The sequence below is a fragment of the Physella acuta genome, unplaced genomic scaffold, assembly GCF_028476545.2.
Source record: "Physella acuta isolate Inbredline_101_S28 unplaced genomic scaffold, ASM2847654v3 ptg001318l, whole genome shotgun sequence".
NCBI classification, from domain to species: Eukaryota; Metazoa; Mollusca; class Gastropoda; family Physidae; genus Physella; species Physella acuta.
The window spans coordinates 63,478-135,566 of NW_026732833.1; the positions used below are offsets into that span (position 1 = coordinate 63,478).

Consider the following 72,089-nt stretch of genomic DNA (forward strand, 5'->3'; position numbering starts at 1 on the left):
AAAGAAAACGTGGGAAAAATAATCTTTGAAGAACACAAAAAGCAGTGGCTAATTCAAAGATGTCAATTATTCTATGTTGACGGCACAATCGCGTTATAAGCTAGATCTATGTCATTTAACCTTTAAAACAGATGTACTTGCTTGAACAAATTGGTTATATTGCAATGTCTACTTACTACTTTGCTATTAGAACAAGATATGTAGATTTAGATCTACACAAAAAAATCTAGATCTAGATCTAGAAAGTTTTTTTCTCTCGTTAGGATAGACTATGCTTATCTCTAGATTCTACATTGATGTTTGATTTTTTAGTCTACAAAACCAAACGTCAATTTTTTTTCTTTCGTTTCTTGTAAAAATAAAAAATTTAAACTATCATGGTGGCGTCTGTAACTAAGTAAATGTAAACAGCTATAAGTCAGGTAAAGTTATTATTATAACACAGTTGAAAGTAAGTTCATTGGTAAATACAGAGTATTGCGTTAAAGTCTACATGGATAATAATGATTTTAATTTTTAATTACTTATCACAGCTCAGTAAAAATGTTATGGTGGTCTTTTCACTTTTCAGTTAACGTTTTTTTACGCTTCTTTTTTTATTCTCTTCTAAAGACTTGTAACTGGTAACTTACTAACTTTCTTTGTTGTTAGTTCTATTCATCGTTTTGTGACCTGACCTGGTTTGTGGTTAGTATTAACTTGTCAGCTCTGCCAACGCGTTTCTGGAATAAATGAAAGTCTCTTTTATTCTGTGGTGGACTGTGGATAGGCCTAGTGAATTTTATAATTATATTGAATATATATTAATCAATTATATAGGGAGGCCTATGCCTATAGGCCTATTATATTTAATTATAAGTTTATAAGCCTGCTAAAAAAATACTAAATAAAAAGTAATAAAAAGCAGGAGTAGGTCTAACTAACTAACTAATATTAATAACTAGATCTATATACTATACTAGACTATATTATATAGGGCCTACTAACTAGTAGCCTAACTACTAGTTACTAACTAGAATATTATAGCATTTTTAGGTAATCTATCATTTTAGGTACATAATTCAGCAGAGGCTAGTACTAATATGTGAGAAAGGTGGCTGATTAATATGGCTTTGGCTTTAATTATTAATACAAGTAGATATTTTAGTAAATTAAATTATTTTTATTATATTTTTGTGTCAAATATAATTATATAATAGATAAGTGAATAATAAACCAAAAGCAATGTCAATATGTTGAATATAGGCCAGAAATTAACTTTAAACAGCCTTGTTTGCATTCAAGATTTTTTATATTATTATATAAACAGCTGCCATCTGTAAATCAGAGGCGTAGCGACCCCTCCCGGCGCCCGGGGCGAACTTTTAGTTTGGCGCCCCCCATATATATATATATATATATATATATATATATATATATATATATATATATATATATATATATATATATATATATATATATATATATATATATATATATATATATATATATATATATATATATATATATATATGCGTGTGTGTTAGTGTGTGCGACAGTCTGGAAAAAAAATTAACAATTACGCTGATTGTCGTTCCCTAAAACTTCACTTGACGCCAATTAATTTCCCCTTAAGATGCGGAAACGAATAACACGTAGAAAATCAAAAGAGCTTAGAACAGTGGGCTCCATCGAACCCGAGAGGTTTGGTAATTCAGTCTCAGTGCTTCCGCGGAGGTCAAGACACACACCCGACTCATAGGATTCACGATCGGATTTTCTCATTGTAGACGATACAACTATTAAGGAGGGTTCGGTGATTGCGCATATGAAACTGGATGGGTTCGGTACTCCAAAAAGTTAAGAACCACCGCTTTAGAGTGTATTTTGTAGAAGGTGCAAGCCTTATTTGGTCTACTTTTGGTCGTATCTTTAGAACAATTTCGATAATAGTAGGCCAATATTGCAATTTTGAATTATCAGTTAGGTTGAACAAAGTAATAATCAGTACAATATACTAATTTTCTTCTCTTTTAACATTTTGGCAAAGAGTGTCGCTTCCCATCCACCCGCTCCGACAGTCTGCTAACTCTTTTTTATGTTACACAATCTTAAAATACGCTTTAGTTCAATGGGTTTCTTTTCTAGGCGATATCGGTTTATTCCTTAATCCGGTGTGAATTTTTCCGATTTTAGTCTTCGAAAAAGCGCCGCCCCCCCCCCCCCCCCCCCCCCTCCCCATCTAGGAAAGCTGGAAAGCGATTTTTCCGGCCACTGTTTCTTAAGGATATACGTTTTACAGTTATACGATCAAGGTAGAAAACAGTTAAATCAGTATGCAAAGGCTCTCAGCCGTTACATTTCTTTATTTTAACTGTTTATAATTCAAAACTGCAGCTTAAAATGAGCTTTTAATTTTTTTTTCTACCCCTTTTGGCGCCCCCCTAGGGTCGGCGCCCGGGGCGGCCGCCCTCCCCGCCCTCCCCTAGCTACGCCTCTGCTGTAAATTAGAGTGGTTTCCTCTGAATCTCTAGCTAAAAACATGAATGAATGTTTGAAACATTTTTGTAACTTTTAAAACATAAATCTTTCTAAAAATGTGAAATAATTACAAAAATTTAATGAGTTACCTTTTTTTCACATTACTAGCCTCAGCTGATTTTACTTACCTAAAACGATAGATTACTAATTTTTATATAATATTTATATACTTATTATATTAATATATCTCATATAGATCTATGTACTAAGAAGCCAACTACTTTACTACTTCTTACATTTAGTAACTAACGTAGTTAGTACTAATAGACTAGAATAGTTAGGTCTAACTACTAGTAGATCTAACTAATACATAGATCTAGGCCTAGCAATTAAGCTAAAGCTGAATATTTAAGAAAAAAAAATAGGTCTAATATTATAAGTAATATTAATATTATATAGGCCAAGGCCTATGCCTATACTATAGTGAAACTAAATCATAGTCATATTAAGAATTAATTAATGCCTAATATATACTATTAACCAAATAGGCCTACATAAAAATAACTTAATGAATATTATACTAACTATTAACTTAAGTTTTACTTAAGTAAAAGTAGTAGTCAGTGGTGGATAAGTCAAAAGGCAAGAGAGCTAATTGTTAAACTTTTTCATTATCTTTCCCATCTGTGTCCTAGACACACAGGCAGATGAAGGGGGATAATGTGGTCAGCACTATGCCTTGCTGTCTTTGTTTTTCTAATGAAAGTCAGGTGCCCATCAGAACTGGGTGGATTCAGGGAAGTCCATCGGGTCATAGATCAGAACCAAGATCCAAACCCGAGACCTCAGGGCTAGCCAAATACTCTACCATTTGACCATGCCACACCCCCCCGTACAGTAAATATACAACATAAATAAATTTTCCATGTACATATTGTTGTTTCTTTAAGTTAGGTACCCATTAGAGCTGGGAGGACTCGGGTGATGTTCTACTGATTTGAACCCGGTTTCAAACCCGAGACTTCCAGGTTGGCAGCCTGAGTCTTGCACTCTACTGCAAGGCCACACTGTTCCCTTTAGACTTTTTACTTTAATAATTATTTTTATTGTAAAATTAAAAAAAAATTTCAATCACTTTGTTTTTATTACCTCTTCAGAGGTGAATAAACCAATCAATAAATGAATAAAGCAATCAATTATGTCAGTTAATAACTAGAGGTAGATCTATCTAATTAAGTCAAGTCTAATTATTTAGTTCCTAGCTGTTTAAAGTCATTTAAATTAAATTGGTTCATCCAGAATCAGGATAACTTGCGTGTTGTAAGTTTGAGGTTGGAAATCATCATGTCATCAGAAAAAATATTTATTATTAAAACAAAATATTTGTTTATAAATATCAGCCTACTTTTATTAATTTTATGGCACATTCACGTAGGCCTTATATATTTTAATTTTATATTTTAACTTAAGTGCCTAGTTACGCTGTTTAAAATATTTAAAAACAGCTTAGGGGTCGTCCATAAATGACGTCACACTCGTAGGGGGGATGGGGGTCTGTAATTTTGTGATGGTGTGTGATGGGAGGGAGGGGGGTGTTCAGATGGTGTACGTCACATTTTTGCATTATAAAAAGCATTGTTAGAAAACAAATTTTAGCCGTTATTTCTCGTTGTAGAAAATGGTTTAAATAAATTGTAATAGGAATTGATCAAAATACTCTATGTTGACAGAATTCTGACAAGATTTTGAAAAAATATCGATGTTTTAAGAAAAATTCAACAGCAATTTTGAGAGGGATTGTATGCTGAAGTGTGACGTCATTTTAGGGGCGGGGGGTCTGACTTTTCGTGACGATGTGTGACAGAGGGGAACGGGGGGCGGTAAAAATTGTCAAAAAAAGCATGACGTCATTTATGGATGACCCCTTATGTTCAAATCCAATTTAGGGTAGGCTGCAGTATCTAGAATTCGACCTTAAATATAAGGTTGTCTCAGGTATTAACTTTGTTCATTACATATAAAATTATTAAAACCTCTAATATATTAATTTTGTGACTTTGAAAAAAAAAACAGAAACAATATAAAGATGAACCAAGTTAGATATATTCATCATGACTTCAAAGGCTGGAAGAGATCATTATGAAAATTCTCCTAAGCAAAGTACCGGCACTTCTTTAGCATCAACATCACTTTCAACCATTCCCAATAGAAGCAATGGCATTGTAAGAGAAAAGACAATCACACGTGCTGCATCAGCAAAGTACTACGACATTGCAAATACTATTTTAGGGGGGTCTGGTGATGTGGAGGAAGCTTTTATTACAGCTGCTAAGGTAATGCTGATAATCTCGAGAAATTAAGAGTTAAGTTAGTAAAGTTCCCTTTCGAACCTGACGGTCCATGGGGCAAGTGAAGTAGAGTTCACCTGTTTCTGTGACCTCTGCATATGAAGTGACAGTGTGATCAGCACTATGTCCAGCCACCTTTGCACTACTAATCAGAGCTGGGTGGACTCATGTATGTTTTACTTTCTTGAACCTTGATTCGAACTCGAGAGTTTCTGGTTATCAGTCGTATGCTCTTCCATTCAACTACTCTGTCCCTAAGAGTTAAGTAAGGTGTGAGTTTATTCTTTCTGTTAGTCTTATTTTTTATTTTCTGATCCTGTTAATAGTAGTCAGGGATTAGCATTTGCTAGCTAAAATAGTAATTGAAAAAAAAACAATCTTTGCTTCCATTTAGTCAATACGTATATAGCCTAAAATATATGAAAGCTAATAGTTTTTCTTGTAAAGCTGAATGCTGTACATCAGCGTACACTTGAGTGTTTTTGTGTGTTGTTAGAACTAAACTCTCTTTACAGAATGGTAACTTTAATAAAGCGGAGCAGCTAATAAAACAGAGAAACATTGGCCTTGACATTGACTGTAAGGATAAAAGGACAGGGAACACTGCCCTTATATGGGCAGCCAGGAGAGGTCATGTCAAGGTGAGTCATTAAATTAGCAATTAAACACTGTCTATTGATGACAGTAATTAACCTGATACCCATACACTTAGTTATAATTGTAGCCCATCCCTTTGATATCTTCTAGAAATTTGTGTTATGAAGGTAATTTGAGGTGAACTCTTTTTTTTTTAATATTTAAAGTTTTATACAATCTTTGAGGAGTTCACTTTCAAAACCTGCAGTCCACTTAAAAACAAATTAAGTGCCAACTTAAGTATTATATTAATTTTTGTTATAAAAGATACACTTTAAAATTGATCTTTGAATATTAAAAAATGGAAAATACTAAGATTAGTTAACAAGAAATATTTTTAGAAAGACAATGTCTAGAAAATCATTCTGAAGTGACTTATTATGTTTTGCAAAAGGACTGCTAATTTCATGATGTTGTAGGTTTTTATTATATATATATATATATATATATATATATATATATATATATATATATATATATATATATATATATAGATAGATAGATAGATAGATAGATAGATAGATAGATAGATAGATAGATAGATAGATAGATAGATAGATAGGCCTAGATATATAGATATATATAATTATAAAAAAAATAGATAAAATGATTTCTATGAATATCTGCAAAGATAATGTCCAATTTATAAATTTCATCAGATAATTGAGCTACTGCTGAAGAATGGGGCAGATACCACACTCTGCAACCACGAGAGTCAGACAGCTGTGGAGGTGGCTGCACCATCAGTGAGGACTGTGTTGTTGGACTGGGTTGAAACACACAAGGAACTCAATGAGAAGTTGCTGCTACAGGCAGCGTGGCAGGGGAATCTGTCAGTCATCAGTGAGATATTGGTCAGTTGGCTTGAATTAAGTTGGGTGGCTTAATAGGCATAATTAATTATTAAAAAAAATGGCTTACTAAAAATAATCTGGCTTAGTAAATCTTGGATTTTATGCCTAATTGTTTGAATGAAGTTTTACTAAAGCTTATCTATTTGATACCATATTTGATATTTTTTTTTTCTGAAATCATTTTTCTCCTTCGTCTTCATTTGTAAAGTTCAATGGAATTTCCACCATATAGATTGGAGACTAGATTTGAGCCTGCTTTTCTGTTCTTGAATTCGTTTCCTAGCAAGATCAATCTGCAAGGTTCTGGAGTTTTTCTCTCCAAGATGGGTTGCTGTCCCCAACTATTGAGCGTCATCTGCTCTGTGGCTCAAACTTGTGACTTTTTTGTTTTAGCAACCTTGAGCTTTACTGACCAGACCATTCTGACCCTTACTGAAACAATTAAACATAGTAATTTTCTAAATCTCTTTCTAAGCCTTAGCGCATAATATTAAACGAAAACATTGAATGTCAATTTTAACTATGTATTTTTTCGGAAAACTGGTATATGTTGTATGGATGTTAGCATTAGTTACCAATAAATAAAAATAATTGAATTGAAGATTCTTATTTCTGTTCCTAGACCTATAATATGTAAATAATTTTTCTTTTCTTAAAACTAATTTTCTTGATGGTATTTTTCATCTCAGTCTAGTAACTCAAGAAATCTGAATATCAACTGCCGCAATGCTGAAGGGTTCACTCCCCTGATGCTAGTAGCTAGAGATATGCAGCTGTTTGAGAGACTAAGTGTTCAGCTCAATAGGTACTACAGCCCAGTGCAGGTGGCTGAGGAGCTGATAAAAGCTAAGGCGTAAGTGCAGAGTTTTGTTCACAGTGTGATACTAATTGAAACTGTGTGTTATGGAAAGTAAAGGTGGCAGAAGATAGTGCTGACCACAATATGTAGAGGTCAAGAAACATTTGAACTCTATTTCATCTGCCTACTAGATAGCTAAGTCTAAATAAGAATCTTTATTTTTAAAATTACTCTTTTTAAAAAAATTGATTCAGGCTTACAGTTTAGTTAACCGTGCGTGCATGTGTGTATATATTTATGTATGTATGTATGTATGTATGTGTATATATATATATATATATATATATATATATATATATATATATATATATATATATATATATATATATATATATATATGTATAGACATACACACACACACAATTATATAGGCCTATATAAAACAAATACAAGAAAAATAGTCTGGTAATAGCATTGTTCTGCTATATAAAAAATCAATATACATTTAAGTTTGCTTGAAATTATTCTAGGTGTTTTTAAATATGCTGCTTTACTATAATTAAAATTAATGCTAATTAGATATTGTCTGAAATTCATTGAATGATGGTTAGAAAGATAATATTATTTTCTGTTTCATTGATATGGTGCACCCCTTGTTTTCTTTGATTTGATCTAATTAATGCAACTTTTAAATTAAGGGACATTCACATCACTGACCATGATGGCAGGTCAAGCTTGCATTACGCCTCCCAGTCGCACGCCAATTGTGCTGACCAAATGGTCAACGTACTCATATCTAAAGGGATGGATTTTGGTATGTAGAGTGGAGCCACAAAATACTCTCATATTAACATCTTTAGAGTCACAATTAAAGAAACACATTTACTGGTAACCAATGATGAGACAACCAAGCCTTAGTACTTGTGATAATGGTTATTTTATTGAAACATCTTTTTTTAAAAATAAAGTTTAAAATTTTTTTTGTTTGATGTACAAAAAAAAAGGAAATGATTAACTTAAACAATATAACTTTTAGAGTTATAGTTCTAAGCATTAGCCTTTGAAGAATGAATCAGTTTGATACATTTAAAGTAGAAAACACCAACACACATTCCTTATTCTACTTATAGGGCAATTGTTTCTATACGAATGACTTGTACCCTTTACATTTAAAAACATAGTCTATACATCAGTTGCTTGTATTATCCAAAATTGCATGACAAACATTTGTATATTAGTCTATTGTATACTCAAGATCTGCGAGACAAAAGTTTGTATATAAGTTGCTTGTACCCTCTAAGTTGCGGGACAAAAGTTTGTATAAAAGATGCTTGTACCCTCCAAGTTATGGGACAAAAGTTTGTATAAAAGTTGCTTGTACCGTCTAAGTTGCGGGACAAAAGTTTGTATATAATTTGCTTGTATCTTCCAGAGTTGCGAGACAAAAAATTGTTTACACCCATCCACCTGGCCGCGCAGCAGGGCAACACAAACACAGTGGCCGCACTGGCTGACAGTGGGTCCAATGTCAATGTGAAGGGTTTTGCTGGGTGGACACCTCTTCATGTATCTGTAAGTCATGATCTGTTATGTTGTAGGGAATTTTACCTTTGTATTTGTTTCTGGTTTTACACATGTTAAATGTATGCATTATGGAACTTTAATTTCACCTAAATAAAAAATTGGTTGAATATGTGTATGTTTCTTTAATTTTTCTTAACATAAATTCCTTAATCCTAAACTACACTACCTATTATCTAAAATTAAAAAGAAAGAGTAAAAAAATAAATTCTGCATCATTGATTACTCAACAGTCATACACACAATATTTTATTTAAAATTTTTAGAAACAAAACTAAAAGAATGTTAATAATTGTTGTTACTTTATTACTATTTCCCCCAGTCATATAACAATCATCAGCAAACAGTGTCAGCATTACTTGGTTACGGTGCTGACATAGCCATCACTGACGACCAGGGTCTCACACCCATAGAGGTCGCCAGAACAAAGAAAATGAAAAATTTGTTAAAAGAAGCATGGACAGAAAGCAACAGGACAAATAACAATGAAATCACTAATGGAAGCTCTGAGGAGGTGAAGAAAAAGGGAGGCAACCCAATCAAGAAAAAGCCTGAAGTAATATTTGATGTGAGTTATGTAAAGGGTAGCTCACAAACACTTAAAATTTTTTGACAATTTTTACCCACTCTACACATGATCACATGTAAATAAAAAAAAAGGTCATACCCCTCCCCCCATCCCCACTTAAAATGACATCATACTTGTTCGACCAACTCTGTTCTTTAGTTCAAGTAAGGGGATATAACCTAGCTTGGATAATTTCGCAGAGCATATTAATTGAGTTATGTCCCATTGCACATAAAAACTTTCTAAAAATGCACATGACCTTCTTAACCCCCCCCCCCCCCCCCCCCCAGTACACATAATCACAACAGTCCTCACATTGACTGTAATGTCATTTATTGATAACTCCAAACCCTGTTAGAAAATTATTAGTAGTAATAGATGATAATAGGACTGAAACATAATAATTGATTAATACTCATTCATTTTTAGAGCTGTGACAATCCCTTTAACATAAATTGATTTATGTTATTTTTTTTACACACTGCTAAATTTAAAAAAAAAATATTAATTGACAATGAAAATTTATATAGTTTTGGTTAAAAAGTAAACAAACTTTATTTAATAAAATACAATGATTACAATACCACACCTTTTTTTTTCTCAGGGTCTGGTCAATGCACAAAGCAATCCACCAACAGCTAAACCAAGCAGTAAGTCTCAGTTGAATATCCATTTCCATTCTATTTATGTAGGCTATATAAAATAGATTTTTGCTTTTATATAAGTGAAAAAAGCTGTTCCCTTTTCGCATCAGATGCTCCATGGGGCAAATGAAGTAGAGTTCACCTGTTTCTGTGACCTAGTGTTATGAATATGAAGGGATAGTGTGGTCAGCATTATGCCTAGCCGCCTTTATTTTTCCTAATGTGAGTTAGATACCCATCAGTGCTGGGTGGACTCAAGGACTTTCTACTGATTTGAACATGGATTCAAAATCAAGACTTTCGGTTAGCAGTCGAGCGCTCTACTACTAGGCCATACCTAGTTGTTTAAATATGCCTACATTCAAATTAACAAATAAGTTTATCCATGAACTCAATAAATGTCTAAATTAACCTAACAAAATAATGGACACAGAAACCAAGGTGCTAAATACTGTAGAGAGATGTAAACAGGCAGAGAAGAAAATACTACAAGAAGTTGAAGCTCTAAAGGCAGCCCATCCTGTACTCAGCAGGTAACAAGAGCTTTTATAAAAATCCTTGTCATTACAGCAGCTAGTTGCTTACACTAGGAACTTTAACAAATATACTTGTCATTATACAGCTAGTTGCTTACACCAGTAATTTTTATAAATATCCTTGTCATTACAGCAGCTAGTTGCTTACACCAGTAATTTTTATAAATATCCTTGTCATTATACAGCTATTTGCTTACACCTGGAACTTTTATAAATACCCTTGTCATTACAGCAGCTAGTTGCTTACACCAGGAATTTTAACTTTTACAAATACCCTTGTCTTTACTACAGCAGCTGTATTTGTATTGAATGGCATTGGAACATTACTAAGTTCAAGTTAAAAATTTCAAACATCTTTAATATATATATATGCCTACTTAGGATCTTTAGGTTATATGTGTAAAAATAAAAACATATAATATCCGACCATGAGGGCAAATTGCAAACCATTCAATTAGTGATATAAGTGTTGCCTAATTGTAAGTTAATTACAAACTGCTGACCTGTTTATGTGTGCTATATTCTTATAAGGTTTTATAAAGAAGAGGGAAAATACTATTGTCAAAATAATATACACTGTGTAACAAGTGGGGTTTGGTCAAGATTTACAGTCACGTTTAGGGTTATATTTAAGGCTAGATTTTGTATTAGACCATATTTTACATTACCTTTTGTACTAGACTTCTGTTTTAATACATGCTATAGTTTAGTTTAGCTAGTCCTAGGGTTAGTTTCTACTAAAGTATCATGCCATTAGATTTGGTATTTTAAGTCCAATCCATTTGTATCAGCTGACCAGCATTTCTCTCTCACCTCTCACCTCTCAGGGAATCAACCAGGATGCTGGGAACATCCCGCAGTAAAATTTTGCCCCAGATTGGCCGCAGCTCAAGTCCAGAGGCCGCCAGTGGCCGCGTGAAGCAAGCGGCTGGTCAGGCCTCCATCAGTCCCAGGAGTACGTTAGAGGAGGCCAGGAAACAGCTCATGTCACGCGGGCGCTCTGTCTCTGATATCAAACTGGGTAAGTTAAATCAAATTTCATTGGTTTTTGTGTTGATATTTCATTAGTTGGTGTGTCCTAGTTGCTTCATATCTTATATCAAACTGGGTGAGTTAACTCAAAGTTGATTGGTTGGTGCGTAATTGCATCATATCTTATATCAAACTAAGTGAGTTAAATCAAATTTGATTGGTTGGTGCATCCTAATTGTGTCATATCTTTTATCAAACTGGGTGAGTTAACTTAAATTTGATAGGTTGGTTCATCCTCATTGGAGTGATATAATCTGCCAGCATTTTCCAAATACAGAATCTAACAATTAAAGTATTACTTCAACAATAACACAAACCCAAAAATAAAAGACTTACCCAAAACCTAATAAACTATTAAATTAGCTTTTAAGTAAAAAGTATCCCAGTAAATAATTATATAATTAAATAATGTGGTAAACATATTAAGTGGAACACCCTAATCACAACTTTCTATCTAATTACAATTAAGTATGGCTGTTTATTTAAGTAATCCCAGCTGTAATAGTATGAAAATATGCCTTCACTGTTTTGATAAAAGAAAAAAATAAAAATAATAAAAATTAAATCAATAATTGAAACACGTATGACTTGATATCACTACACTTAATGACAAAACTAAGTCTTGTAAACTTGTAGGTTTAGGACTTGTATGACTTGATATCTATACACGTAATGGCACTAACCAGAGCCTTGTAAACCTGTAGGTTTAGGACTTGTATGACTTGATATCACTACACATAATGACACTAACCTGAGCCTTGTAAACCTGTAGGTTTAGGACTTGTTTGACTTGATATCACTACACATAATGACACTAACCTGAGCCTTGTAAACCTGTAGGTTTAGGACTTGTATGACTTGATATGACTACACATAATGACACTAACCTGAGCCTTGTAAACCTGTAGGTTTAGGACTTGTTTGACTTGATATCACTACACATAATGACACTAACCTGAGCCTTGTAAACCTGTAGGTTTAGGACTTGTATGACTTGATATGACTACACATAATGACACTAACCTGAGCCTTGTAAACCTGTAGGTTTAGGACTTGTTTGACTTGATATCACTACACATAATGACACTAACCTGAGCCTTGTAAACCTGTAGGTTTAGGACTTGTATGACTTGATATGACTACACATAATGACACTAACCTGAGCCTTGTAAACCTGTAGGTTTAGGACTTGTTTGACTTGATATCACTACACATAATGACACTAACCTGAGCCTTGTAAACCTGTAGGTTTAGGACTTGTATGACTTGATATCGCTACACGTAATGACACTAACCTGAGCCTTGTAAACCTGTAGGTTTAGGACGACAGAGTTCCATGTCAGGCACCAGTGGAGTGAGTGAGGACTTCTATGGCAGCAGGTTGCTCAGCAGGTTCTGAAAATTTTGTTTTTATTTGCTTACATTTTTTTTCTTTATTCTTTAAGTCTTAGATGTGAAGTGTCTGTTAATTTTCTCATTTTTAGCTCATTTATTTCTTTGATCATTTGCTTATGTAAGTCTCACTCAATTTTCTCATTTTGTTCTTTGATCGTTTGCTCATGTAAGTGTCAGTTAATTTTTCATGTAAGTGTCCGTTAATTATTTAAGTCTTAGCTCATTTATTTCTTCCATCATTTGCTTATGTGTCATTCAATTTTCTCTTTTATTTCTTTGACCATTTGCACAATAATTTCTCAGTTCATTACTTATTTATTGTTCTAATCTTTTGCACAATCTCAAAACAGTAAAAAATAGAAAAATATAGGCATAGCATAAAAAAATGAAATAAATAAATATATTATGATATGATTCGAACTTGAACTATTAGCTTGTCCATCTTGCAGTACAACTTGATCTAGTGTTTTTAGTTAAAATAAATTTGTATTTCTATTTCCAGAGGAGCTAATTATACTAATTAAATACAATTTTTAAGAACTTTCTTTATAATTAATGTATAAGTGAAAAAAATGTTTCGTTGTTCCAGATTTTCACCACCCACTGCAACAACTGGACACAGGCGATCAGATTCTGACCCCAGCACTCACAGTATGAGAGATTTGGCTGAGTCATGTGACACCATTCTACCCAATAGCAAAGGTTGGTTTCATTCACTGCTCTATGGCAGCCTTTACTTCCTACTCTCTAACACAGTATTTTGAAATAGTTTAGGTGACAGCTTTAGGTTGTCGTGTCCACCATCGCCATCATTCCCATCACAGCCACTGGGTAGAATGACATCACCCCATCTCAGCTGCTGGGTGGTATGACATTATCACTACCATCCCCATCATAGCTGCTGGGTATAATTACATCATCACCATCCCCATCATTAAAAATATTTCCTTCTTTTCAGGTCAGAGACAAGTTTTAACTAGTAAAGCAGTATCCAGCAGTAACAGAGTATCTCCAACTTCTCAGTTTTTCATCACACAGAAGAGTTCTGTTTTTGACAAGGTCTGTAAAATCACATCATTGATTTATGTTATAAAATTACTGTACATGGGGTGAGTGGAGTGGCCAAAAGGTAGAGTATTTGGCTTCTACCACAAAGGTCTGGAGTTTGGATCTTGGTTCTGACCTGGACTTCTAGACAATGTCAGTCACAATATATATTAGTAATAATTGTGTTTAAATCAACATTTTGTTTTTATTTACTCAGAAGTTCAGCCCAGAAGACGATGTATTCAGCAGCGTGGAAATCCCCTTTGAAATGCCTCAATGCCGCTCCATCTTCAAGGATGAATTTGTTCTGGAAGAGAGCCGACCAAAGGACAGCATATCTGGCAGTTCTAGCAGTCTTTCATCCCCATCCCCACGCGACTCCAGCACATTCCAGCCACTACGCCCCCACAGACTTAACGGGTCTCTCACAACACTGGTGGAGCAGCAGGCTAGCACAGATTTCACTCCTGTTGATTTAAGAGCTAGTCTAGAAGGAGGCGTCAAACCTTTAATAAAAAACCCTAAACAGAGGATACGCCACCGATCTGAAAATTCTCTGTCATCGTCATTAGATTCAGAAACTGAGAATGAATCTAGGAATAACACGTTTCTATCCAGAGCTTCTAGTTTTAAGCAACCAAAAACACCAGGCAACGAAACATCATCTTCGTTTGAGTTACAATCTAAAAGCCATAGTTTAGAAAATGTACCATCAAAGTTAGCAACACGAAGCACCCCTCCACCCATCATTACAAAAACAAGCCCAAAACCTCACAGCTTTTCCAATGAAGACCTTACATTACCTCACTTAAAAACTGATCAGCCAAATCCAATCCACCTTTCAGAGACTAAAGCATTAGCGCCAGATAAGGCATGTCAGACCAAACCAGATAAACCTGCTGTCAAAAACCTGGACACTGTTGAACCTTTCAGCGGCAAGGCTAGAATTCTCCCGTCATTTTCTTTTGACAACTGGGACATTTTATCAAAACAGAACCAGGATGCAACAGCTGAACATATCAACACAGGTATCAGTGTCTCCAAATCCATGTCATCCGTGTTAATCCATGGGTCATCCGAACCCACAGATCTTCATTCATCATCATCAGTATATGTTAAAAAATCTGGATCTCAGCAAGCATTAGACCCAAGTTTGACTGAACGTAAATCTGTGCGTGTGTCTAAAGAAGAAAAAAATGCCAGCAATGTACATGTTCACAAAGACAATCCTGAAAGACCAGTTTCTAACCAAAATCATATCAGACGCCAGCCTGAAAAGAAAGTTGAAGATAAAAGTATGAACCCTCAGCAAAAAATTTCCCAGCCCAATACTTCAAATACTAAAACTAAAATTGAAAATTGTGCCTCAAATACAAAACAAACATTAGTTAAAAAGGTAGTCTGTGTTGAAAAAACAATAACACATCTGAATGTTAGTAACTCACCTAAACCAAAGAGTAGTTCTAGATCTACAGAGGATGTTGTCAATGGTTCAGGTGATGTAAAGTGCTCTAGCACTGCCAGTAGTAGACAGTCTGTAACAAGCGTGAAGAAAACTCCAACCAAATCTCAAAATTTTACACCCAGTAAGCCAACAGAGGCATCTAACAAAAATGCTACTGGGCAAGTCAGCGACACAGCTGGCCAGGTACAGCATAATCTTGTAGCCAATGCAACAACTAAAGAAGTTTTACCCACTAATCAATTCTTAACTGCCAATAGTCCCCACAAAGCCAAATCTACTATACCACACAGTAAAGAATCTATCACTACTCCATTAATTGTCAACCCTTACGAGGAGTTTGATCAGCCCCATATCACCCTGATTAAAAATCCGCCTCAAGATGCTGTTGTCAAGCTAAAGAAATCCTCAGTGACAAAAACCAAAAAAGTCAGCTCGTCCAAGCGCCCTACATCAGGCAGCTCCAGGCAGTCATCAGCTGGTAAAAAGTCCAGGACCAAAGGCAAAGACCCCAAACCAGAGGCCGAATCAAGACCAAGAAGTGGTAAACGAAAATCCAAACAGGCAAAACAAAAAGCACAAGAAGAGCCAGATTTATCTGAAATTGCTTCCAAACCAGACACTGTTCTAATATCTGGGATAGGTTGGCAATTGTCAACTTCCTGTTCTGATGCAGCACAAATTCAAATCTCAAAGAAAATAAACATCGAGGCTAATGATACAGATGACATTGACAGTGGAGATGAGGGTCAAAGGTCAAGCAAGTTAAACCACCTAGAAAGTAGCAGATTTTTGGAAATAGCTAAAGACAAAATTGCAGAGTGTTCCCCTAGATTTTTGGAGATGAAACGACAAGAATCCCTCCTTGATGTCAAGCTTCCCTTTGCTGAGAACGATGGGTTTCCTCCGATGAATCTAGACATGACGCAAAAAACCTCATCTTATGAAGAGCTCGGTCACTCTGATCAAGACTCAAGCATCCGAACTAGGAAAGAACAAAAAATTTATCAGGAGAATTTTATCTGCGACCTAACGCCTATACCTGAAGCCTCCTACCTGTCAAAAACTGCCGACGCCATTTCTGCATTTGATAAAGGTTTTCACGGCAGTAAGTTATCTCTTCTGCTTGACGCAGAGGACCCAAGTTTTAAAAATGGTTTCCAGTCTTATAATTCCATAAAACGCATTCATAGCCCTGTACCTCCGGCAGCTGTTCCTGAGCCAGCTAATCCCAAAAACTTACACCAATCACCAAAAAAGAATCAGGACTCTAAAATGAGTTCCCGCAGTGAGAAAAAATTCTCTGAAGTTCAAAACCAGCACTTGAAAGACAAGCGTGTTTCTGATGAAGAAGACATAGATGAGGTGATTGAAGAAATTCTCTCCTCCACAGCGCCGTCACTGTCATCAGCGCTGAGGAACATGAGCACAAACTTTTCCTCTGGAGCACACACGCTCACCTATGGAGACAGGCGTCTGCTGGCGAGTCTAACCAGCTCACACTTTAAGTCCCCGTTTCATGCCAACATACCTTCACCCGAGGAGAAAGCTAAACTTGATGAGCCTATAGAAGATTTAAGCACTGCACGTTCTCAAAAATCTTCATCCGCTTATCCTCAGTTTTCATCCGCTTCTCATCAATCCCCATCTACAAACGAAACCACATCTGCTCATCAATCTCCATCCAGTCCTCATGAATCCATATCCAGTCCAGGTTCAATGGTACTGCAAGAAGAAAGTTTAGCACCAGGTACAAAGAAACACCAAGAAGTTCCAGAAAGTTCCATAAGGTCGAAGCCCCCGTCAACTCTGACAAAAGAGGAGATGGCGCCAAGACAGGCCAAGCTTGGGAGGTCCTCGTCAACACGTGAAGCTCGCAGGAGGAACAGAGAGCTGGTGAGTTGTTTGATAATTTAACATGACTTAAGTAAAGTTCCCTTTCAAACTTGACGGTCTATAGGGCAGGTGAAGTAGAGTTTTTCTCGTCAACACGTGAAGCTCGCAGGAGGAACAGAGATCTGGTGGGTTAAGTAATTTAACATGACTTAAGTAAAGTTCCCTTTCAAACCTGACGGTCTATAGGGCAGGTGAAGTAGAGTTTTTCTCGTCAACACGTGAAGCTCGCAGGAGGAACAGAGATCTGGTGGGTTAAGTAATTTAACATGACTTAAGTAAAGTTCCCTTTCAAACCTGACGGTCTATAGGGCAGGTGAAGTAGAGTTTTTCTCGTCAACACGTGAGGCTCGCAGGAGGAATAGAGATCTGGTGGGTTAAGTAATTTAACATGACTTAAGTAAAGTTCCCTTTCAAACTTGACGGTCTATAGGGCAGGTGAAGTAGAGTTTTTCTCGTCAACACGTGAAGCTCGCAGGAGGAACAGAGATCTGGTGAGTTGTTTACTAATTTAACATGACTTAAGTAAAGTTCCCTTTCAAACCTGACGGTCTATAGGGCAGGTGAAGTAGAGTTTTTCTCGTCAACACGTGAAGCTCGCAGGAGGAACAGAGATCTGGTGGGTTAAGTAATTTAACATGACTTAAGTAAAGTTCCCTTTCAAACCTGACGGTCTATAGGGCAGGTGGAGTAGAGTTTTTCTCGTCAACACGTGAAGCTCGCAGGAGGAACAGAGATCTGGTGGGTTGTTTACTAATTTAACATGACTTAAGTAAAGTTCCCTTTCAAACCTGACGGTCTATAGGGCAGGTGAAGTAGAGTTTTTCTCGTCAACACGTGAAGCTCGCAGGAGGAACAGAGATCTGGTGGGTTGTTTACTAATTTAACATGACTTAAGTAAAGTTCCCTTTCAAACCTGACGGTCTATAGGGCAGGTGAAGTAGAGTTTTTCTCGTCAACACGTGAAGCTCGCAGGAGGAACAGAGATCTGGTGGGTTGTTTACTAATTTAACATGACTTAAGTAAAGTTCCCTTTCAAACCTGACGGTCTATAGGGCAGGTGAAGTAGAGTTTTTCTCGTCAACACGTGAAGCTCGCAGGAGGAACAGAGATCTGGTGGGTTGTTTACTAATTTAACATGACTTAAGTAAAGTTCCCTTTCAAACCTGACGGTCTATAGGGCAGGTGAAGTAGAGTTTTTCTCGTCAACACGTGAAGCTCGCAGGAGGAACAGAGATCTGGTGGGTTGTTTACTAATTTAACATGACTTAAGTAAAGTTCCCTTTCAAACCTGACGGTCTATAGGGCAGGTGAAGTAGAGTTTTCCTCGTCAACACGGGAAGCTCACAGGAGGAACAGAGATCTGGTGGGTTGTTAAGTAATTTAACATGACTTAAGTAAAGTTCCCTTTCAAACCTGACGGTCTATAGGGCAGGTGAAGTAGAGTTTTTCTCGTCAACACGTGAAGCTCGCAGGAGGAACAGAGATCTGGTGGGTTGTTAAGTAATTTAACATGACTTAAGTAAAGTTCCCTTTCAAACCTGATGGTCTATAGGGCAGGTGAAGTAGAGTTTTTCTCGTCAACACGTGAAGCTCGCAGGAGGAACAGAGATCTGGTGGGTTGTTTGATAATTAAACATGACTAAAGTAAAGTAAAGTTCCCTTTCAAACTTGACGGTCTATAGGGCAGGTGAAATAGAGTTTTCTTGTTTCTGTGACCTCGGCATATGAAGAGATAGTGTGGTCAGCACTATGCCCAGCGGCTTTTACTTTCCCTAACGTGAGTTAGGTACCCATTAGAGTTGTGTGGACTCAGGGACGGTCTACTGACTTAAACTTAGATTCAAACTCGAGACTTACGGGTTAGCAGTCCAGCTCTCTACCGCTAGACCACTCCATCCCACATTATCATGGCTTAAGTCAGGTAAACAACATCAGAATTTTATTTTTATTAAAATAATTCAATCCTGTTACTTGGGTCACTGAAATTATTTGAATGTTTTTAATAAGACAAAACTAAACTCAAAACAAATAAATTTGAGAACAAAATAATTTAGTCAGGCAAACTGCTTTCTTTAGTTAAAATCAAATGAATTAACACATGACTTGAGTTACAAAAATAATTAAAATAAAAAACAAAAACTTTTATTTGAACTAAATTTATGTAACTTAATGCACAAAAATTACTTTATTTAGGGAAATGACTTAAATTTGACCTAAATTATTTGAGCTGAGAAAATTATGTCGACATATATATAACCAAAAAGACATTATTCACACAACTGCTACTGTTGACTGCAGGTGGTGAATGAGGAAGAGGCCAAGCATCTGGCCAAGGTGATCAACAGCTTTAAACACATGGAACTGCAGGCAACGGCAGAGAGGCCAGACGGCCAGCAGACGTCCATGAGAAGCCCTCACCGCGCCAGTAAATCCAGTCTAACAGTTGGTGACCTTAGCTTTGTGTCAAGGCCAAACTCCACAAACACTTCCTTCAGGTCAAAGGGCAGATTTCGTGAACTCAAGGAGAATGTGGGAAGCTCTGTTGGTAAACTGTCTGCAAATTCCCAAGTCAGTGAAGAAATATCAGTCCAGGTTTGTGATGTTTTAAGATGGTTGCACTAGATTCATAGTTAGCTGTTTAAAAAAACATAAAAAGTCTTCTTCTTCTCTTCTTCTTTGTTCTTAATTTTAGTGATGGAAGGGATCCCCTCCAACACAATTAAGTGTACGTGTCAACTGGTTATGCGCCATTGAGGCCATTTACTCTGATTTCAGCCTGCTTTTCTTTTAGGATTTGCCTTTGTCCAACTAAGAACAAACTACAAGGCAGCAGTTGTTTGATTTTGGAGTTGTCTCTCCTAGAACAATGTCCATCCCCAGCTAGCGAGCCTCATCTGCCTGAGGGTTCAAACTCGAGACTTTTCACTTTAGCAAAAATGAGCTTTACGAACTCAACCACGCCAACCCCTTACAAAAGCTTTATAATCACAAGCTTTTAAATACATGAGAAATAAGAAAATAAAAAAAAACTTGCCTATAATAAAAGCATTAATATAAAATAAGACATGTCAGAAATTTAATGAATGTCCAATGCTTTTACATAAGAAAATTTGTTTCATTTACCCAATTTCAGTGCATTTATTATATGAACCCAAAGCATCAACTAGGTTTATTGTTGAAAATCATTGAACTAGAATATGAACAGAGCCCTCTAATATCTCTATTTCTCTCTATTTGCTGTTCACTGGACCAGGAGGTCAGGCCGAGTGAGGCCGTAGAGCTGGAGACTTTGCTGCAGGACAAGTTCTCCACCACAGGGACTCTCACACACCCTGCAGAGGTATGCTGGTCTATCTCATAGCATTGTGATAGGACTCTATTTACAGCCATGTTAGTCTGCAGGGCTCCATACAAAATAACCATGGTCCAGGGGTAGATGAAGTAGAGTTAATCTGACAAACCCTGCAGAGGTATGCTGGTCTGTGTCATAGCATGGTGATAGGACTTTGACACTATTTACAGCCATGTTAATCTGCAGGGCTTGTATTAAAAAAAAACCTGGGTCTATACTGGTGGTCCATGGGGTAGATGAAGTAGAGTTCATCTGTTTTTCTGACCTCGGCATATTAAGGGACAGTGTGGTCAGCACTGTATCTAGCCTCGTCCAATCCTTGATGTCATCCATCCAATGACGTCATTTCCCTCCTGGCACAGTGCCTTGCAATATTGTTTTTTTATATTAATTGGCTTTCTGATCTTGTGACATGCCCATACTACCTCAATTTTCTAGTTTTGATGATGCTCAGTAGACACTCGAAGTTGACCAATTGCATTAGTGATCCTTACCTAGACTTCTTCATTAGTTATGTGATCTCTGTATGAGATACCCAGGACTCTATTTTTAGCTATATTGTACTAAATCTCTACATAATGGTTTGTTCTAAAAATAATTTTAAGGTTTATTTTTTTTTTTAATTTGAGAATATTGAAAGAAAGATTACAAGGTGTTTGAGTAAATAATATTTTATTGCAGAATTTCTACTCTTGTCTTTTTTAACTTGATGATAAGACATTGATAAAATGATAAAAGTGTTTAAGTAAATAATATTTTATTGTAGAATTTCTACTCTGGTTTTTTCTTCATCCTGAGAATTAGATATTGAAACAAGGGTTACAAAGTGTTAAGTAAGTAATATTTTTGTTTCAGAATTTCTACTCAGGTTCTGCTCGTCGTGGCAGTCTGGCAGGCAGTGAATGCGCCAGTGATGGCATCAAAGGTGGAGAGGACACCATACAGTGGAAGAAGGGAAATATTTTGGGCAAGGGAGCTTTTGGCACAGTGAGTCAGATTTTGTTATTTCCTGATTTGCCAGTTTGCACAGTGTTACACTCTCTTGACTTGGTAGTTTTTTTCTTTATTTCCTGTTATACCACTTTGCATTATAGGGACCTACTTAAAAAAAAAACTTATTAAAAAAGAATGACTTCTGGAAGTTTTGATTGACCTGTAAAATAATGTGCTGACCACACAATCTTGTTTGATTACTTGCTCAACTTAATGAGATACCCCTGAGTCCATTCAGCTTTATTAAGTTCCTGACTTACATCAGTTGCTGGACATTGGAGCTGTGTCCACAGAAACATTAGCCTCAGTAGGACTCAGTGCTTTTAAACTGAGGTCTTGTGTTAATTTCTGAGATTGACTGGATCCCTGAGTCTGTCCAGCTTTAACTGGTACCTGGCTCAAGTGGAGGGATAGTAAACATGGCTGGGCATAAATCTGACCACTAATAGTAACGTTCCCGTATTTAACCTGACGGTCAATGTAGCAATTGAAGTAGAGTTCACCTGTTTTTGTGACTTCAGCATACAACCACTATATCCCTTTAAATTCTAAGGCCACAAGACATGCGAGCTTCACTTTGAAAAGTGTCATAAGTTTTACTTTACTTTTAATTCTACCTTGAATGAATGTTTTGAAATGCAATAAAACTTGCAACCCTAGGTGTGGTGTGGGCTGACCAATGAGGGTCAGCTGATCGCGGTCAAACAGATTGAGCTGAACACTGTGGACAGGTCCAAGACACAGCACGAGTACGAGAAGGTCCAGGAGGAGGTCGAGCTGCTGAAGACATTGGAGCACACCAACATTGTGGGGTAGGTCATAGGCTGGGTCAGGTCAAAGGTCAGCTTATGTTTTCATGGTGGAGATCAGCTTATGTTTTCATGGTGGGGTGTGGCATGGGGTCAGGTCAAAGGTCAGCTTATGTTTTCATGGTGGGGTGTGGCATGGGCTCAGGTCAAAGGTTAGCTTATGTTTTCATGATGGGTGTGGCATGGGGGTCAATTCAAAGGTCATCTTTTCATGGTGGGTGTGGCATGGGGTCAGGTCAAAGGTCATCTTTTCATGGTGGGTTATGGCATGGGGTCAATTCAAAGGTCAGCTTATGTTTTCATGGTGGGCTGTGGCATGGGATCAGGTCAAAGGTCATCTTTTCATGGTGGGGTATGGCATGGGGTCAATTCAAAGGTCAGCTTATGTTTTCATGGTGGGGTATGGCATGGGGTCAATTCAAAGGTCAGCTTATGTTTTCATGGTGGGGTATGGCATGGGGTCAATTCAAAGGTCAGCTTATGTTTTCATGGTGGGTGTGGCATGAGGTCGATTCAAAGGTCAGCTTATGTTTTCATGGTGGGGTGTGGCATGGGGTCGATTCAAAGGTCAGCTTATGTTTTCATGGTGGGGTGTGGCATGAGGTCAATTCAAAGGTCATCTTTTCATGGTGGGGTGTGGCATGAGGTCGATTCAAAGGTCAGCTTATGTTTTCATGGTGGGGTATGGCATGGGGTCAATTCAAAGGTCAGCTTATGTTTTCATGGTGGGTGTGGCATGAGGTCGATTCAAAGGTCAGCTTATGTTTTCATGGTGGGGTGTGGCATGGGGTCAGGTCAAAGGTCAGCTTATGTTTTCATGGTGGGGTGTGGCATGGGGTCAGGTCAAAGGTCATCTTATGTTTTCATGGTGGGGTGTAACTTGGGGTCAGGTCAAAGGTCAGATTATGTTTTCATGGTGGGTGTGGCATGGGGTCAGGTCAAAGGTCAGCTTATGTTTTCATGGTGGGGTTCGACATGGGGTCAATTCAAAGGTCAGCTTATGTTTTCATGGTGGAGGTCAGCTTAAGTTTTCATGGTGGGGTACGGCATGGGTTCAGTTCAAAGGTCATATTGTGGGATAAGTCATGGGGTAAGTTCAAAGGTCATCTTATGTTTTCATGGTGGGGTAAGGCATGGGGTCAATTCAAAGGTCATATTGTTAAGGTGGGGCTAGTTCAAAGGTCATGATATTATTGTGGGGTAAGTCATGGGGTCAATTCAAGCGTCATGTTGCTTGATGTGGGATCAGTTCAAGGGTCATGTTGAGGGGTGAGTCCTGGGGTGAATTCCAGAGTCATGTTGTTATTGTGGTGTAAGTCATCGGGTCAGTTTAAAATTAATGTTATTGTGGGGTAGGTCATATGGTCAGCTGATGGGTCATTTGTTATTGTAGGGTCAGTCATTGGGTTCTGTTTAAAATTTATGTTATTGTGGGGTAGGTCATGTAGTCAGCTGATGAGTTATTTATTACTGTAGGGTAAGTCATGGGGTAGGTTGAAGGGCTACCTTGGGTTGTAGTTCAGAGAGTAATATATCATGTTGTAACTGTGAGGAGCTTGTCATGTAATCACTGAGAGGTGCAGGTTGTGTGTTGTTGAGTGTAAGCCATACTTTACTCCACTAATTGATGTTTAAGTAGAATGTAGTGTTGATAATTGTTTGTTAATTTCCCTATTATAGCTTAACTTATCTCAAACCTTTATTAAATCCAAAACCCAGTCTCAGTTAGATATAGATGTTCTCAGACCTCCTTTATTAAATCCAAACCTCTGTATCAGTTAGGTATTGATGTTCACAGACCTTATTAAATCCAAAACCCAGTCTCAATTACATGTTCATGTTCTCTAACCTTTATTAAATCCACAACCCAGTATCAGTTATGTATTGATGTTCTCTAACCTTTATTAAATCCACAACCCAGTATCAGTTATGTATTGATGTTCTCTAACCTTTATTAAATCCACAACCTCTGTATCAGTTATGTATTGATGTTCTCTAACCTTTAGTAAATCCAAACCTCTGTATCAGTTACATATTGATGTTCTCTAACCTTTATTAAATCCACAACCCAGTATCAGTTATGTATTGATGTTCTCTAACCTTTATTAAATCCAAACCTCTGTATCAGTTACGTATTGATGTTCTCAATTCTCAAACCTTTAGTAAATCCAAACCTCTGTATCAGTTACATATTGATGTTCTCTAACCTTTATTAAATCCACAACCCAGTATCAGTTATGTATTGATGTTCTCTAACCTTTATTAAATCCAAACCTCTGTATCAGTTACGTATTGATGTTCTCAATTCTCAAACCTTTAGTAAATCCACAACCTCTGTATCAGTTACGTATTGATGTTCTCAATTCTCAAACCTTTAGTAAATCCAAACCTCTGTATCAGTTATGTATTGATGTTCTCAATTCTCAAACCTTTAGTAAATCCAAACCTCTGTATCAGTTATGTATTGATGTTCTCAATTCTCAAACCTTTAGTAAATCCAAACCTCTGTATCAGTTATGTATTGATGTTCTCAAACCTTTAGTGAATCCAAACCTCTGTATCAGTTAGGTATTGATGTTCTCTAACCTTTAGTAAATCCAAACCTCTGTATCAGTTATGTATTGATGTTCTCAAATCTTTAGTGAATCCACACCTCTGTATCAGTTAGGTATTGATGTTCTCTAACCTTTAGTAAATCCAAACCTCTGTATCAGTTAGGTATTGATGTTCTCTAACCTTTATTGAATCCAAACCTCTATATCAGTTACATATTGGTGTTTTCTGCAGGTACCTCGGCACCAGTCTAGAGGACAACATAGTCAGCATTTTCATGCAGTTTGTCCCAGGTGGTTCCCTGGCTAGCATCCTGGCCAGGTTTGGCGCCCTTGATGAGTCTGTGTTTAGACGCTACACCAAGCAGATCCTAGAGGGCGTCAAGTACCTGCATGACAACGATGTAATACACAGGTGAGAATAGGCTTGGTGTGTGTGTTTGTTATGAGCTTTTGTTGGTAGTTTCTATGGTGTGAATCAGTTATAGGCTTTTGTTGGTAGTTTCTATGGTGTGTGTCTGTTATGGGCTTTTGTTGGTAGTTTCTGTGGTGTGTATCTGTTATGGGCTTGGATATATTCTATTGTAAACTTTTTCTCTGCTTGATGAAATCATATACATATTATGAAATCATAACATTTTTTTTACAGTTTGGCCACTTAAATTCACCTTATTTAGTGCTTCATTTTGAGACCTTATAAAATAACATACTTATTATACTAGTAAAAAATGCCTGCTGGAACAGAAATTACAGTAAAACACAAGTGCCATGGCTTACTAAAAACCATTTTTTAAACATTATTCAGAGTTTTTAATTTTTGATGAAGTATAACTATTTTTTCAGAAACAAAACACTTATATTTTTGGTGAAAATTAGTCAATAATTTTTTGTGCAGCCCTTTAATCTATTTGGCGAGTTAAAAAAAAATGTGTTTCCACAGGGATTTGAAAGGCGCCAATGTGATGCTGATGCCCAATGGTGTGATCAAGCTGATTGACTTTGGCTGTGCTAAAAGGATGTGCATCAACCTGAGTATATCTGAGGCGGAGGTTCTCAAATCTATGAAAGGGACCCCGTTCTGGATGGCGCCTGAAGTTGTCAGCGAGACTGGGCATGGGAAAAAGTCAGATATATGGTGAGTAGGTTCAAGTAGGTTTAGCATGTGAGTGAGTAGGTTCAAGTAGGTTTAGCATGTGAGTGAGTAGGTTCAAGTAGGTTTAGCATGTGAGTGAGGGTGGGCATGGGAGAAAGTCAGATATATGGTGAGTAGGTTCAAGTAGGTTTAGCATGTGAGTGAGGGTGGGCATGGGAGAAAGTCAGATATATGGTGAGTAGGTTCAAGTAGGTTTAGCATGTGAGTGAGTAGGTTCAAGTAGGTTTAGCATGTGAGTGAGGGTGGGCATGGGAGAAAGTCAGATATATGGTGAGTAGGTTCAAGTAGGTTTAGCATGTGAGTGAGTAGGGTCAAGTAGGTTTAGCATGTGAGTGAGGGTGGGCATGGGAGAAAGTCAGATATATGGTGAGTAGGTTCAAGTAGGTTTAGCATGTGAGTGAGTAGGTTCAAGTAGGTTTAGCATGTGAGTGAGGGTGGGCATGGGAGAAAGTCAGATATATGGTGAGTAGGTTCAAGTAGGTTTAGCATGTGAGTGAGTAGGGTCAAGTAGGTTTAGCATGTGAGTGAGTAGGGTCAAGTAGGTTTAGCATGTGAGTGAGTAGGTTCAAGTAGGTTTAGCATGTGAGTGAGGGTGGGCATGGGAGAAAGTCAGATATATGGTGAGTAGGTTCAAGTAGGTTTAGCATGTGAGTGAGTAGGTTCAAGTAGGTTTAGCATGTGAGTGAGGGTGGGCATGGGAGAAAGTCAGATATATGGTGAGTAGGTTCAAGTAGGTTTAGCATGTGAGTGAGTAGGGTCAAGTAGGTTTAGCATGTGAGTGAGGGTGGGCATGGGAGAAAGTCAGATATATGGTGAGTAGGTTCAAGTAGGTTTAGCATGTGAGTGAGTAGGTTCAAGTAGGTTTAGCATGTGAGTGAGGGTGGGCATGGGAGAAAGTCAGATATATGGTGAGTAGGTTCAAGTAGGTTTAGCATGTGAGTGAGTAGGGTCAAGTAGGTTTAGCATGTGAGTGAGTAGGGTCAAGTAGGTTTAGCATGTGAGTGAGTAGGTTCAAGTAGGTTTAGCATGTGAGTGAGGGTGGGCATGGGAGAAAGTCAGATATATGGTGAGTAGGTTCAAGTAGGTTTAGCATGTGAGTGAGTAGGGTCAAGTAGGTTTAGCATGTGAGTGAGTAGGGTCAAGTAGGTTTAGCATGTGAGTGAGTAGGTTCAAGTAGGTTTAGCATGTGAGTGAGTAGGTTCAAGTAGGTTTAGCATGTGAGTGAGGGTGGGCATGGGAAAAAGTCAGATATATGGTGAGTAGGTTCAAGTAGGTTTAGCATTTGAGTGAGTAGGTTCAAGTAGGTTTAGCATGTGAGTGAGTAGGGTCAAGTAGGTTTAGCATGTGAGTGAGTAGGGTCAAGTAGGTTTAGCATGTGAGTGAGTAGGGTCAAGTAGGTTTAGCATGTGAGTGAGTAGGGTCAAGTAGGTTTAGCATGTGAGTGAGTAGGGTCAAGTAGGTTTAGCATGTGAGTGAGTAGGTTCAAGTAGGTTTAGCATGTGAGTGAGTAGGGTCAAGTAGGTTTAGCATGTGAGTGAGTAGGGTCAAGTAGGTTTAGCATGTGAGTGAGTAGGGTCAAGTAGGTTTAGCATGTGAGTGAGTAGGGTCAAGTAGGTTTAGCATGTGAGTGAGTAGGGTCAAGTAGGTTTAGCATGTGAGTGAGTAGGGTCAAGTAGGTTTAGCATGTGAGTGAGTAGGTTCAAGTAGGTTTAGCATGTGAGTGAGTAGGTTCAAGTAGGTTTAGCATGTGAGTGAGTAGGTTCAAGTAGGTTTAGCATGTGAGTGAGTAGGTTCAAGTAGGTTTAGCATGTGAGTGAGTAGGGTCAAGTAGGTTTAGCATGTGAGTGAGTAGGGTCAAGTAGGTTTAGCATGTGAGTGAGTAGGGTCAAGTAGGTTTAGCATGTGAGTGAGTAGGGTCAAGTAGGTTTAGCATGTGAGTGAGTAGGGTCAAGTAGGTTTAGCATGTGAGTGAGTAGGGTCAAGTAGGTTTAGCATGTGAGTGAGTAGGGTCAAGTATATTTAGCATGTGAGTGAGTAGGTTCAAGTAGGTTTAGCATGTGAGTGAGTAGGTTTAAGTAGGTTTAGCATGTGAGTGAGTAGGTTCAAGTAGGTTTAGCATGTGAGTGAGTAGGGTCAAGTAGGTTTAGCATGTGAGTGAGTAGGGTCAAGTAGGTTTAGCATGTGAGTGAGTAGGGTCAAGTAGGTTTAGCATGTGAGTGAGTAGGGTCAAGTAGGTTTAGCATGTGAGTGAGTAGGTTCAAGTAGGTTTAGCATGTGAGTGAGTAGGTTCAAGTAGGTTTAGCATGTGAGTGAGTAGGGTCAAGTAGGTTTAGCATGTGAGTGAGTAGGGTCAAGTAGGTTTAGCATGTGAGTGAGTAGGTTCAAGTAGGTTTAGCATGTGAGTGAGTAGGTTCAAGTAGGTTTAGCATGTGAGTGAGTAGGTTCAAGTAGGTTTAGCATGTGAGTGAGTAGGTTCAAGTAGGTTTAGCATGTGAGTGAGTAGGGTCAAGTAGGTTTAGCATGTGAGTGAGTAGGGTCAAGTAGGTTTAGCATGTGAGTGAGTAGGGTCAAGTAGGTTTAGCATGTGAGTGAGTAGGGTCAAGTAGGTTTAGCATGTGAGTGAGTAGGGTCAAGTAGGTTTAGCATGTGAGTGAGTAGGTTCAAGTAGGTTTAGCATGTGAGTGAGTAGGTTCAAGTAGGTTTAGCATGTGAGTGAGTAGGTTCAAGTAGGTTTAGCATGTGAGTGAGTAGGTTCAAGTAGGTTTAGCATGTGAGTGAGTAGGGTCAAGTAGGTTTAGCATGTGAGTGAGTAGGGTCAAGTAGGTTTAGCATGTGAGTGAGTAGGGTCAAGTAGGTTTAGCATGTGAGTGAGTAGGGTCAAGTAGGTTTAGCATGTGAGTGAGTAGGGTCAAGTAGGTTTAGCATGTGAGTGAGTAGGGTCAAGTAGGTTTAGCATGTGAGTGAGTAGGGTCAAGTATATTTAGCATGTGAGTGAGTAGGTTCAAGTAGGTTTAGCATGTGAGTGAGTAGGTTTAAGTAGGTTTAGCATGTGAGTGAGTAGGTTCAAGTAGGTTTAGCATGTGAGTGAGTAGGGTCAAGTAGGTTTAGCATGTGAGTGAGTAGGGTCAAGTAGGTTTAGCATGTGAGTGAGTAGGGTCAAGTAGGTTTAGCATGTGAGTGAGTAGGGTCAAGTAGGTTTAGCATGTGAGTGAGTAGGTTCAAGTAGGTTTAGCATGTGAGTGAGTAGGTTCAAGTAGGTTTAGCATGTGAGTGAGTAGGGTCAAGTAGGTTTAGCATGTGAGTGAGTAGGGTCAAGTAGGTTTAGCATGTGAGTGAGTAGGTTCAAGTAGGTTTAGCATGTGAGTGAGTAGGTTCAAGTAGGTTTAGCATGTGAGTGAGTAGGTTCAAGTAGGTTTAGCATGTGAGTGAGTAGGTTCAAGTAGGTTTAGCATGTGAGTGAGTAGGGTCAAGTAGGTTTAGCATGTGAGTGAGTAGGGTCAAGTAGGTTTAGCATGTGAGTGAGTAGGGTCAAGTAGGTTTAGCATGTGAGTGAGTAGGGTCAAGTAGGTTTAGCATGTGAGTGAGTAGGGTCAAGTAGGTTTAGCATGTGAGTGAGTAGGGTCAAGTAGGTTTAGCATGTGAGTGAGTAGGGTCAAGTAGGTTTAGCATGTGAGTGAGGGTGGGCATGGGAAAAAGTCAGATATATGGTGAGTAGGTTCAAGTAGGTTTAGCATGTGAGTGACGGTGGGCATGGGAGAAAGTCAGATATATGGTGAGTAGGTTCAAGTAGGTTTAGCATGTGAGTGAGTAGGTTCAAGTAGGTTTAGCATATGAGTAGGTGCTGTGTGGGTCTATGTCATATGGGTCTTTGTAGCATGGGTCCATTCTACATGGGTCCAATCTACATAAGTCCATGCTATCTGGATAGTGCTGTCTCATTCCAGGAAATACAATTTGCAGGAAAGAATGCTGACTACACAGTTTATTTACATGGCAACTTCAGATAAATAAATAACCTTCATCTTTCTGTAAATGCTATCAAAACTTAATGAATACTTTCACTTCTGGTTGGTAGAAAAGGCATTTAAATTAGATACCACAGAGTGTACTACATATACACTAGTATATTTATAGCTTGCATAGAACATCTGTATTTGCTTAAATGCTAGTGGTATAATTGTACAATTTAAAAGAAATTGTTTTGAAAATAAATCGAAATCTATTTTTTTTTCTTTTAACAGGAGCATAGGTTGTACTGTATTTGAAATGGCAACTCGCAAACCTCCATGGTAGGTTTGGGTTTATTTAAATAATTTATTCTAACAAGTACTCCATATCCAGGTTCTACCCAGTGATAAATTATGTAACTAACTATTTGATATTGGTACAATATTTTAAGGTCCCACATGAACCCCATGGCTGCAATATTTGCTATAGGATCCCCTAATAGACCAGTGCCAACATTAGATGAGAAGTTCTCACAGAATGCCAGAGACTTTGTATGCCAATGCCTCACTAGGTAGACATTTTTTTTTTATTCTCTTCACAATTATTTACATTAAATTGAGGTAGATTTTAATGCATTTTTGTTTTTATTTTTTAAGTATACTTAAATAAATCTTTTACTCATATTTACTCATTTAAAGAAATGAATTATCTTGGTCTTGTGTTAAATCTCTTGTGGTAAACCTATGGGTCTTTCTTTTTCTTTTTCGTTCTTTACTATAACATTGAAGAGGATTTCCTCCTACACATTTAAATATTACGTTTCAATTTGTTTTGTGCCATATGGCTCGTTGATATCAATGTCAATCAGCTTTTCTTTCTGGATTTGCTTCCATAGCCATTGTCTACCCAAAAACAATTTGCAAGGCTGCAGTTGTTTCTTCTTCTTTATTCTTAATTTTAGTGTTGGAAGGGATCCCCTCCAACACAATTAAGTATACATGCCAACTGGTTATGAACAAACTACAAGGCAGCAGTTGTTTGATTTTTGGAGTTTTCTATGCTAGAAGAGTGGCTGTCCCCAGTTAACGAGCTTCATCTGACAGAGGGTTCGAACTCAAGACTTCTCTGTTTAGCAACCATGAGCTTTACTGACTCGACCACGCCAACCCCCTACAGTTGTTTAATTTTGGAGTTTTCTATCCTAGATGGTTTACTTCCCCTAGACAGCAGGCCTGTTCTGCCCTGGTTCTGACTCTGCTTTTGGAGTTTTAGCAATCCCATGCTCTCCATCACAACCACACATCAATGTATCAACCCTTGAGAGTTTTGTGTTGTTTTCCTTTTGTTTTATGAAAGTTCTTGACAAATCCTCGGCCCAAGTCTTTGGCACAAAAACCTTGTTAAATCATAGGCACTAATTTTTGGCACAAATCCTTGTTAAATCATAGGCTCTAATCTTTGGCACAAATCCTTGCCCTCTACTCATTTACCTAGCCAGTTAATATGATCTGGTTTGTGCCCTTTAAAGACAAATCATTGAAATCAAACTGTGATTCCAGAGATCAAGATGCCAGACCAAGCGCTGCTGATCTGCTGGACCACCCATTTATCTCAAGAAAACCAACTCGAAGATCATAAGAATAATTCTAGAGAATCACCAGCAAGTCATCAGCTGTTGGACCACCCATTTATCTCAAGAAAACCCACTAGAAAGTCATAAGAATAATTCTAGAGAATCACCAGCAAGTCATTAGCTGTTGGACCACCCATTTATCTCAAGAAAACCCACTCGAAGATCATAAGAATAATTCTAGAGAATCACCAGCAAGTCATCAGCTGTTATTAGAATTTATAATGGCATTATTTGATTGTCTCAATTATTTATAATTCAAGCAGATTTATAAGACTTATGTCAAAATATGAGTCGTGTCATTGATAGCTTACATCAGTTTTCTACTTAGAACATCTTCTCACTTGGGCCAAATCAAACATTGCCAAATCTATTTATAAAAGGCTTTTTACATTATGTTTTTAATCGACCATCCCTTGCATCTAATTTGTAATAATAATTTTACCAATAATTTGAATTGGTGTCACCATCTCATGCCATCACAGCTATTCCATCATCCCATAAAACATTTTCTGGTACAGAAGTATGTGTTGTAATTAAAGACGAGCATTGCAAGACCTAACACTAAAGAGCTAGACTGCTAACTTAAAAGTCTTGATTTTAAATCCGGGATCATCAGTAGAATGTCCTTGAGTCCACCCAGCTCTGATGGGTACCTTACTCATGTTAGGGAAAGGAAAGGGGGCTGGGGATAGTGTTAACCACACTATCCCTTCATAATCCCAGGTCTCTGAAGCAGATGAACTCTACTTCAAATGCCCCATGTGTGTTGAGCATAAATGGGAAAACAAAATTACTAGCAGTTATTGTGTTCCAAACTACCATACACTCTTTAAACCACAGGTTAGCTTGTTGTTATACTGACAAAGGCCTATGGTCAGAAAACCATTGTATTCATTTATCTTTGTTTCTTTATTTGTTTGCTTGTTTGTCTGTATGTCTTCAGCCTGTCTTTATGTTTGTTTATTTTAAACATGATAATATTAATGCCTATTCATTTTATGTTAGAATCTCAAGTATTTTGATTGAATTATTTTACACCTTTGATCCATGTTTTCGGGAACTTAATTCTTGTACTTGTTTCACTTCTTGTTTATGGAATCATACTTTTTAGTTTTCTCATAGTTCATTATGCAATATGTTTATTGTATACAGTTTTGCTAGTAGCATATAAAGAGCATTGTGAATGTGTTGTTGTTGTATGCTGTGTTTAAATGTTGATGAGAGAGTAGAATTCCTGTAGAGGCTTATGATTTCTGTTATTGGAAAAATTGTTTAGAAAAATCAAAGGTGAACATGAACAACACAGAAATGTTATTCATACCTCAGTAAATACAACTGATGTTTGGTGTTGATCAGAATCAACCTAAATAATGTCAGGTAAACAAAAATAAATGTTGGAAGCCATTTTTTTTTGTTTGGCTCACGAAGAGAGAAGTGGTCTGGCAATTGTCTTGATAAGACATTTATGGCTTTAGTGTTTCACATAAGGTTAGAGTTAATTTCTTGTACCTAGAAATTCAGAATCTTTGTTTTTAAAAAAAGTATCCAAGCATTAATTACTGGCATATTATATCAGTGTTTAATATATAAAACAAATATATATATATATATATATATATATATATATATATATATATATATATATATATATATATATATATATATATATATATATATATATATATATATATATATATATATATATATATATATATATATATATATAATACTGTAACTATTTTGGCATTTTACACTGTCAGAGTGGTGTTTGTGTGAGGCATTTTAAACATTTTATACTGTGCTTAATTCTATTTTGTATTTTTTTAAGGCTAAAAGTAGTAAAACTCTTCTGTTTGAAAGTATCAGGACTGATTATATAACAATTAATAGTATTAGCAATACTTTCTCATGAGCAAGTCAGAAGTTAATTATGTACCAAGTCTTCCTGGGAGTCTAATTTCCAGTCCAGCATATTTAGACTAGTCTGTGTCTTCCTGTTCTATTTATAGCTATTGTTTACATGGTGCCCCTGGATATTAACATATAAAATTTAGATAAAATGTTGTCCCTCCCGTAGACAATAGTCTAGTTCTATGTGTATCAGTACATGTGTATGTACACTTACATGTACATGTATGTGTATATGGAATAGATTATCCCATATGTTTTCTAGCACTGTCCATATCCATATAATTTTAACAAAAACAAGTACTAATACTTTTGTAAACTGTATACTATTTTTTTGTAAAAAAAAAAAACGGATATTTTATTTAAAGTTTTAATATTATATATTGTATTAGAATGTATTATATGTTCCTCATATCTATTTTACCATATGTGGTTCTATGTAATCCATTTAGAGCAATATGTAAGTGATGCTGCTGAAAACATATACTTTATCTGTGTACAAGAACACAACATATGTTTTGTGTATGAAGCTGCTGATTATGAAAATACTGCTGGTTTAAAGTGTTTGCTGTATTGAGTTTGCTGTGATTGCTTTTATTTGAATTTGTGTGATATTAACTTATTAGAACTACCACAACACAGTTTTGTAGGCAGGGGCTGTAACTGGGTGTGGGGAGGGGGCAAAATCAAGGTTTTCTCACATTAAGTTACACCTGCTACTTTACATTTATAAATTTCAAAGTTTTCATAAAACCACAATTGCACATTTTTTAAAATCATATCTGGATATATATGTGAAAAATTATTTTAAAATCCAAGTTATACACTACACACAATCATATTTTTAATGTTTGTACCTGATATGTATAAGATATATTTTGAAGTTATTAAGGGAAAATATATTTTTTCATTGAATCACATTGTGTAACATTTACATCTATATAAAACCTTCAGTGGTTGATCTTTCAAATGTTAACCATTCATGCTATTATTTACTGTTTGATGCAATGTTAACTCGATTTTCATTTGTTAACTTTTAAATATATATGTTCTAATATAGACTTGTAGGGCAAAAGACTGCTGACAATTTAACTCACAAATTATGTCTTGATGTAAAAAAAAAAAGTATCTAATCTATCATGTTTAATAGTATCTATTTTGATACCGATTTGTCAATTGTTTTATGGTTATGTTTGCACATACCTAGTATGATATTATGTACATGTAAATATAATACATAAAGCAGATAGAATTAAGGCTGTTAGATTAGTTCAATGTGATTTTTAGCACTTTGGAAGATTCAAGAAATCAGAATAAAATAAATGTAACTGTTAAATGATTATATATATATATATATATATATATATATATATATATATATATATATATATATATATATATATATATATATATATATATATATATTAAACAGTATAGGTCTATAACTTAAGTAGGCTCTAGAGTGTCCTTTTGTACCTATAAGATTGTGTAAAATTATAATCAACTTGAAAACTCTATTTATAATTTGTACAAAAGTGTTTGAAATAAACTTGGAAACAAAAACACTATTTAAATTAAGGGAGACTTTGTTTTCATGAACCAAATTATTTAGAGGAGTGCTCAAACCAAAGTATAGGTCCTTCTGCACTTGTCTTGAGTTAGACTACAGAAGAATGTGGGCACCAGTCAGCCCACAGAATAATGTGGGCATCAGTCAGCCCACAGAACAATGTGGGCATCAGTCAGCCCACAGAACAATGTGGGCATCAGTCAGCCCACAGAACAATGTGGGCATCAGTCAGCCCACAGAACAATGTGGGCACCAGTCAGCCCACAAAACAATGTGGGCATCAGTCAGCCCACAGAACAATGTGGGCACCAGTCAGCCCACAGAACAATGTGGGCACCATCCCACAGAACAATGTGGGCACCAGTCAGCCCACAGAACAATGTGGGCACCAGTCAGCCCACAGAACAATGTGGGCATCAGTCAGCCCACAGAACAATGTGGGCACCAGTCAGCCCACAGAACAATGTGGGCCCCAGCCCACAGAACAATGTGGGCACCAGTCAGCCCACAGAACAATGTGGGCACCAGTCAGCCCACAGAACAATGTGGGCATCAGTCAGCCCACAGAACAATGTGGGCATCAGTCAGCCCACAGAACAATGTGGGCACCAGTCAGCCCACAGAACAATGTGTGCACCAGTCAGCCCACAAAACAATGTGGGCATCAGTCAGCCCACAGAACAATGTGGGCACCAGTCAGCCCACAGAACAATGTGGGCACCAGTCAGCCCACAGAACAATGTGGGCACCAGTCAGCCCACAGAACAATGTAGGCACCAGTCAGTCCACAGAACAATGTGGGCACCAGTCAGCCCACAGAACAATGTGGGCACCAGTCAGCCCACAGAAAAATGTGGGCACCAGTCAGCCCACAGAACAATGTGGGCATCAGTCAGCCCACAGAACAATGTGGGCACCAGTCAGCCCACAGAACAATGTGGGCCCCAGCCCACAGAACAATGTGGGCATCAGTCAGCCCACAGAACAATGTAGGCACCAGTCAGTCCACAGAACAATGTGGGCATCAGTCAGCCCACAGAACAATGTGGGCACCAGTCAGCCCACAGAACAATGTGGGCACCATCCCACAGAACAATGTGGGCACCAGTCAGCCCACAGAACAATGTGGGCACCAGTCAGCCCACAGAACAATGTGGGCACCAGTCAGCCCACAGAACAATGTGGGCATCAGTCAGCCCACAGAACAATGTGGGCACCAGTCAGCCCACAGAACAATGTGGGCTGCCAGCCCACAGAACAATGTGGGCACCAGTCAGCCCACAGAACAATGTGGGCATCAGTCAGCCCACAGAACAATGTGGGCATCAGTCAGCCCACAGAACAATGTGGGCATCAGTCAGCCCACAGAACAATGTGGGCACCAGTCAGCCCACAGAACAATGTGGGCACCAGTCAGCCCACAAAACAATGTGGGCATCAGTCAGCCCACAGAACAATGTGGGCATCAGTCAGCCCACAGAACAATGTGGGCACCAGTCAGCCCACAGAACAATGTGGGCACCAGTCAGCCCACAGAACAATGTGGGCACCAGTCAGCCCACAGAACAATGTGGGCATCAGTCAGCCCACAGAACAATGTGGGCATCAGTCAGCCCACAGAACAATGTGGGCACCGGCCTACAGAACAATGTGGGCATCAGTCAGCCCACAGAACAATGTGGGCATCAGTCAGCCCACAGAACAATGTGGGCATCAGTCAGCCCACAGAACAATGTGGGCACCGGCCTACAGAACAATGTGGGCACCAGTCAGCCCACAGAACAATGTGGGCACCAGTCAGCCCACAGAACAATGTGGGCATCAGTCAGCCCACAGAACAATGTGGGCCCCAGTCAGCCCACAGAACAATGTGGGAACCATCCCACAGAACAATGTGGGCATCAGTCAGCCCACAGAACAATGTGGGCACCAGTCAGCCCACAGAACAATGTGGGCACCAGTCAGCCCACAGAACAATGTGGGCACCAGTCAGCCCACAGAACAATGTGGGCACCAGTCAGCCCACAGAACAATGTGGGTATCAGTCAGTCCACAGAACAATGTGGGCACCAGTCAGCCCACAGAACAATGTAGGCACCAGCCAGCCTACAATGTGGGCACCAGTCAGCCCACAGAACAATGTGGGCACCAGTCAGCCCACAGAACAATGTGGGCACCAGTCAGCCCACAGAACAATGTGGGCATCAGTCCACCCACAGAACAATGTGGGCATCAGTCAGCCCACAGAACAATGTAGGCATCAGTCAGCCCACAGAACAATGTGGGCACCAGTCATCCCACAGAACAATGTGGGCACCAGTCAGCCCACAGAACAATGTGGGCATCAGTCAGCCCACAGAACAATGTGGGCATCAGTCAGCCCACAGAACAATGTGGGCATCAGTCAGCCTACAGAACAATGTGGGTACCAGTCAGCCTACAGAACAATGTGGGCATCAGTCAGCCCACAGAACAATGTGGGCACCAGTCAGCCCACAGAACAATGTAGGCACCAGTCAGCCCACAGAACAATGTGGGAACCATCCCACAGAACAATGTGGGCACCAGTCAGCCCACAGAACAATGTAGGCACCAGCCAGCCCACAGAACAATGTGGGCACCAGTCAGCCCACAGAACAATGTGGGCATCAGTCAGCCTACAGAACAATGTGGGTACCAGTCAGCCTACAGAACAATGTGGGCACCAGTCAGCCCACAGAACAATGTGGGCACCAGTCAGCCTACAATGTGGGCATCAGTCAGCCCACAGAACAATGTGGGCATCAGTCAGCCTACAATGTGGGCATTAGTCAGCCCACAGAACAATGTGGGCACCATCAGCCCCTCCTGTCTTTGAGTTCAGTCCACTATCAAACGAGATGCGAGCGTCACGGGAGCCCTCCCCCCCCCCCCCGAACGCAATGAAATTTATATAATTTATATAGAAAATATATACCCCCCCCCCCCGGAGAAAGTCTACCCCCCCCACCCCCGAAAATTTCAAGTGCCCACCTGGAGATAAAAGTCTGGAAGAAAAACTGATTCTGTAGTGGGATGTAGCATGTCGTGCTAGGTTGCTTTTTGTGCCAAGTTCTTTTCAGAAGGCTGGTCTGTTATTAACCATGGTGCCCACAGGTTTTAAAAAAAATAATAAAAATACAACGAACATAGTTGGAGTAAAAATGAGATGCCGCATCAGAGTGTAGGCCCAATTTCTCAGGTCCAACTTCATTGTTCCCTAAATTGTTCTATGGCTCTGATGAGGGACAACATATTTGGTTGAAGTTGTAATGACCCTATGAGTATTAGTGTTTAAGGTCGTGGTTTTTAAATTTTTCTTAAAATTTTTGTTGTTGTAATCTCTGAGTTCACTGATGTCTGTGACGCTGAGAGAAAATTCTGGGCAACGTTTCAAGATTTGTGTAACCTTACACAAAATACTTAAAATCCCCCAAAGGTAATGTAGCTTTTCAAATTGCTTGGTCGATAGACAAGAATGGGACACAAAGACTAATGTCTAGAGAAAACAAAGGCCGATGCCAAATAAGGAAAACAAAGAAGGATGTAAAAAGGGGTAAAAAAAAAAACAGATGTTAAATAGTGAAACACTCGCGCTAAATAATTTTCAGGTACGTCATTGATTTTTCAGTCATCGCAGGTTATATTCCTAATAAGAGAGTGGGTTTCGTATGAAGTCATAATTCCTTTGAATGTAGGCCTATAGACTAAGTAGGCAGTGCACTTTTTTTTCTGTCATGCAAAATATACATCGCAGTCTACTTGAAATATTTTACATGTATAATTTGCACTCATCATCTTTTTTTGCCTTTCGTGCCCACGACACACAGATTTTCTTCCAGGCATCTCTTCTGGGGACTTCACCCCCCCCCCCCGAAAGTGCCCCTCCCCCCTCAACCCCCGGAGAAAAAAGTCTGGAAGAAACACTGCCGACACATGGGGGCAGACGAAATAGAGGTCATCTGTTTCAATGACCTCGGCATATGAAGAGCTAGTATGGTCAGCACTATGCCCAGCCGCATATGTTTCCCTTAAGTGAGTCTGGTACCAATCAGAGCTGGGTGGATTCAGGGACGTCCAGTAAACACGAGTCTGAACCAAGATCCTTCGAGCTAGCAATCAAACGCTCTAGCATTCGACCACATATTGTGCATGTGTTTCCCTTGACATCAGATTTTGTTTTCCCCATAATGTGCACTAGTGTTTAAAAACGTTCACGTTAAACTAAATGAATTATACATTTAAGTCTGAATACCAAAATATTTTTTAGGTATTTAGAATGAAGTACAAATTGGCAAATTTGTCGCTTGCTTCAATAATGTCCTGGCAACAATATATTCAAATAAAAAGAAATAATCTGGAAAAAATAATAATAACAATTCTCGGAAAATAATTTTATTTCATGAGCTTTGTCTTTCTAGAATTTCATACAATTTATTGTCTAAATATAGGGAGCATTTTGAGAGTGGTAATCATAGAAAGGTTTTTACACGTCTAGTTAGTCAATTTATAGAAACTGTTTATACTAGTTTATAGATTTCTGTATGTAAGCCTTTTCTAAGTTCGCCTTTCGAGTTTTTAAAATTAAATGAAACAATGTTTTTTTTTTTAGATTATGTAAACTTCCCTCTTTCATGTATCACGAAAAAAAATTTAGATCACGAAAGAGAATTTGAATCAAAAAATCTGTTCTGATTTTATTCCTATAAAATCAACCCAACACCAGCCATGTTTATTGTTTACGCTTGATTGGTTCCCTTGGCGACGACGCTGCTGGTGTTATCTGATTGGTCGTCTCGGCCTCGGCCTATTCTTGGCCTGGGAACGGCTTTGGCTTCCACGAAACGTTCGGGCATTGGCTGACCCTGGTAGTTGTATCTGGACAGCAGGAAGTCATTGTAGTCGCTGGGGGAGAGGGACCGTCTGTAGCGGCCGCCTCTGGGGGCCGGGCGGTAGACGATCTTCCGCAGAGGGGGGAGGAAGTCCGTGGGGATACCATCGTCGTCGTCACTGTTCAGGGACCTGGGTGGAATTAATTAAATCATTTTCTTTTTTAAAAAAAAAGATATTTTAACAGCGTATTTAAATATTTTTTTAAAAATTTAGTCATTATTGTTCAGGGACCTGGGTGGAATTAATTAAATAATTTTCTTTTTTTTTAAAAAAGATATTTTATCAGCGTATTATTTAAATTTTTTTTTTAAATTTAGTCATCATTGTTCAGGGACCTGGGTGGAACAAATTAAATAATTTTCTTTTTTTAAAGACATTTTATCAACGTATTTAATTTTTAAAAATTTAGTCGTTATTGTTCAGGGACCTGGGTGGAATAAATTGAATAATTTTTTTAAGGCATTTTATCTTCGTATTTAATTATTTTTCAATTTAGTCGTCATTGTTAAGTGACCTGGATGGAACAAATAAAATAATTTTCTTTTTTAACGACATTTTATCAGCGTATTTGATTATTTTAAAATAGATACATTTTTGATTCAGTCGTCATTGTTCAGGAATCTGGATATACTAAAAAATAACTGGTGTAAAAAAATTTTTTTTTTCTTTTTTGTAAGACATCTTATCAGCGTATTTAATTATTTTAATTTAGTCGTCATTGTTCAGAGACCTGGATAGAAAAAAAAACTATTCTTTTTACAAAGACAATTATCAGCGTATTTAATTATTTTAAAAAGATACATTTTAAAATTTTGTTGTCATTGTTCAACGACCTGGATGAGATGAATAACCTCTTTAACCTTTTTTTTTTAAAGTTGTATAAGGCATTTTATCATAGTATTTAATAATAATTCTTAATTTTAATACTCTGTTTATTGAGATGAAAACCCAGAGAATAATGTTATATTTCATTAGCTTTTAAATGTAGGCTTTCTTTTAAGACACTTTTCGATTCCTTGGAACTCTCTAGTTTTTGAAGTAACAGAAGATGGCAATGTGTACAAATCTTGCTCTAACTAGAGATCATGGGCAACCCATAACACAGAACTCAAGAGAACCTTAGCTAGATGCCTATACACTATCAGGGCAGAGGACTCCGGAGCGCCTTAGCTAGATGCCCATACCTCATCAGGACAGAGGACTCCGGAGCGCCTTAGCTAGATGCCCATACCTCATCAGGACAGAGGACTCCGGAGAACCTTAGCTAGATGCCCATACCTCATCAGGACAGAGGACTCCGGAGAACCTTAGCTAGATGCCCATACCTCATCAGGACAGAGGACTCCGGAGAACCTTAGCTAGATGCCCATACACCATCACGGCAGAGGACAGCAACGAGCTTTTTCTGACTTCCCATTCACCAGTAGGATTGACAGAAACCAAAGATGATTGAAAACACCATCAAACAGGAAGAGTAATGACATACCCTCGCCTGACTGGCCTTGACCTAACCTTTCACCCCAACCTGTTCTTATGCTTGACAAGTGTCAGCTAATCTTCTAGCACTTCCGTTCTAGCCATCCTTACCCAAGCCTAAATCTTTTCCTAACCCCCTTCATTCTATCAAGTAGACTCAACTTTATCTAGCTTCACCGTAGTCCGGCCGTGCCCGGGTCTAACCCCACCCACCCCTTACCCCACCTCAGGTGTAGCACGTGTCAACTCACCTTCTGGCGGCGCTGCTGTCCCTGCCGTACCGAGGGAGGGGAGGTTGACGCCTTGACTCGTCTCGCGGGATCTCGAGAAGCGATTCTAGGAGAGCCTGCAAGTCGTTGGGCGAGATGACGTCATCGGCGGACGAGCGGCCCAAGCGCAGCATGGGAATTTGACGTGTGGCACCGCTAAGACAGACATATCACATGATTATTTGAATTACACATACACACACATATATACACTGCAAGACTTGGTGGTATTTAATGATTACATGATTATTTGAAACACACATACACACACACATACATATACATAGCAAGACTTAGTGGTATTTAATAGTGATTTATTTACGCTGTTTTGTACGTATTCTTTAACTAGTTCAAGGGAGAAAGCCTAAACATAAGGGCTTAAAAATAAGTGCACTTTTAAACATTGAATTAATATTTCCCCAAAGCTTTAATGATGATGGGGTGATGATGATAATGTGTATGTGTGTGTGTGTGTGGGGGGGGGGGTGGGGGTATTCCAAGATTTGTTGGCTTATTTAAATGGAGTCACATATTCTGATTGCCTTCTGGTTAGGTTTCTGTAGCGGATTCTATTTTTCTATGAAATAAGTTTAATGACCTTTGTTCAACCCCAACCTGTAGGATTAAGATGCTAGCGCAGATCTTTCCAGCCTGGTTGAACTCCCGCTGATATAGCTCTGGGGGTCATGCTACAGTTTACACTCCCGCTGATATAGCTCGGGGGGGGGGGTGGGGGGGATGCCTGGAATTTTACACTCCCGCTAGTATAGCTCTAAGGGTCATGCCAGGACACTCCCGTTCCTCTGGGGGTCATGCCAGGACACTCCCGCTGCTCTGGGGGTCGTGCTGGAAACACGCTGCCAACCCCCAAACAGGGAAGGCCAATGGAGACTTGGAGGCGCACAGCAGAAAAACAACAGACAAAGGCAGAACTATCTTAGGGGACTGCCAAGAAAGTTGCCAAAGAACGACACAAATGGAAAGAGCTTTCTCTGGCGGAATTGTGTATTTTGGGCAAAAAGGAAAAAAAGGTAATAACAGACTCTGCTTGATTCTAAAAGCCAGGAAACCACTTACCTACTGAAGGCGTGTTTCTATTACGATTGCGATTTAAAAAAAAAAACAACAAATTGTCAGGCTAGTATTAAATAGACTATGGTTTTCCAGGGTGCGTAAATCTTAGAATCTATTCGTTAGCCAACTAAAAGATTACAATATTACGAACTCAGTCAGACATTTTGTAAAGCTGTGACGACTTACCGTTTGCCTAGTCTGAGCATCTGCAGCCCTCGCCCTAGTCTCAGCATACTCCATCCTCTTTTGCTGACGTCATCGTCGTTGACGTCATCGTCCGTGAAAGGGTCTGTTTCAGCAGCTGTGTAGCCTGGGAACAAGACACACCGGGACATTCAACAAGACACACATGAGACATTCAAGAAGACACACATGAGACATTCAACAAGACACATGGGACATTCAGTAAGACACAGGGACATTCAACAAGACACATGGGACATTTAACACGACACATGGGACATTTAACAAGACACAGGGACATTCAACAAGACAAACGGGATATTCAACAAGACACCCATTGGACATTCAACAAGACACATGGGACATTTTGAGCAAGACAACCGGGACATTCAACAAGACATATGGGACATTCAACAAGACACATGGGACATTCAAAAAGATAACCGGGACATTCAACAAGACACATGGGACATTCAACAAGACAACCGGGACATTCAACAAGGCACATTGGACATTCAACAAGACACATGGGACATTCAACAAGACACATGAGACATTCAACAAGACAACCGGGACATTCAATAAGACACGTGGGACATTCAACAAGACACACCGGGACATTCAACAAGACATATGAGACATTCAACAAGACACCGGGACATTCAACAAGACACAGGGACATTCAACAAGACACACGGGGACTTTCAACAAGAAATACAAGAGGGAAAGGGTTGTCTCTCATGCATTTACTTTCACCTCTCGACATTATGGACAACACCTAGATTCTAGATCCTGCAAAAGCAACGACTCACTGTCTTCACGCCATTGGCTGGGATTTGTAGCACATCCACATAGCGGATGTCTGTTTACCCCAAGAAATATGATGTACCCCTTAATGGGAATGGTTGACATTCTACGGTTAAATTTCATTAGCTAACTGTTAAAGTAAACATTTCTACAGTAATATCTTGCAGTTAGTTCTCAATAATTTACTTTATATAGTGAACATTATATAGTTAGCATTCTGTAGTTTACTTTCTCCTGATAACTTTCTACAGTTAACTTTCTATAGTATATCGACAATTCTAGGGTTGAAAACGCAAACCTACACTTAACATAGTGACAGCAGAAAAGTAAATTTCGTTTAATATTTCAAAAAAATTTTGAGCATTATATTTTGAATTTTTTGTACTATTATTTAAAAAGAATATGTGTTGGTTCATTGCAGACGGTCTATAGAAGTGGTGAATGTTAAGGGCGGCCTTTTGTACGTGTAGGCCTACTCGCATTTGGTCGCCAAATCCCAAGGGACGCTACCCAGTATATTTTGAATGTAACACGGAAGATAAAATAACGACAGAGTCGCGTCCCTTGATAACTACTAGCCTGATAATACGTTGGCGGAGAGTTCAATGTAAGATGAGAATGTTATATCGTAAAGTTAATGTCGCGAAGGGTAAGATGGTTTCTAGCTTGCGAACATGCGCTTATGAACGTGAATTTAGCACAAGTGATTGAGTCATTGTATATGTTAATGTCGTATAATTCGCTAATGTCGTATTCGTCATCATCATTTTCATCATCACCATCACCATCGTCATTCCTGTGAGCCCCTTGTGGAGCATATGAATGCAACCATCGGGGCGAATCCGGCTGCTTCTGCATCACTGTCTGGTGATGTTGCTAGTTGCTTTACACAGGGTGGGTCCAATCCGTCGCCATTGGCGCTTTTGTAATCCTTTGCCAATGAGGTCTTGGCCAGTTTTCTACACAGTTTGGCATTGGTAATTTTTTTCAGGGGCCAAATGATGTTCCATATGCGGCGGAGGCGTCCGTTGATGAAAGTCTGAAGTTTGTTGTTATTAGTGTTACACTCCACGTCTCAGAACCATAGAACAGATTTCATACTGCTCAGTAGATGATGATGTCGTGTTACTAGTTGATGTCGTATTACTAGTTGATGTCGTATTACTAGTTCATGTCTTATTGCTAGTTCATGTCGTATTATTAGATGATGTCGTATTACTAGTTGATGTCGTATTGCTAGTTCATGTTGTATTACTAGTTTGATGTCGTATTACTAGTTTGATGTCGTATTACTAGTTGATGTCGTATTACTAGTTGATGTCGTTTTTGAAATTTGCAAATAACAAAGCAATCCAATATATCCAAAACACAGTGGAGCTATTTCATCCGAATCTGCGTGCCATCTAAAAGATATTATCCTTCTACAATGTTTATCCCTGATTCATACTAGTGTTCAAATCCAATGTGGCCTTACATTTTGAGCACACGAAGCAGGCCTACATTATCTAATTAAATGGTTTAATTACATCATACATTTTTAAATATAACCTTTTTTTCATTTGCACTGGTTTATTAGACCTGGAGACGTGACCTGGAAGAAGACACCAAGAAGATTGGATACGCCTGGGGACAGTTGGAGAGACTAGCCCAGGACAGAGACGTCTGGAAAGCTCTTGTCAACGGCCTATGTTCCAGTAGGGACGACAGGCAAACATGACATGACTGGTTTATTAACTGGTGGAGTAACATCTTTTGGCTATGAGCAACATACAATGCAAATCTGTCCCTTGGTTTGAAAGCTCCTGCCTGTTTAATTTTTTCTTGATCTTCCCATGAACTAGTGGGATACTTTGTCAGGTGAATTTCAGCAAATCTTTTGAGTATACATTTCTAATGTGACTCCACCAAGTCAAGTTGAGATTCAACAACAGAAGAATCACTCAGCATCACTCAAGTCTTTTTTTTTCTCTATAATATTTAAATTTTGTTTTATTCATGGTGATTACCATGTACTTGAGAACACGTTTCATCTGTGAGAATGCCATTTTGACCCAGAACAATCACATCGCTATCGACCACAACTTCCTGACTTTTGAGGAATTCCCATTTTTCATCAAGAAACGCAGAATCAGTTGGCTGGATATATGTGGCTGCTTCTAGCATTCTCTCTACGGGTATCACCACCACATCATTGGTATTATCAGGATAAAGTTAAAGTAAAGTTTCCCTTTCAAACCTTTCAAGTGAAGTAGAGTTCACTTGTTTCTGTGACCTCGGCATATGAAGAGATAGTGTGGTCAGCATTATGGCCAGCCACCTCTACTTTCCCTAACGTGAGTTAGGTACCTATCAGAGTTGGGTGGACTCAGGAACGATCTACTAATAGGACTTGAACCCGGATTCGAACTCGAGACTTACGAGTTAGCAGTCCAGCGCTCTACTGCTAGACCACTCCGTCCCTTATTATTAGGATATGGCTAAGCAAACCCGTACATGTTCATTAGATGGAGGTTAGAGACGTGGCCGTATGTGTTGAATTTCTTTTCACCCTTTTTAATTACCCTAGAGGTGACAGTTTTAAGTGCCTCCTCCACAAAAGTCAGTTTACCATTGTTTTTGGTAATGTGATTCAAAGCATCCGCCAGTGGTACAACAACTGGGGGTGACATGGTCTTTTCTTCTTCCTCATCTATTTCATCATCACTTCCCTCATCCTTCTCCTTATATTGAAACTCCGTGAAGCTATATGCCATAACAAAAGCAACAATTTTTTTTAAACAGATCCAGATCTCTCTTGTCCCCACTCAACTGATTAGGTGTATAAAAAATGGAACAGCTCGTTTGTTATAGACATCTTGAATCATTTGTATGTCCCTTTCGACAGAGGTATCCATCCCTGTTCCTGCCAGTAGCCGTTTGACCCCTGAATCCTCACAGAACATGGGCAAGTTCGGAGACTGGAAATCTGGAAAAAAGTTGAGGTACGGGCCCCAAAAGGATGAGGGATCATTCTTTTCATGTAACAAAGCAATCAATAGCGGGGTCCATTGGTTGGTTGCTGATAAATTGGATTTATCTTTTTCTTTAAGGTCACTGATGGCGGAATTCGCTGGTGTTAGTAAAAACGTTCTAGGAACTTGAAACAGGCAGTAGCTTTCTGCAGTAGTGTAGCAAGGGGGGGGGGGGGGGCGGGGGACATATGTCCCCTGGCGCCGACCTTAGGGGCCGCCAAAATGGGTTGGAAAAGTAAATTGAAAGGTTGAGGGGGGTGCAAATCGAAAGTTTGAGGGGAGGGGGTGCAAATCGAAATCCTGATGGGGGTGGGGGTGCAAATCGAAAGTTTGAGGTGGGGTGGCAAATCGAAATGTCGAGGGGGGTGCAAATCGAAAAGTTTGTCCCCGGGCGCCGGGAAGGGTCGCTACGCCTCTGGCTTTCTGCTATATCTTCAACAGCAACCACCCCATACTCGGCACAAGATCCTTTTCTTCTTACTTGAACTTTAGGAGAAATATTAAAGTTGTTCTTTTCACGACATTCTTAAAATTCACAATACAAAATTTCTTTTTTGCTTAGTTTTCTTGTTATCGGGTTCATGCTATCGCTTGATTTAAATATAATCAACTCAAAAAAAATCCTCTGTTTCTTAGTCTGTCGGTAGTTAGTTTAAATTTGGATTAGGGCCTATAAAAATGTATTTATAAAAAAAACACACGGTGTTTTAAAGAAAACAATTAGCCTACAGTTAATATAACAATTAATTACAAAAGCGAATAAAACTTCACCCAGATTTTCATGCGAAGGTTTAAAATATCAAATATTTATTCACCTTGACAAAACTTACCTGCGAAAATAACGATAAGAAATAAATAAAGGCAGTTTGATTTGATCGTCGACATGGCTGGTTGTTTCCCTTGAGTTTGTGTTATCTGACTTGTTACCGAGACAAAATATTTTTTTTTAAGCGAAAACCAAGTTTAAAAATGTTCTGTTTGACTTCTCTACCTGCTCACAAACCTGCCAACCAGAAAGACTGACTGACCAATCTCCGCGCGGTTTATAAACACTCGCGCCTCCGGTTTACGGCTGTGACGTCACTGGCACGCCGGAGAAAGAACGGTTTTCATTGGCTGACGATTAACGTTCGGCCCACGTTTTGGCGCGGTGTCATGATTGAAAGGGAAAAATGAGATGAATAAATGTTGCCCACTCAATATCCTACACATTGTTTTTTTATTTTCCTCCGTGAATCACATAAAACTATATCGTGACGTAAAAGCAGAATCAAACTCTTTAAAAGCGCGTTAATAAAATTTAAGATCTTTAACACGTAAGTATCAAGCAGAGTTTCTTCCAGGCATCTCTTCGGGGGGGGGGGGGGGGGGGGGGCGGTAGACTTGCTTCGAGGAGGGGGCAGTTATGCCCCCCCCCCCCGAAGAAAGTCTACCGCCCCCCCTCCCGAAAATTCCACCCGCCCCGCCCCCCCCCCCCCCCGCCGGAGAAAAAAGTCTGGAAGAAACACTGGTATCAAGGGGAAAAAATAATTTTATCTATCACCAAAACTGGCACATTTCTTGCTCAATTGGACTGTTTTCTTTGCTCAACTACCTTCTTATATATAGATTTCATAGGATTTAGACAAGTAAGCACGTAATATATATATATATATATATATATATATATATATATATATATATATATATATATATTGGTATATATTGGTATATATTGGTATAGCAATACATTTGATTTTCACTTTTAAGATCGATAAAATAATAATTACAAGCCTATTGTTATTGCGTATATTGCAGCGTAGGCATTAAAGTGTCTACCTATGTATGTAGTTGTATTTTGCGTTTTGCGAAAGAATATTCATGTATGAGAAATCAAAACAAAGCTTCAAGTACTTTCCCTACAACCAATGCACCGATAGACTCACCAGCAAAACATAAATTATAACGTAACCTAAAGCAGGTCGGCCATTACGATGACGTTATTCTTACGCTACCGTTACAACCGTTCCACGCATGCGCAGTCACGCTAGGCTTTTCAAACGTAAAAAAGTTAACAACCACAAAAGACAAGTTCTTGGCGGACATTACGCCGTCAAATCCAGGGACACCTCGTCGGTGTCGTGCCTGACGTAATCCAGCAGGACAGTGGCTATCGATTGGCGAGATGGCGCGCCGATAAGTCGCCAGGTATGTTGTTGCGTTCATCCTTCTCCGCGAAGCTTGCACTTCCGCCCTTCTATCATAAAGCGGCATCCGGTTGTCGTTCCGTTTTACGGTCGGTGTTTTGCGTGTTCGTTACAAGGTGAAGGTCGTTTATCTCATCTGTTACGTATGAAAGAAACCACTTTTAATTTTTTTTCGTTTTTTTAATGCGCGTAAAATACATGAAAGTATTGGCGTTACTAGGTGGGGTGGAGCCGGGCCTGCCACCCCACTCTTCACAATTAAAGCGAGGAAGATTACTTCGTTATGTGTTGATTGAACAACGATGTTTATGTTGTGTTGTTTAGTGGATCCTATGCATAGTCGAGTGGTAGACTGCTCGGATGCCAGCATCAAAGTGTCGAGTTCGGATTTTGTTCCTGAATCGCGATTGCAAGAATTATCTGAGTCCACCCAGCCCTATAGGGTACCTGACTCACGATGGGGAAAGGGGAAAGTAAAAGCGGCTGGGCATAGTGCTGAGCACACCATGCCGAGGTTAAGAAACATGAAATTTAGTACTTTAGTTCATCTGCCATAAGGATCGTTATGTCTGAAATGGTAACTTTACATAGACGTATCAATTTAGCACATATGCAAATTCAGGTTTTGATGAGAACGCCTTCAAAAAGTTTAGCATAGCTTTACTTCAATATAGGGAGGAAGTAAAGTTCCCATTCAAACCTGATAGCCTTTGGGGCAAGTGAAGTAGAGTTCATCCAATTACGGAGAATGTGGACGATTGGTAGAGTTTGAAATCTCTAAAACCAATGCCCTCGAGACAACTCAGCTCAAATGAGTACCCGGGTCAATAATGGTAGGTAAATTCTCCTGATCACAAATATAAAACAGGTAAGCTCTACTTCTTCTGCTCCACGGACATCCAGTGGTGTCTGAAAAAAAAAACAACCTATAGTTTTGATCAACTTTGCAACAAATATTCTGGCGGCTTCCTTGACAATCGAACACTTTCTTTAAGTCAGGTAAAATAGCTCGCTCTCAACAAAGTTTTATTGGTATGCCATATTGTTCTGATTTCAAATTTGTAGGAACAATTTTTACTCTGTATATCATGTTTAAACTCAAGCCTAATTATTCTAGATGTCTTAAAAAATAAATTCTAACTTTAAATAAACAGGAACACGGAGTTCATGAACAAAACTGCTAGGATCTACGTCATACGCAAGCACAGACTATTGGAGATTCTTCCCGCGTAGAAACACCCATCCTTCATTCCCTAATTCAATTACGTCACTTCCCTCTGTCAAACAACACCAAAAAATAAACACAATTTTATATGACCTTAATTCAATTCATATTGGGGCTCAACCGTAAGGATCTGTTATGCCCTAATTAAGCGCCTGGTCCGATTTGAAAAGTTTTAAAAATGCACTGTCCGGATTTTACATTTTTGTAATTTTTTTTTTATTACAATCTAGTAAACATCAACCCGTTTAACAGCTGTCGTGATTAATCGGAACCGACTGTAAAAGTTTTTTGTTAATTATCGAAAGTAAACTTTAAAAATTTTTTTTTGGGGATTTTAACTGAGTTTGTAAAGTAATTTTTCAACGAAATCAAACAGATCTTGTGTCACTGAAAGTAGGAGACATGTTTATTTCGCGACTAATAATATCCCATCCTATTTGGTAGGCGACGACCTCCTTCATTAGTTTCCTAAAGTGGGATAACTCTCCACGGTTTATTGAATCTTTTTCCAGGCAGGGGTCCGGCTAGAGGGAAGGCAATTTCCGGCGACTTTGTCATGGCGTATGTCGACATCCAATCAACCAATGGCGTTGCGTGGATGGTGGCGGCTGCGGGACTGCTTTGTTATCCCCTCGCAGACGACGGTGACGTCATGCGGGGAAAGAAAAATGCGTTTGGGTTAGTCGTGCGTTTTTATAGTGGAACTGGCGTCAGTTATATTGGCCAGCAGCTCAAGGGAGATTATCTGCCAGACGAGGGGAGAATAGTGGATAAGGTGAAGGAATTGAAAGAAATTGGGAGATGACAGTGGCGTAGCGAGGGTAGAAAGGGGTAACAACTTATCAAATGTGAATTTCTGGAGGGGATATTGCGTGTCTAACACCAAAGCAGGTTGATACGCCTCTGAAAATATATGTTTAGATAAAAAAATAAATTAAAACTTGGGTTAAAACCTGAAAGCGAAATTTCGTACTTAAAATAGCATCGATATGAACTAAACTTTAAACTTTTTAATAAATGGTACGATGAATCAATTTAAAAAAAATACTACTCCGAGATTTTTACATTTATTTTAATTATCAGGTTGATTGATTTTTTTTTTTTAATTATTAGAGGCTTTCTGATCTATTAGTTTTGTTTCTTAATGTATTGTATATTATATGCCATATATGAAAGGCATATAGAATGTAATAGGGTATGTATGAATTATAATATAAAGGTCTATAAAATTTGATAATTTGATACGAATTATATTGAACTAAACCAGTGGCGTAGCGAGGTCGGGTGTCACCCGGTGCGGCACTTAATGGTGTCACCCCCCCCCCCCCCCAGAGGCATAAAAACCTTCCCAGGGACAAACTGTCAAATTTTCGATTTGCACCCCCCCCTCGAGTTTTTCTCTATATATTTTGCTATTTTTTGCCTTGGTGTCACCCCCCTAAATGGTGTCACCCGGTGCGGTACGCACCCCCCCCTAAACTAAACAAACAGTCGTAACAATATCAATGTTCCAAAAGCTCTTTTTACCTAGAGGATAAGTTTTATTTCTTATGAAAACATTTGAACACAAACATTACAATTATATGACTACTATTTTAGATACCGTACTAATTTCATCAGATAAAATTAAAGTAATACCCACACGTTTTTTTTTATTTCACGTGAAAACACTTGGAAACATGGATGTGCACTTAATTTCATACATTCATTCACATCAGGATTTGAGACTGCCTATAACAAAAATATTTTATAGGCACAAAGCTGATAACGTAGAAAAACATTTGCGTTAGTTAAACATTGTTTATTGTAATGTCCTTATAACCCATAAAATCAAAATCCTCCTTTGGTTTGTCTCGGGCTGTCATTTCCCACCACCAGTGCTCCACGGGGATGTTGGTGGGGATGACGTCATCTTCTAAAAATTGATAGGTACTCGCCCATGTCTTCAAATTTTTATCGAAACCGACAAGTTCTTTGTCCACTAAATGGTAGCGTTTTTTTAAAGGATCAATTCGGCGACGTCTGGAGTTTAGTACCGGCACGTCTTCAAAGGCTTTGGTGAAAAACTCCAGTCCTGATCTCATGTGGCAGACCTCTGTGGCGTTGAGAACACCACCAACAGCCGCAAGATGACTTGACTTGTGGTATAAAGCGAACCGCAGTTGGTGGTCGCGGGCGGCAATTTTTCTGGCAACAGAGGTCGTGTATGTCTTCAACTGTGGAGTTGACTGCAAGAGTTCTTTCAAGTCCAGATGGTCCCCGTGTTCTTTCATCAACGACAACGTGGTGATGCTGAGGTTGACGTAGAACTTCTCCACGACCTGCATGCAGATGGCGTGTTTTAATATACAGCCGTTCAGGTGCCGCCTGGAGTCTAGCAACATTTTGGCGAGTTTTGGAACAATTTTTGCAGTAACCTGAAATAAACGAAACAAAATTAATAATTATTAATCTTAACATATATTCTGAAAATCAAGCTATCAAACAAAAATAAATGTCTAAGCGAATCATTTTTCGCTTGAAGTGTTGTAATGATGGGTGTTAGGGCTGGTGACAGAGGCGTAGCGACCCTTTCCGGCGCCCGGGGACAAACTTTTAATTTGCACCCCCCTCAAACTCTCAATGTGTATTTCCAACCCATTTTGGCGCCCCTAAGGTCGGCGCCCAGGGACATATGTTCCTCCCTCCCCCTTGCTACGCCTCTGGCTGGCGTTCAGAGTTTCTTCAAGACATCTCTTCTTCCGAAAAACGTCTACCGCCACCCCCACACATATCCGAAATAGAAATTATATAGAAAATATACACGTTTACCAGTGTTCGCCCCCCCCCCCCCTAAAATTTCAAGTGCCCCCCACCACCAGTCTGGAAGAAACACTGCTGGTGTTAGAACTATTGGAGTTAAATTCGACATCTATTTAAGATATCTCAACTTTTATTATTCAGCGTTTGGCGTTCACATAATTTTCTGGTTTGTTAATTTTTTCCTTATTTATGACAAATTTAACAGAAAAAAAAACTTTAAAATTTACCTCAGCGGAGCAAGCCATTTGATCACGTGTAACTAGGTAATATTTGCTTGCAAATATGCCTGAAATTTAAAAAAAATTCTTTTGTTAAATATATTTTACAGCATTATAATTTTAAGCTTCTAATAAAAAAGTTTCATGAAACACTTTATTTTGTAATTTTTTATAGAAGTCGATCAATATGGCCAAAGTTGACAGAGCGTAGTAAATACTTAAGAAAGAAAACTGCAATTTAATGGGAGGGAGTCGACTGAGATGTGAGTGAAGTTTTTTATGGGGAAGGGGAGGTTAGTTTTTGTGACAATGTGTGGGAGGGAATGTAACACATCTTTCATAATGCGTGACGCCGTTTATAGTTGACTCCTAAGTCTATCTATCGGAAAAACCCCGTGTGCCTATCCAGCCGACTTGCCGTAACTTAAACATTGAAGCAACGCCTACTATATTCTTATAGGCTACACTACATCTAACAATTAGGCCTAACTGTTCTTACTACATCCGCATACATCAACTGTATGGACACAGATTTTAAGTCATAAAGACACCTAGTAAATTACGTTGACTACGTGCTGATCACACAGTAGGCACATAAGCGGCCAACATGATTAGATAGAAATGGATGTAATGACGTGTTGAAGTTTTCATGTGATAACTATATTGTAGCCTAATTTCATTAGGGAATATTATACAAAATACTTATTCTGTAGGTTAATTATTTAAACCTAACTGATATAAAAAGTTTATATATACATTTATGTATACAGGTCTATACGTATATAAATAATATGTATGTGATCTATTTATCTATTTGTTTGTTTATACAACTTTATACTATTCTATTTATGTTATTTATTACTTTTTATGTTAATAGGGATATTACATACATAGGGCTACCTAGTATAGTTTAAGATGTATAAAGGAAGGGTAGACCTTATACCACAGACATTACCAATGATAAAAAAAAAATTGTATTACCTTTCCTGTGACCAAATGTATGTGCGATTCTCTTATTTTTTTTAAGTCTGATCTCAACTAAGTCTTGACGTCTCGTGTTTTCGATGACTCCGCGATGACGACGGAAACAAACGCGAATTGGTTTACTGACCATCCATAATATAACAAACCAATCGGCGCTCGAGAAATATCTTGGCTAGTTCTGCAGCGACTAAAGCCAGCCAATCCACTGCGGTCTGTTGATTTGCGTCATTACACCTTTATTATTACAAATTCCTTGCATTAAAATGCACTTTAAATATGTGAAATGTAAAATAGCTTTACCCGTTTGATATTATGATGTCTTAAGTACCTAATTACTTATTTTCATCGGCTTTTGTTTAAAATTATCCATGGTTAAATAAACTTACCAAGTAAAAATGAATTAGGCAACATAATGTGTATATTTATTGGCATAAAATTTAGTTATAGGCATTACCATTTAATAGCAGATTATCAACGGTATTAGAAATTTGATTTGGAGTTTATTGCGTTTATTATTTTATCATACTACTATATAATCAAAAGAAGACCATGAAATCGGTGCATCTGTAAAGTGTTTTTAAAGTTAATTAGTCATATAGGCTACTGTATAACACGTTTCAAAGCATTTCCTATAATATTTACCTCTGGATATTTAGTGACGTGTTTACGGACTGTCCATAAAATACCTCACTCTGATCCCATTTACTATAGCATAGAAATCAAACTCAACAGTTGCGATGTATTAACATAATGCTTTTCCATTCGATCATGGCGTTCATAGATAGAGGTATTATTTTTCTATCTATGTTACATTAGAAAGTATGTAAAGTAAACATAACAAGTAGTCTATACTATACCCTATTTCTACAGCTATTAGCCAACCATTTTGTATTCTAAAATGGTCCATGATATAAATGTCGAAATAGGTAGAAAATTCAAACATAATTAACTTGATGGTTGAATAGTTAGTTGCAGAGGCGTTACAAGGCGGGGGCGGGGGTGCGGACCGCAACGGGTGACACCATTTAAGAGGGGGGAATAGTGTAACACAAAAATTTACAGGGGAAAGCGGCTTTTGTTTAGTATTTGGAATAACTGATACGTCAGTCAACGATCGGGAAGGGGGTGCCACCAAAATCTAATAATTTACGATTAAAACAATGCTTTTTCCAAATGAATTGATTGAGGATTAATACAATGCGCGTGCAAATTGACGCCATTTGGCAAAATGTGAGGGGGTGACATCAATTGCAACTATATATATAGGCCTATACCTTATATATATATATATATATATATATATATATTCATATGTGGGTGGGGAGAGGGGCGGGTGCCGCAACGGGTGACATGACTTAGCGACGCCACTGTTGTAGAGATTTCCATTGTAATTATAAAGATATGTCACTGATCAAATTTTAAGTTTATCACGTACTGGAAAATCATTAAGCATTATCTAAATTATAAATAAAGATAATAAAAGTAGTATTGATCAGCAGAACAAATAATCTAACCAAACGCCAACCCCGCAAACTTTTGATAAAATAAGAAACTTTACCCACTAAGAAAGATTTAATTCCTGGAAATATACTATTCTTATATAATGCATAAATGAATATCTAATAATGCAATAAACATATAAAAGTAATAAAGTATGACTTATCCCATCTACTTTTCTGGATTTACAGGTGTTCGCAGCTATGTCTGACGTCACTGGTGGTCATCTCATTGTCTGACGTCAATGGTGGTCATCTCATTGTCTGACGTCACTGGTGGTCATCTCATTGTCTGACGTCACTGGTGGTCATCTCATTGTCTGACGTCACTGGTGGTCATCTCATTGTCTGACGTCACTGGTGGTCATCTCATTGTCTGACGTCACTGGTGGTCATCTCATTGTCTGACGTCACTGGTGGTCATCTCATTGTCTGACGTCACAGGTGTTCATTTCATAGTCTGACGTCACATGTGGTCATTTCATAGTCTGACGTCACATGTGGTCATCCCATTGTCTGACACCAAAGGTGGTCATTTCATTGTCTGACGTCACAGGTGGTCATCTCATTGTCTGACGTCACAGATGGTCATTTCATTGTCTGACGTCACATGTGGTCATCCCATTGTCTGACACCAAAGGTGGTCATTTCATTGTCTGACGTCACAGGTGGTCAACACCTTGTCTGACGTCACAGATGGTCATTTCATTGTCTGACGTCACAGATGGTCATCTCAGTGTCTGGGTCAACAAGTGTTCCTATTTCTAACATCTTATTACAAACACACTGAAATAGCCTGAAATCTCTATTGTGTCGAATATGGTTAAACTAAAATATTGAACATGACGCTCGTACTGGTCAGTTTAAACTGATCAGATTCCTAGCCAGTCTGTGTTCGAGCGTCCACGCAGTCCACTAAATCTATAGTGTTTACTTGTCCATTGAGCTCCCTAAACCTACCGAGGTTAACAAACTGTACACAAAAAAGGCCAAAACATCTAAAAGTATCGTTCTCACACACAGAAGGTAGGTCTCGTAAAAATATAAAATTTTTTACTTAATAATCAGTAAATGTTATTTTATCGGATTCTAACACATTCCAACTTATATTAGCCGAATATAAATAAGAGAGTTTAATCGCTTTTAAATAAATCAATCGCTTAAACCAACTCAGATTTTGAATATTCAAGATTGTTCGCCTGTCCTATTCGCCTCATATATTGAACTCATCAGATTCCAATAAAGACATGTCATTAAGTGATTAGTAAATCTAATTTATTCCACACAACACCTGACTAATTAAACGATTTTTAAATTTTCAGAACTGTTCACTGAACAGCATTTTAAGTGATGGCTTTATCATTGATGGTGAGTACATTAATTATTGGCGCATAATTTTTGCAGGGAATTAAATTCCTGACACACTCACTAAACGCACCCACATATTCACAGAAACATTTGCATTTATTAATTCTTATTAAAGCGGTGGATGGTGTATAAGCTTTATAGCTAACTGAGTGTAGGACTTTTATCTAATCTAGTCGAAATGTCCGGATTAACTCTTGATATGGGTAGAGATCCAAAGACAATGACTCTGGTTTCCTATATAGTTCTATAAACTCTGACTCGATTTTTTTACATTGTTATGTTTATAGTTCAATAGATTTTCGTTGTGTGTACAGTTCCATGGACCATTGTTGTGTAAATAGCTCTACAGACATATGTTGTCTATATATATATATATATATATATATATATATATATATATATATATATATATATATATTTAATATATTATCATTTTGTATTGGTATCCGTGTAGACACGGTTTAAGTGCGTATAATCTTAATCCTCTTTATATTTAGTTATTGCCAAAAAAACTACAATGTCAGAAATGTTATTTATGGCATATTATTTAATAATAACTAATGGCAAATAATTTTAGAATTTAAACAGAAGCTGTACTCCCACCCCATTACACATAGTATAGGAAACTCTCCATAAGATGACGTCACTAGAAGTTAACCCACACTATCCAAGGCAATAGTCTATTCTTATATAAACAAATGCTTTCACATTCATTTTCATTTTTAAATAGTTCCCAAATTGCGTATAACTTTTATTTGGTATAAAAAATATGTAAAGTATGCAAATCTATATCACCAACAAAACTGTATCCCTCTGTCCATAAGCTGTACCTACATGGCACTATTAACGATTTTGTCTTAATACTTTTAGAATATTCAAAGTTCACTTTTACAAAAAAATTTGACTGTTTTTTTTTTATTTCAGTCTCGTGAAATCACTGTGTTTAAAACAACTCGACTTCTTGTTGCTTCAAAGAAATTCCTAGGAAAACCTCAAAAAGGTTATGATTTCCCCATTGCAAGTTTTTTTGATTGCTTTGGAATCGGCGTCATGGAGATGAGAAAACAATATGGCCGAGACTACGAGGTCAAACCTTACCTGCTGTCAACACCACACCTTCGCCATCTCAGCCAGTCCATGGCGTCCACGTTCATCTACCAAAGAGAAGACCTGGAGAAATATGTTAATGATACCAAATTTCATCTTAAATTTAAACCATACACTTATTACGGCACTGATCTTTGTTACATCAGATCTGGTATGGACTTTTTCTTCACATCTTTCGAGGACGTCCCTGTCAACACTGGCAAAGAGTTTGTTCCCTTTGGTCAATTTTACAATGCCTTGGCTGGGGACCTTGTGGAAAGTTTCGATGTTTCCTTGAAGTTCTTCGTTAACAATTTCATGTTTAAGTATGATGACGCCATCCCATCAAAGGTTCCATCCAGCCATTGGTGGTGGATTGTTAAAATTAAAAACAGAACTGACATAAGGGAATCGTATTATTGATGTTTTGTATAGTTTATCGCTGTGTATGTCATTGTATGATTGCCTGGATTATGTGAACATCGTTTTATGTTTGCGTTAGTAAAATACATGTAATGGTGTCATTTCAGTAATAGTGTATAATTGTTATATGCATATTTCAATATATAGGCTATGTCTCTCTCTCTCTCTTATATATATATAATATATATATATATATATATATATATATATATATATATATATATATATATATATATATATATATATATATATATATATATATATATATACATACATATATATATATAAATAATATATATAGAGAGAGTACGGGTGGACAAGTACATCTGAACACGTACTAGTTAGTGACCTGAAAAACCTGAGAAACGAGTGAAATGTTAGAACATTTTTGATACAAAAGAGATCTCAATTTATTTCAATGGGTCAGTAATGAGAAGACAGAAATTGTATCACTTGTTGAACCGGACAATGAGATGACAACCTTTGCGTCCAGACAATTGTCATGACCATCTGGACGTCCGGATAAAGAGATGCGTCCACTAGGCTCGTCACACAATGTCACTGAATACCCCCCTCCTCCTCTCCCTATACACTCCTGCTTACGGACCGAGTCAACACGTAGTAAGCGTTTGAAAACATACACTTTACGGGAAAATAATTATACTCATCACAATTAATTGATTGAAAATTAATGTTTTAAATTGTTAATTCAAAATACAAATTAGGGCTCATCAAGAAATGACGTTAAGTTTTTTTGGGCGATTTTTCTCCCCCCCCCCCCCCCGTAATACATCCTCACAAAAAGCCAGACACTCCTCACCTCCTCCGATAATGACGTCACATCGCACCCAACAAAGCCCCCTTCAAAATAGCAGTTGAATTTTTTTTAAACCGATTTGTTTCTCTAAAATATTTACTGGCTCGGTCAACATAGGGTTTTTAATCAATAAACGGCTAAAATTCAGTTTCTAATATATTTTTTAGCGCAATTTCCATTCTGGAGAATTGCATTTATTAACTCGTCATTTCTGGGTATGGATGGATGAATGAATGTATGGATGAATGTGTGTCCGGGCTTTAAGTCGTATCTCCTCCTCAACGAAGCAATATTGATGACTAGTTTCAAAAGCAATTATGTTAAGCAAGTTACGAGAATGAGCATAGGCCATAAAAATTCCGGGTTTCTTTCATGTATTTCCCGGAAAAGCCAAAAAAAACCTCGAAAAAAATGCAGTTTTTGGCCCATATCTCGGCAACCAGACCACTTAGCGACTTGAAACATGTACCAATCGATTCATGCCATAGTTTAGAACAATATTGCCGAAGAAAGTTTTCAAAAATATCCTCTCGTTCGGTCACAAATTTTAAAATTACATAAACACCTACAAACCGTTCGTTCTTCTAGCTTGAACGCACCCCAACATTATACGTCAGAGCTATTTTTAGATAACATAAGGAAATTGCGCATAAATGTCACTAGACTTATTTAAATTAACTTGTTTCAAATGCAAAAGTGTGACATCACACTAGCTGAATCCGCCCTTTACCTCTTCGTCACAAAATTACGGGAACACCCTTCCCCCCTCCACTACGAATGTGACGTCATTTATGGGAAGACCCCTTTGTAAATAAACAATAATATTTGGGACTAAGTTTGATGGCTGACTATACATATTTACATTATATTGTCAAATTCATTTTTAAAAAGCAGAAAAAATAAGAATATTTTTATCTAGCTTTATATTACAAATCATTGGGGTGATATAAAACTAACCAGATTACCTTGAGAAACGAGTTAAATGTTTGTACATCTTTGGCAAAAGGGAGTTCTCGTTTTATTTCAATGGGTCAGTAATGAGATAATGAGTTGACCACCTTGGCATCCAGAAAATGTTATGACCATCTGGACGTCTAGATAAGGAGATGCACCCTTCACTCTTCTTTTTGTCACACAATGTCACTGAATTCTACCCCCCCCCCCCCCTTCCACCTTCTTTCTAGACGTGTGACATCATTTACGGAGCGAGTCAATATGATAATATTTATAATAATCTTTTCAAAACACTTCAACACTTATTCAGTTAAAAACACATTTTACGGCATTTTAAAAAAATTTTTAAGTCACCGTACGGGAAATTAATAATACTAAACACATGAATGTTTTAATTTGTTATTAGTAAATTGGCTTATCTTGCTTTATTTAGAAAAGTTTGGCCAATATTAAAATAACCAGACTATTTAACCTTGATTAAACTTAATTGAAGGTCGAATGAAAATAAATAATTACGTCGTTAACGACATCATGCTATCAAATTAATACAGTTTTTCACAATTCACGTATTCAAAGTGTATTTTATGACAAGTTAATTGTTATACTAAAACTATAGTGATGTAAACAATAGCTCGCTGTGGATTGGCTGGCTTTAGTCAATGTAAATCTATTTAGAGTATTTTCTCGAAAGCCGATTGGTCGGTTAAATTAGTCAATGGTAAGTTAGCCAATCCGTCGTCACCCAGGTACCCCCAAAAGCACGAGACGTCACAATTTAGTTGAGCACCGACTTCAAAAATCAAAGGATCGCCAATATACTTGCTAACATTAAAGGTAATAATACATTATGTTTTTTTATTTATATAGCCTACATTTTCATATCTTAAATAATTAATTTTGAAATATGGCTTTTATTTAACTTTTCTTTCAACATTACAAAAAGTGTAACAAATTAGACTTACCTATATTAAGTAATGAATCGAAAACATTACGAGATATAAATGTATAAGCTATGTTTAAATGTGTCCAGTATAGAGAATTAACATAATGTTGTATACATGTTCTCTGATTATAGTAGGCTACACTAAGTTATCAAGTTAAACCTTCAACAAGTCATTAAATTCATTGCTTGTTTATTATGGTAGCTACTAATTCGCTAGCACTGTGGCCAGCACGTAGCCTGTATATTTAGTGTCTTGGTAAAACGCGAGACTTAAACCGCGACATGGACGAGGCGATAAAATGCGAAAAGAGTGCGAAAACGGCGTATTACGTGTCTTACATTTTATTCCCCAGCTTATCAGTAGGGTTCGTGTTGGTAAACTGCGCTCACATCTGCGAAAATTTTACCGCACCTGAATTCCAGCGTATCGATGGTATACATGAACATTTACGATCATTTACGATGGTTTACATGGACTTAATAGCAGACGTTAACTTTGAAACACGTTATTTAAGCATTTAATTACTTGGTGTTTTTATAACTTGTAACAATGTCAACGTTATTAATGTATGCTGGTGTAGTGAGTAATGTAGGATGTAGTGTAGCCTTCAGTCAAAATGAATGACTGCTAACTATATAAGAATAGCAAGCGTTGCTTCAAGGCTTAACTTAGCGCAAGTCGGCTGGATAGGGACAAGGATTTTACGATAGATAAACGACTATAAACGACGTCATGCTTTTTAAACCTATCCCCCTCTGTCAAACTGCACACATTGTCACAATAACTCACCCCTTCCCTTCCTTTAAAATAACGACAACACCGTCCTTTCCCGAAAGTTGAAGCTTTTGTCTTTCGAAACACCAATTTCTTTCTGAAATATTTACTCAGCTTGTTTAACGTTGGATTGGTCTAAATTGATCACTTTTATTCGGCCTACAATGTTTAAAAAAAATCATGAAACTTGTTTCTGGCTGTAATTAGAAAATGACTAAAAAAAAGCGTATTCATCAATCGAAATTATAAGCTTAAAATTACATTGCTATAAGATAATATTATATATTATACAGAGTTAATTATTTTTATAATTTCAGGCTTTTTTCAAGCAAATCGTACCTAGAATCATTTTAATTACATCAGACCCAATGGCTCGCTCCTCTGAGGTAACTTTTTAAACTTTCTAGATTAGCAAAAAAAAAAAAAAAACACTAAAAAATTCCTTACGCCAAAAGGTAACATTGTATACGACATAAGAACATTGTGTTGATAAGGTGTGTGGTATCATCTGGTTTAGATTTGGCATCACACTTTATAGTTTCCTGTGAGAACTACCAAAGTTCTAGAACCAGCTCTCCAAACACTACACGACTTACCGGAAACCTTAAAGATAAGTGACGGTAGTTTGCAATTTTAGTGGAAACATTTGATTTTAGAAGTATATAATTTGTAAATAGTATCTAGTAAAAATATTTCATACTTTACACGTGACTTGACAAATTGTATCAAATTTTTTTGTGGTATCATCTGGACTAGCCGTCGCTTTATTCTTAATAGTTTCCTCTAATAATCTCCACCAATATCTGCTACTACAATACTTTTAGCCACAAATAATGACTCAGAGTATTTGCCGTTCTCTTGTTATTAACACGTTTTTATTAACTCAGCTTCGCGTGGATGTGTTTGTTGTTAAAATTGACATCGAAAATTAGCCCACTTCTGATTGTTCTATAGTTCTGAAATTTGGCATGCAGGTTACTTTCGCCTAACAATTTCAGATGCAATCATAAAAACTAGCAATTAGAGACCGTAATTAGCTTAATTTAATTACGCCCCAAGGACCATAAAATTGAGGACATGATTTCTAAAGATACCGACAAGACTGGAGGCCTATAGACACAGTTACTTCGGCCCCAATCGATGTGAGAGCGCTGGCCGTGATCGTATAGTGCAGTGGTTCCCAACCTTTTTCGAGTGGCGACCCCCTTTTATAAAAATTAAGTGACCCGCGACCCCCATAGAATTAAAAAGCCGAAATTAGTATGGAAATCAATAAGCACTAAAATAAGATTTTCTAGTAGACTTTCAATATGAACTACTCTTGATAACTGTTTTAATACCATGAGTAAAATTGCATACTATTCACTAAACATTCGCAGTTAATTTTTTTTAAAGTATTTTTTTTTAACGCCAACCTATGTCATTATTATTATCTTAATTTTGTTTTTAGGTTAAAAAATAGTGTTCAAAATAAAATTATATTCTCGAAAAGTCAATCAATTTTAAGTTTGGATATAAATGGTTAATACTACACCAAAATTGTGTCTGAATTTTTTCATCTTACGCGGAATCATTCTACAAATCAAAGAATTCATCATCTAATTCATCGGGAATGCTGGCAACATCAAGGGAAGAAGATTCAATGCAGATTCTTTTTTTTTTCAGCTCAGAGAAATAGCGCTGCAGTTCGTTTTCAATAGATTCAAGATGCCCAGAAATTTCTTTTTTCAAAATTTTAATTATCTCACAATTAGATTCATCTACCACACTGCAGAGTTTCTCAAATTTACAATATTTCCAAGATTTGTTTTCTTTACCGATTTTGCAGCTTTGATAAAAATGCCCCGAGATTATCATGGAAAGTGATAATATTCGTTCATTTTCCCTGAAGCTTCAGGTTATGCTTATGTTAATGTTCGAACACACCTGCTAGGTATGATACTCTCTCCAACCACTCTATGTCGTTTTAAGTATACCAAAAGGTCTTGTTTCCTTTGCATTTCCAAGAACAATTTGATTTCAGATTTCAATTCAAAAACACGATTCACAACAATTCGTTTGACAGCCAGCGCACTGTAGTGTAGAAGAGCAGAACCTCGTGATCTTTATTCAGGTCTTTGCTCAGTTCTTTGAAGGCTCCAGATTTTATATAATTTACGACTTATACTAGCAATGGAGTCTTGATGGCGATTGGTGAGGGCAGTGGTTAGGGAGCTAAATCTTTTCTGCTTTCTGAAAGCCCGATTTTGACCTAAACATAGATGGTGGACCATCCGTACAAACCCTCACAGCCGTTTTAACCCATTTTAATCATCCAATTTTTAAAAAAAAAACGTATTTATTTTCTCCATGCTATCTTCACAAAAGAGCAACTCTTCTTGGCTATCATCTGCATGAATATAGACAAAGACCAGCAACTGCGAACACGAACTTGCGTCTGTTGATTTACCAACTTGAAAAACAAACAATGGTGAAAGCTTAATTTCAATAAAAATGTGTTATTTAACATCTACGGACATGTAAGAATTAACTTCACCATCTTCAACATGCAGCGTTTGATGAGATTTTCTCCTATTGTGTGTTTTTTTTTTGCTTGGCATTTTCTATCGCGACTTCATGTGATGCTTGTACTAATGCTGTGTTTCCTTGGTGAAAACTTCCTGTTCGATCAAGTCTCTGACGTTTGCAACTAGCTTCATACCGACGAAAGAACTCCATATCTTTTTTGGTGTGTTTCGAATGACTCGTGTCAAATGACGTTTTAGTTTTGAAGATTTTATAAACTCGTGACTGAGAACAACTTTGTAAATTACGCTTAGCTTCTACTTTATTCCCTTTCCAGTGATGTTAGTAAAGCCGAATTTCAAAAATTCTTCTAAATATTTATGTTTTGCTTCAAATTACTAAGGTTTAGTATACCAGTTGGCGACCCCCCAGAAAGCCCTTCGCGACCCCCTGGGGGGTCGCGACCCCCAGGTTGGGAACCCGTGGTATAGTGGTTAGTACTTCGCGTTGTGGCCGCGACAACCCAGGTTCGAATCCTGGTCGCTCAAGATTTTTTTAGTCCGTGTATTTATAAACACTTTTTTAAAAACCACGTTTTTCATGTGTAGCAACGGACTAAAAAGGAGAAAATAAAATACTTAAAAAAAAACTTTTTAAAAAACCACGTTTTTCTTGTGGACTAAAAAGTAGAAAATAACAATTTACATACATTTGATGACAAAAAACGTGGGTCGGGCAGATGGGTCGGGAAATTTGATGGTGAACGTACCCACGTTTTTTGTCATCAAATGTATGTAAATAGTTATTTTCTACTTTTTAGTCCACAAGAAAAACGTGGTTTTTTAAAAAGTTTTTTTTTAAGTATTTTATTTTATTTTCTGAATACATACATTTAAATAAACCCGGAATGATCTCCCCTAAACTTTCTCGAATATTGTAATATAAAACTACGAGTGATGACAACTCAGGACATAGACAATATTTGTAATTCATTTTTAATTACTTAAACTTTTTATACTAGAATAGAATCTCGTAAAAAAAGGAATTGCACGCCCAGCGTAAATTAGTACTTCCGGTCAACGGAAATTAATCAAAATTTGACAGAAGGTAGAGAATTAGATCTTTTACTTACATGTGAAATTTCATTTATCTATCTAAAATAGTACTCAAGTTATAGGCTTTTAAAAAAATTCAAAGTAGAAAAAGTACCACTTCCGGTTATCGGAAATCTCTCAAAAGTTGATCAGGATCTACGATTTTGATAAAATACTTATATATGCAATTTCATCAACCTAGCTGTATCGGTACTCAAGTTACCGTGTTTACACACAGACAGACACACACACAGACACAGACATACGGACAAGATTGCAAAATTATGTTTTTCCGTATCAGTGAAGTGCAAAACGTCGAGATTTGTAAAAATCTCGATTTTTTTGCACGATTACAATATTTTCTCTATACTTCGTATATACGAGAAAGTAAAAAAAAAGTAAATTTTAATCAAGATTGTTTCATAAATTTCAGGTTACTGCAAAAATTGTGCCAAAACTTGCTAAGATGTTGCAAGAGACCAGACGAAATCTTAACCAGACTACAAAAAAAGGCGTCTGCTACATGTATCCCGTGGAGAAACTCTACGTCAACTTCAGCATCGCCACGTTGTCGTTGATGAAAGAACATGGGGACCATCTGGACTTGAAAGAACTCTTCCAGTCAACTCCACAGTTGAAGACATACACGACCTCTGTTGCCAGAAAAACTGCCGCCCGCTCCCAACATCTCTGGTTCGCCTTGGCTAACAAAGCAGAAGCTCTCTATTTTGTTGGTGGTATTCTCAGCGCCACAGAGGTCTGCCACATGAGATCAGGGCTAGAGTTTTTCACAAAAGCATTTCAAAACGTGCCGATACTAAACTCGAGACGTCGCCGAATTGATCCTTTGAAAAAACGCTACCATAAAGTGAATGATAAACTCGTTGATTTTGATAAATGTTTGAAGATATGGGCCAGTACTTATCAATTTTTAGAAGATGACGTCATCCCCACCAACATCCCCGTGGAGAACTGGTGGTGGGAAATGACAGCCCGAGACAAACCAAAGGAGGATTTTGATTTTTTGGGTTATAAGGACATTACAATAAATAATGTTTAACTCAAGCAAATGTTTCAATAACTCTTAAGTGGAAAAAATATTTAGAAAAAGATTTTGTATTTTTTTTACTTTTTTTTTATCACAACATGCTCTACATACATTAATTTTTTGTAATGTGTTTACCTACTGCAAACTGTTTACAAGAAGTATCAGGAAAGATAACTGTGGAAACATTTACTTATTAGCCAATACTGAGTTACATTTCCTTGTGTGCTGGGTTTTGTAATATTTATAGTCTACAAAGTACAGCGCTTCAGAGGTACTCTAAAATTCTGCTGGGGATGTAAGTTTTAGATTCGATTTTGTAATATTTGATTATTTGCTTATGATGTATGAATGTGAGTAGGCTACTAAAAACATCAGAATGATAAGAATTGTTTATTTTTAATAAGTCTTTACTAATGTTGATCATTAAATTCTTATTTTACTAGAAATAAAATAATTCCACACTAAACACATGACCTTTTTTTAGACTTGTACACTAGACGCACCAAGGTGGTTGGAGAGAGCGCAAACATTATTCGGGGGGGGGGGGGATACAAATTGCAAGGGCTTCACTTACAGAATTCAAAGCTATGAAAATACAAACATACAAATAATTTCACAAACTAAAAGTGATGTTACTCACTAATATTGGTAAAGACATGATATCTGTGTTTTTGGCAGTCTCAAGCACATGCGATGCCCCTCCAAGTGATGACTATAAGCTAAGGCAAAAAAAATAAATAATAAAAGTGGTCAGTGAATTATAAACAATTGCTGATAATAAATCATTGACATTTCTACAGCGAAATCTACAACTGATATGAAGTCACATCTCCTGCATGCAGTGTTTTTTTTTCTCCGGGGGGGGGGGGGGTACTTGAAATTTTCAAGGGGGGCGGACTAAAATTTTTGGGAGGGATGGGGCGGACAATGTTAAAAGTATATATTTTCTATATAAATTCCATTTCATGGGGGGGGGGGGGGGGGGTGGAGGGCGGTAGACTTTTCGGGGGTGGTCCCCCGAAGAGATGCCTGGAAGAAACTCTGACTCATGTTCCAACCCACCCTCCTCTAAAACCCCAACTGACACAACTGCATATAAAGAACTGAAAGGAAAATCTAATGTCCTCCTTGAAAAGGTGTTGTTTTTTTTTTTTAAATACATGATGAGCGGTAAATTACTAAAAAAAAATATCTTTATGAAACCAGTGCTTCTATGCAATCACTTAAGCATTGATATAAACAAACTGAAGGGTGTTTTCACTGAGAGATTTGAGCTATTCAAAACAAATTCAAGTACTCGGACGTTCATAGTAGATCCTCTCAACACAAATTCAAATGAGAATATCTCATATATTCAAAGCTATTTATTTTAATATATTATGATATTTGTTTAGGATTATATATACTAAACACATATACTATTGACATAAAAATGTTAGTGGCTCTTTAAAAACCGGGTAATGTTGTAAATTGTAACTTTTGGCTCTTTCGTCTCAAAAGGTTGCCGACCCCTGGGTTAGGCGTATGGTAGGATTAGATTTGGGGTAAGGGATAAGGTTAGCATAGACGTTAACTAAAAATACCTGTCTTGCTAATTTCTAGTAACCTATAACACACTAAAGAAGATTCAATTATTGTTCCTTTTAGGACAATGGTGTAAGAAATTAACAAGGGTTTTTGAAAAAAAAAACATTCAATGAAAATACAAAGGGAGTCGAATGGGTAGGGTGGGTTTGTCTGTTTTCAAACCTTGTAACTCATTTATGACACATTTCAAATATAGCGCTTTTTTCTACCGATATTATATCATTCCCAGTTTAATTAGTTCTTGAATTAGTCGTTTAAATTAATTCAATGATTATTATATTCAATAACACAAGGTGAGGTAACGAGATAATGTACTAGGTGATACAGGTTCAAGGGGTGTTAAACCAAATATTTAAATTCGTGTGGGATGTAAGGTTTATTAGCTATTCATTTCCCCTTGTGTTATTGAATGTAGTAGTATATTGAGTGAACGCTACCATTTATGTCCCTTGGTTTCGAAAACTGGTTAATTAATTTATGACTAATTTAACATCTAATTAATTTTTTATTAAATATATATATGAAGTGACCTCTGGAAAATTTGAACGAAATCGCTGCATTAGAAGTTGGTCAAAATTAAGCTACACGATTTACCACAAACACAGAAAACGACACTGTGAACAAATTAAAGCTTGCAAAAGTGAAACCTATTTTAATTGAATTTTACAGGCTCAAACTGTGGTAACAGCAGACATTTTTTAAGTCTTACAATCAAGTGTTAAAACTATTCGAGTAAATTGCCTAATTTACAGTCACAAAGACGGGGCACTAAATGACAGCAAGTGCTGCGAAGATAAGACACATGAGTAGTAGTTCATCATCGTGTTGTGTATTTATAGTGAAAATCAAAGTCAACAAAATTAAAAGAAACTTAGAAACTTAGTTAAAAGGCATCTACAAGTCCACAAGTATAACGTCCACCAGGCTTTTGAAATCTGGGAACGGCATGGTTGAGTGCTAGTGGTGACAGCTGGATTATTATGACCAATAATTAGAGGGTCGGTGTGGTCGAGTCGGTAAAGCTCATGGTTGCTAAACCGAAAAGTCTCGATTTCGAAGCCTCGGGCAGATGAGGCTCGTTAGCTGGGGACTGCCACTCTTCTAGGAGAGACAACTCCAAACAACTGCTGCCTTGTATTTTGTTCTTGGTTGGGAAGCAAATCCAAAAAGAAAAGCAGGTTGAAATCGGAGTCAATGGCTTCAATGGCACGTATCATTAATTGTGATGGAGGCGTGGTCGATAAACTCATTTTAGCTGCAGTTTATATGGTTGATAAATTCGAAAAAGTCATGAGTTAAATACCTATGGCAGATAAGGCTCGATCACTTCCAACACTAAAAGTTAATAACGAATAAGTAGAAGAAGATCAATAATTTCTTATGTAAAAAAAAAAATTCAATGTTGAATAATGGTTTTAAAAAAATATAATAATTAAAAAAAGTATTTAATGTTTATATTTTTATTGATTGTCACACATAAAGCAAGACATTGTAAAATTGACTAAAGGGAACAAACTCTTTGCCAGTGATGACAGGGACGTCCTCGAAAGATGTGAAGAAAAAGTCCATACCTGATCTGGTGTAACAAAGGCTAGTAGCGCGATACGTGTATGGTTTAAATGTAAGATGAAATTTGGTTTCTTTAACAAATTTCTCCAGGTCTTCTCTTTGGTAGATGAACGTGGACGCCATGGACTGGCTGAGATGGCGAAGGTGTGGTGTTGACAGCAGGTAAGGTTTGACCTCGTAGTCTCGGCCATATTGTTTTCTCATCTCCATGACGCCGACTGCAAAGCATTTAAAAAAGTTTTCAATGGGGAAATCATAACCATCTTGAGGTATTCCCAGGTACTTTCTAGAAGCTATCAGAAGGCGAATTGTTTTGAGTACAATGATCTCTCGACCCTGAAAAAAAAAAGGTAATAGAAAAAAAAGGCTTTAGGGAAACGAATACAAAAAAAGATATATACCTTGAATTTTCTAAAATTATTTGGACCCAGAGTGTGTTCAATCAGAACATTGTTTACATTGGCGTAGCGAGGTCGGGTGTCCCCCGGTGCAGCACTTGTTGTAGCGACCCTTCCCGGGGACAAATTTTAGATTTGCACCCCCCCCCTCAAACTTTCGATTTGCACCCCCCCCTCAAGTTTCTTTCTATATATTTTGCTATTTTTTTGCCTTGGTGTCACCCCCCTAAATGGTGTCACCCGGTGCGATCCGCACCCCCGCCCCCCCCCTCGCTACGCCTCTGATTGTTTACATGGTTCCTATATACTCCGGTTTGTTTATAAGGTAGATTTGCAACTTTACACAATTTCATTCAATAAAAAAGACGTGAGTCTATAGAGCTATACACACGACCTGAGTCATAGTCTATAGATCTATATACACAACCTGAGCCATAGTCTATAGAACTATTTACACAACCTGAGCTATAGTCTATAGAACTATATACACAACCTGAGCCATAGTCTATAGAACTATATACACAACCTGAGCCATAGTCTATAGAAATATACACAAAATCTAAGTCAGTCGATAGATGATACACACAACTTAGTCAATAGAATTACACCTATATCAAAAGTCGATACAGATGCCCTCACCTAGACCAAGCCCTACACTCGACATGCTATCCTGCTCAGTGGCGTAGCGAGGTCGGGGGTCACCCGGTGCGGCACTAAACGATGTCACCCCCCAGAGGCATTGTCCCGGGGACAAACGTTCAAACTTTCGATTTGCACCCCCCTCTCAAACTTTCGATTTGCACCCCCCTCAAACTTTCGATTTGCACCCCCCCCTCAAGTTTTTCTCTATATATTTTGCCTTGGTGTCACCCCCCCCCCTAAATGGTGTCACCCGGTGCGGTCCGCACTCCCCGCCCCCCCCCCCCCTCGCTATGCATCTGGCCCTGCTTAACCCTACCATAAAAACGTTAATACAATAAATACAAGAATATGTTTCTGTGAATGTAAGTGTGTATGCTTTAATAGTGTTGTTGGGAGAGTAACTGTCTACAAGAAATATGTATATAAATAATGTACTCACCATCAATGATAAAGCCATCACCTTAAATCCTTTCCAGTGAAGATTTCTGAAAATTTAAGAAACGTTTAATTAGTCGGGGTCGTGTGGGATAACTTACCACTCAATGCAATTATGTGTAAACCAAAACTGACGGTTTTTTAAACTCGATATGTTTAGTGAACTGTGTGGACACATAAACACGGATTTGTTGGTGACCTGGTCAGCTTAAACTGACCAATAGGAGCGTCGTGTTAAAAAAGAGGGGTGTTTAAACGTATTTGGCACAATAAAGTTCTCACGCTATTTCAGTGTGTCAGTAATGAGATGATAGAAATAGGACAACTTGCAGACCCCGACAATGAGATGACCACCTGTGACGTCAGACAATGAGATGATCATCTGTGACGTCAGACAAGGAGATCACCCCCTGTGACGTCAGACAATGAGATGACCACCTGTGACGTCAGACAATGAGGTGACCACCTGTGACGTCAGACAATGAGATGACCACCTGTGACGTCAGACAATGAGATGACCACCTGTGGTGTCGGACAATGGGATGATCACCTGTGACGTCAGACAATGAGATGACCACCTGTGACGTCAGACAATGAGATGACCACCTGTGACGTCAGACAATGAGA

General features: G+C 37.9%; 3 protein-coding genes across 3 annotated transcripts; 2 read left to right on the forward strand and 1 right to left on the reverse strand.

The window, feature by feature from the left end:
• Nucleotides 1-369: 369 nt before the first annotated feature.
• On the forward strand, nucleotides 370-31,745 carry LOC131958339 (uncharacterized). Its single transcript, XM_059323314.1, has 25 exons — nucleotides 370-422; nucleotides 4,534-4,793; nucleotides 5,324-5,449; nucleotides 6,104-6,298; nucleotides 6,988-7,151; nucleotides 7,796-7,911; nucleotides 8,530-8,669; nucleotides 9,001-9,246; nucleotides 9,851-9,896; nucleotides 10,324-10,423; nucleotides 11,254-11,447; nucleotides 12,775-12,850; nucleotides 13,443-13,555; nucleotides 13,812-13,912; nucleotides 14,118-17,258; nucleotides 19,557-19,850; nucleotides 20,512-20,598; nucleotides 21,377-21,389; nucleotides 21,479-21,597; nucleotides 22,264-22,415; nucleotides 25,200-25,379; nucleotides 25,905-26,099; nucleotides 30,359-30,406; nucleotides 30,517-30,636; nucleotides 31,625-31,745. Exons 2-25 carry the CDS (start codon nucleotides 4,572-4,574, stop codon nucleotides 31,701-31,703), a joined length of 6,267 nt encoding a protein of 2,088 aa, XP_059179297.1. The 5' UTR covers nucleotides 370-422; nucleotides 4,534-4,571; the 3' UTR covers nucleotides 31,704-31,745.
• Nucleotides 31,746-35,279: 3,534 nt separating this feature from the next.
• On the forward strand, nucleotides 35,280-37,433 carry LOC131958337 (filaggrin-2-like). Its single transcript, XM_059323306.1, has one exon. It carries the CDS (start codon nucleotides 35,280-35,282, stop codon nucleotides 37,431-37,433), a length of 2,154 nt encoding a protein of 717 aa, XP_059179289.1.
• Nucleotides 37,434-39,573: 2,140 nt separating this feature from the next.
• LOC131958335 (myomodulin neuropeptides 2) lies at nucleotides 39,574-47,935 on the reverse strand. Its single transcript, XM_059323304.1, has 4 exons — nucleotides 47,738-47,935; nucleotides 43,093-43,216; nucleotides 41,815-41,988; nucleotides 39,574-40,216 (listed from the first exon to the last, which is right to left on the reverse strand). Exons 1-4 carry the CDS (start codon nucleotides 47,790-47,792, stop codon nucleotides 39,934-39,936), a joined length of 636 nt encoding a protein of 211 aa, XP_059179287.1. The 5' UTR covers nucleotides 47,793-47,935; the 3' UTR covers nucleotides 39,574-39,933.
• Between the last annotated feature and the right edge of the window lie 24,154 nt (nucleotides 47,936-72,089).

Coding starts and splice junctions, on each gene's coding strand:
- LOC131958339 (XM_059323314.1), top strand. CDS start 4,572: ATGACTTCAAAGGCTGGAAGAGATCATTATGAAAATTCTCCTAAGCAA. Junction 12,851..13,442: donor GGCAGCAGGTTGCTCAGCAG/GTTCTGAAAATT, acceptor TCGTTGTTCCAG/ATTTTCACCACCCACTGCAA. Junction 30,407..30,516: donor GCAACTCGCAAACCTCCATG/GTAGGTTTGGGT, acceptor CAATATTTTAAG/GTCCCACATGAACCCCATGG.
- LOC131958337 (XM_059323306.1), top strand. CDS start 35,280: ATGTGGGCACCAGTCAGCCCACAGAATAATGTGGGCATCAGTCAGCCC.
- LOC131958335 (XM_059323304.1), bottom strand. CDS start 47,792: ATGTCGACGATCAAATCAAACTGCCTTTATTTATTTCTTATCGTTATT. Junction 43,217..47,737: donor TCTTATCGTTATTTTCGCAG/GTAAGTTTTGTC, acceptor TCTTGTTCCCAG/GCTACACAGCTGCTGAAACA. Junction 40,217..41,814: donor GACAGCAGCGCCGCCAGAAG/GTGAGTTGACAC, acceptor AATTCCACCCAG/GTCCCTGAACAGTGACGACG.